General features: G+C 42.8%; 1 protein-coding gene across 3 annotated transcripts; it reads left to right on the top strand.

Moving 5' to 3' along the window:
- Positions 1–22,199: 22,199 nt before the first annotated feature.
- On the top strand, positions 22,200–41,132 carry pcdh10b (protocadherin 10b). 3 transcript variants are annotated; one of them, XM_035162367.2, is made up of 5 exons: positions 22,200–25,182; positions 26,246–26,304; positions 26,506–26,612; positions 36,187–36,549; positions 39,665–41,132. In XM_035162367.2, exons 1-5 carry the CDS (start codon positions 22,834–22,836, stop codon positions 39,682–39,684), a joined length of 2,898 nt encoding a protein of 965 aa, XP_035018258.1. In that variant the 5' UTR covers positions 22,200–22,833; the 3' UTR covers positions 39,685–41,132. The 3 variants fall into 3 exon arrangements, with proteins under 3 accessions (XP_035018258.1, XP_035018257.1, XP_035018259.1); XM_035162366.2 differs by having other exon boundaries at positions 22,206–25,347; XM_035162368.2 differs by having other exon boundaries at positions 22,208–25,347; positions 36,187–36,344.
- The last annotated feature ends 30,957 nt before the right edge of the window (positions 41,133–72,089 follow it).

Genomic DNA, 72,089 nt, shown 5'->3' with positions numbered 1-72,089 from the left:
AGAAAAATTCATAATGAAGGTGATGCTTCCTGGTAATAAAGTGTGTGCAGTGGAGGTGGTAATAACTCCTGACCCTATTAAATTAATTAAGCCACATCTTATCATAATGGTAGGATGGAAAATGAGTTGGGGGAAAAAAAAGAACGAGTGTGGTGGAGTGTGGTGGTAGTCCCTTTGAAAGCTCCTCGCTGATGAGACTGGAGGGTAGGCACACAGAACAAATGCATAACTTATTAAATTAGTGTCGGTCTCCACGGGATGCACAATAATTGTCCTCCATGTCATTAAATTCAGCCTGCTTTTGGCTGTGCTTCACAGGTCTCTACAGCCAGACACACACGAGTCCTCAGCCAATGATATCTGCATGTGCAGTAACACACTCATATACAGGTATGTGTGTGGCTTAATGTGAAAGGATAAGTGTTGTGTGTTAGAATATTTGGAAAATTATGTGGTCGTAATTTGTTTGAGTAATAACGTTTTACTGAAGAGTACTTGTACTTAAGTGAACTGCTTATTTTGTATGGTATGTTATCACAGTATGTAAATGTTAGTGTAAATGTGGAGGCATAGACTGATTGACACTAATTGCAGGGTTGGGAATTCAATCCTTGGCTCCTTAAAAAGAAACTCTTACTATTATATATGCCCACATAGTGTTGAGCAAGTTAAAATGAAATAGTGCTCACAGTTCAGAGTTTAGAATTTCGGTTCCCAGTCCCAAAAATGAATTATTTCACGCATATATCGCGATTTTTATCAGAAGATATGAGACCCACAGGGTCGCTATCTCAATATGGACATGCTGTACCTCGTTGGAATGGATAGAAGCTAGGCTAAATGCACCTAACAAACCTTTTCACCTAAACCAAACACAATCCAAACAACATACAACTAAATCAACATGTTGACATAACACACAAACTAAACATGTCCAGAAAGGTGGTACCGACAAACATTCCACTTCATGCTAACAACACAAGCCCAGACTCCACAGCTTCCAATGTATCTTTCTTATCTTTCTATGAACCCAAAGTTCACAGCAAAGAGCTACATACTTCAGTTAAGTCTTACCTCTTATGTTTTGTCACGATACGTTAACGAAAAGTCGCTGATCCAATATCTCTGTGTCATAAGTCCAAGGTGCATTCTGCCACCTACTGTCATTCTGTCTCTCAGTTTACTGGTTGTTCCAAATAAAACTTCTCTAACTTTGTTCTGTTTCCATCTATTAGAATGAAACGTGGCACAGCTCATGTTCAGACGTTATGCATTAGTCAAGGTTTTTGGCTACAACTGCTTGACTTCATTGATGATATTCAGTCTAAAGTGTAGAATTTTGTTAAGCAGAAAAAAAATGTTTCACTTTAAACTTTAAAATGTAATTCAGTCCCGACACTCACATATATCCACACATCTGCATCGTGTGTGTGTGTGTGTGTGTGTGTGTGTGTGTGTGTGTGTGTGTGTGTGTGTGTGTGTGTGTGTGTGTGTGTGTGTGTGTGTGTGTGTGTGTGTGTGTGTGTGTGTGTGTGTGTGTGTGTGTGTGTGTGTGTATTTATGTTCAAGAATATTTAGACAGGATTGAATCGGGATAGTATGTGATCTATAAATGCCAAGTTTGGCCCTGCCACTTTTAGCTTGCATACAGTAATAACATCTTGTAGTGTCATTACTGTGGGATAAGTGGGAAGTCATCCACTTGAAGTGTAAAGTCTGGCTGAATATTGGGTTGTGGAGTTTTGACGGCAAGCCTTATTATCTACTGGGAGTTTGGCTTTACTGAGCGGCTTCGACACGATAAAGCCCTCTTTTCTATATTGGGTCTCCTTGTGTGTGTGACGTGATGAGAAGTAATGGCCTTTTAAATGGAAATATCCAGCTCAGGGAAGGAGGCTGCTGCGATCAGACTTGTTTTTAACCAGCACCTCCCCTGTGGGGATCTGACAAGCATCCGTACTGTTCCCTTCCTAATCCGCTAAAAGTCAGCAGAGCTCAATGCTCTTTTTTTTGCCAACAGCCTGCTTCACAGTCTTTACAGCACACATTCATACCAGGGGTGCCCACTGATCCAGCAGGCCTAGAGATGGGTAGGGGCCCTGGAACATGGCAGGGATTATAGATATTTGATGACACAGGATCCTGAGTAGGGACAGTTTGATAGGATATTATTTCATCTGAATCCAGCTCCGAATCTGCTTATTGACTCTAAATTCTTTCAAATTTTTCATATTTAACTCAATATATGCCGGCCAAGCATGACACTGGCACTCATAGAACCAGTAATATTTAAGCTAAATCATGGACATTCCTGTGACATTATTAACATCCATCCATTATCTACAGTATACCACTTCACAGGGGGAGCTGGAGCCAATCCCAGTTGAAATTGGATGAGAGATGGTGTACACACTGGTCAGGTCCATCGCAGAGCCAACATACAGAGACAAACAACCACTCACATTCACACCTATGGTCAATTTAGAGTCTTAGACTAACCTAACCCCAATCTGCATGTGTTTGAGCTGTAGAAAACAAATCTGAGGCGATGCATACCCTTCACCTGTGCTGTATATACACTAGTCAGGTAATGCCAACGTTTCTTTGTAATAATGTCATTTCATAATGGCATCATCATTTATACAATATGATGACGAACGACCTGATCCTAACAAGCTAGAGAACGTGTCTTCAGTCTTTTTTTTTGGGTTGCCAATGTTAAGGCATTTCTACACTATACTATTCTCACTGTTCTTAAAAGGCAACATTACATCACCCCGATCCTTGCATCTCTCCATTGGCTCCCTGTCAGAGCCAATACAGAAGTATTGACCCTCTATGTGCCTGCATGCAGCCTTAGATCCTCAGGTAGAGCCCTGCTTGCTGTTCCAAAGTCGAGGTTGAAAACTAAAGGTGAACATGCTTTTGCCATCAGGGCCCCTCTGCTTTGGAACTCCTACCTGGGGAGATAAGGCTCGTAGAGTCAGTGACTTCTTTTACATCACTTCTTAAAAAACATTTTTATAGACTTGATTTCATGTGATGTTGTGTTTTTACGTTTTTTATCGTTTTCTTTTCACCTTTTATTTTACTTGTTCATTTATTTTTATTGTCATTTTACTGCTTTTATGTGTTCAAGTTTTCATGTGACATAGCTCTATATTTACTCATTTCATTTGAACACTTCCTTGTCTCCAACCACCTAAACGCGGCTGTCTGGCGTCCTTGTCACATTGATTTCTACTGATTTGTTATTTCTCTTATATTTACTTTACTTGCTTTGCTGTGAACTCTGTCTCAAAAAAGTGCTTTATAAATAAATAAAGTTTATTACATGATGTCATCTTCTGACTTCATAGTGATTACATCATCCCTACCATCCACCTATCCATAAGCTACACCACTAATAAGACTGGTATATATATACCACCCCTTCCCATCGGCCCTCTCTTCAAAGTTACGCACCCAAAAGCGCACTGCCTGACGACAGCTAGGGGCGACTTTTCTGTGACCTGTTCACTAATTTCTGTTCTCAGCTTCGGTGATGTATGTCTCTCAGGTTTGTGAAGACTGTAATCATGTGCAGTGACAGCAAGGGCCGGGTGCACAGGCAGGCAGGTCAGTCAGTTACACACGCCAGTTAATTAATTGAGCCTGAATGAAATGATTGGTTGTGTGTATTAAAGCCGGGCGAAGGGCACAGACACCTGCTTTTTTTTCTGAAAACTTTATTGATGGCTATCAGGATGTGGAGAGGCTTTCAACAAGTGTTTCAGATACATCTTGCCAACCATACCTTTAGGGGTCATGGGGATGTTAGAGCCAATCCCAGCTGACTTTAGACCAGAGGAGGGTTACACCCTTGACAGCTCGCCAGTCTATCACAGTCTCACATTAACCCAACTCCATTCTGCATGTCTTTGGGTTGTGGGAGGAACCAGGACAAGCTAGTTTTGGTGTAAAAGTTTCGACAGAGGATCTTTGAAAAATGATTCAGAAGATGCTGTAGAAAGAGCAGCTGTCAGTGACATGTGTGCAGCATGCGTCATGGCTCATTGTGTTTTACCATCCAAGGCAGACACCCTCATCATACAACCATTTCCGTCTCTTTGCCATCATACCATGTCCTTGTTTGTAGTCCTGCAGGTGGAACATGATTTGATAAAAGCTCTCTCCTTAGAATTACTAAATGTCAAGATGACGAGAGAGACACATAGGAACTTAATACTCAGACAGAGAGAGAGAGATTGAGAGATAATGAAAAAGGGAATGAGCGATGGAACGAAACAGATCAAAATGAGAAGGATGATGAAGAATGTCTAGAAGAGCGGTGGCGACCTATAAATCATAAAGAAGTTGGACAACCTGGGTTAAAAGACGACAAGACAGTTAGAGCCGTAACTGATGTGCAGCTTAGCAACAGGACGGCTGGACGTCTCCATTCAAACAAACAAACAAGACGCAGACGATGAAAGTCTCAGGGAGACTTGTGGGAGCTGATAATGAGGACTCGTCTGTAAACAATAGTTGAAACCCTATGAATTTGATCTGTGACATGCACAGAGGGGAAACAGACACATTCTGTTCATTAGCATAGCTAATTAGCCACAATGCAACAATAATTAATTTAAAAAGTGATATTTAAATTAATTATTGATTACATTAATTAAGTCAGAGGGGGTTAACGGGAGTGTGGGTAATTAAGATAAATGTTAAATGTGTTTGTAATTAGGTTAGGATTGGAGGGAGATGATGAGGTAAAGACAGGGGGCCAGGGGGGGGAGAGGAGCGGCAAACTGTCACGAGGCTCTTCACTTCATCAGCAGGCGGCAAGGAGATGTAGAAATGGATGGAGGAAGGGGTTGCAGGGGGACGTTTAGCTGATCAGCTTTGTTTTTTACTGTGCTTTTACTAATGAGTGGCTATTGATTGGCCTAACATCTCTCCCTGCTTCACTCACCTCCTCTCTGACTGGACTGATGCTGGGTGGAAACAGACCTGCTGCTGCTGATAATTACACAGAGAGCTGCCAGAAGACTTCACCGTCCTCCTACCCCTGGAAAGCCTGACCCCACAGTTTGTATTGACAGGGGGGGGGCGTTACGATTCCTCTTCCAATTAACGCTAAGGCTGGATTTGCAGCACAAATTAGTACAACTTCATCGACGGCAAAGACGGAACATTATCTTTGGTGCACCCGACATCGAAATGTACACACACACACGCACATTACCTCAGATGAAAGTGTGACTTACATTGATTTTCCTGGACATTTACTCTAACCTTATCCATTGTTTAAGAGATTTAGGTCGGCACAACATCAGTAACATTTGATCTGATCCAGGAAGTCCAGTTGAGGTAACAGGTAAATGTGCTCTAAGGCTAATATAATATCACAGTCAATCATCATGCAGGGAAAGGTGATTGGATGTGTGTGATACGCCACCACAGCACCTTTTGAAAATTGCTTGTGTTGTCTTACTGTGAAAGTTGAACCAGCCTCCTCTGGGTCATTGTGTAAATAAACTGCCCTCAATGAAATGAATGAGAGAGCGGTGGTTTCACGTAGGGCTGCAGTGGGTCTGAATTGCATTAAATAGCAGCTAAACATGCTCAGCTTGGATTCAACCCATTGAATAAAACATTTCAAAATTCAGAGAAATTATTCAATTAAATTATAAATCTTTTTTAATACACAGGTATAATTGTTAATCAAAAAGGAACAAGGCATCAGCATCTATGTTTTCTAAACCTTTCTCGTGTTCAAATTGCAGGTTGAAGTCCTGGAGGGAAGGAATAGCACATGTGTCTTTGCATCTGGAAATGATCAGTAACGACTAAGACAAGTATTGAACTTGATCCAATACGTTCTTTAAAACTGCAGGGTGAGCAGCAGGGCGAGAACACCACATGCATTCACAAGTAGCAAACTATGTTTTTCAAAAGACTAACCAGACCAGTAAGAGGAGGCAGCAGAGAAATTCATACAACATCTGTAACATGTTCTGCGGAATTGGTATAATGAAAGTGAAGGGAGTTGTTTTCTCCATTGGGTTTCTGATTAATATTGTAAGGTCTCAATCTTACAATGTTAAGAGCCTCAAGATAATTTATTTATTTATTTTTATGATTTATTACGTCCTTTGACTATGACTGCTGTAGGTCACACCCACCCTAAAGAGGTAATAATGGCCTTGTCCAATCCACACTTGCTTTGAATTAAGATAGAAGAAACTTGGCCTGATGGAATTGGCTGAAAATAAGGGGAAAGTATTCAATGGTCAGACCAAGTAGGCAATTACATTATTTAAATATGCTATTTGAAATTTTCCACTTCAGCTAATATGTTGTACACGAGGCACTGGAATGTGCTGTGGGTCTAGCTCTACCTGCAAGGTGTAATGGTGTATTGGAGGAAATGATTGAGTGTGACGAAAGCAGATATTTCTGAAGCCTGTGGCATTAAGGGGACTTGCCAGTAACAAGCCCAGCTTTGTTACACATTTGGCTGAGCGTACAATCATCCATCATAAGTAGAGTAAATGAAATGGGTTTTGAGAATAAATGACTTTCCTGTAGTCATTGCAAAAACGAGGATTACTGGAGTCGACCAACCCAAGCTCATGAAGGCAGCTCACCTTCTGTTGCATTATGACCCTTTGATTTGAGCATGCTGAAGAATGTTTAACACTGATGGTGAGAAGATATCAACAGGTTATCCTGGGTGATCGCTGCTTGAGTAGACTGAATGAGAAAAGACAGACAATTTTGAGTTAAGCAAGCACTCATTATCTGAGGGATGATATGGAGAAGCAGTGCACATAGATTCCACCAGCACAGCAGGGGGCAGTACTGTGAGGGTGAACAACAAAGTATGTGCCACATATTTTTTTGTTTTGTTACAACACATAGGGACCGGAAATCTGGGCTTTTAGGCCGGAGGTAATGGAAGCAGCACCAAAACCTTTCTAACCAGTAAGTTCTGAGCACAGACTGGTGCTTAATTATTGATTTAACCTGTGCCAGGATTTTTTGGGGCCAGTTCATTGATGTTGGAGATACTCTTGAGAAGTGTTGGTACATTACAACACATTATGCTCAGCTTGGTGCTGCAACTCTGACAACCACTTCCAGGATCTAGGGACTTGGTCAACAAAACTCTTTGATATGACAGTAGGCAGTCGAATCAGGACAATGGAAAGCTGAAACTCAGGTAAAAACAGAACAGGAGACATCAAGGTAGACCAACACTGAACAGAACCAACACTGAACAGATAACCTGACAAAGACAAATGGAAGCACATATACTATATAGACCAGGGTTCAGCAACCTAAGATGGCACGTGGCGCCATAATCATTGGCACACAGGCGATTTCTTATTAAAGAAATGTTCAAAGGTTTTGCCGTCACGCAGCCTGTATTATTTAGCTTGATTGATGTTAACACTTCCCAGCCACTAGGTGCCAGTAATGCGCCATAGGCTGGATGCCAATCGCCATTAAATAACAATAAGAAGAAGTCTCCCAGCCGGCGCTGCTCGCAATTTCCCCACATGAATCTCTGTGAAGTGCAGCCGTTCAGGTGTATTGGTGATGGCATGCCCGTTAGCTAAAAAAACAAAGACACGGGCATTTCAGCCGTCATGGGCAGAAGACTATGGCTTTGTTTTCATAAGGACCGTGCTGTGTGCACGTTATGTTTTGAAAATGTTGTGTGCCGATCGTCCAGTGTTAAGCAAAACTTTGAGAAAGCACGAAAGAAGTTTCAAAGATCAGGCAGACAAGGGAGAATCCATCAAATGTGCTGTGTCCAGGTATGAGAAGCAAACTCTCTCAAAGCCTTTGCCACTGCCAAAAACCATGTGACTGAAGCAAGCATTCGCAATTCTGAATATGAGTGTGGTTGGTGGGGTTAATGACAAACTTATTATTGCAATCATAATGAGATAAACATGTTTCTTTAAAGTGTTGTTCTATATGAAGCCAATATGGATGGAATAAAATGACATGTCTGTTGGAAATATTAATGTGGTTCAATAATAAAACTTAACATAAAAAAATGTTGATATGGCACACTAATTCACAAGAAGATTTCACATTGGCACTTATTGTCAAAAAGGTTGCCAACCCCTGATATAGACCAGGGAGGTCGAAGGTAACTGAACACAGATGAAGCACAAATGCAGACAATCACAGGAAACAGAACGAAGACAGGAAGCACACATGAAGTTTCAAAATAAATAGGAAACTTTTGCAAACATCTCCAAATATTCCAAACACAAGGAAATACTGAGTCCATAAATCAAAGCTCCAAAATGTCCTTCCAAAAGGTCCAAAAATAAAAAAGGCTCACAAAGGTTCAGGAGTGAGACAGAATAATGGCAGAGGCACTCAAGCCAAAATATAGACTTCTGCAACATACTGCAGATTCAAGCATATGCTGAAAGTGTGCACGCACACCTTTGGTATGTGGATGGTAAGACCTAGATTTTTGGTGTTTAATTTACACATGGAACCCGGAAAAAAATACTTTGGACATAAAAGTTGTCCCTGTCGTCTGTGTGGACAGACCAAAGATTGAGAATTTATTAAGGGCTTGAAAATGATAACACACTATATCGACCATGAAGGAACAAGTTGCAGGCCTCTATATCTAAGAACTGTCACAGATGTGAGCTTTTCCTGCATTAAATTTAGGTCTATGTTAAGAGAGCATTTTTTCAAACCCACAGCTGCTGGTGCTTTAGTGGTTCCTGGCAATAGAAGCACTTGAGGATCTGAGGTCACTGATTTTTATGTATAAGTTTTTGTGATTTGATCTTTTGTTCAGGGGAATGAGTGACTGGTGCAGAGAACATGCTTTTGTGAGGTAAAGTCAACCCATCAGCCAGGACTGTTGCTTTCATCAATGGCAGTACTTTTTATTCATTTCATTAGACAACAAGCTGTTCGGACAAACAATTGTTTTAATTGCTGCCTAGCTCCCCTAGCTGCTTTAAGGATTGGCATAACATGGCTGACAGCATCAAATCCCATGCACGTGTTCAGACACAAGTCTCATAGTCTCTCCCAGACTGCTGTTGGCAAATTAGAACAAGGTCTCATCTGGAAATGGATTTTTTTTCCTGAGAGATGGATTCCAAGTGAAAGAGTAGAAGACAGCTTCACCTCCAAATCTTTTGACAAGTCAAATGATAAAGTGATGGAGTGAGAGACAGAGAGAGTGAGAGGGTGATCAGATCGGGTGGGAATAGGGAATAGATATGCAAGGTAACTCAATTAAGGGAGGCAATTTCCACCCTCCCCTCTTGCCCTGCAAGAACTAGAGCAAGTGAAGCCACTTACAATTGTGTCAGAGGACAAATGGAGCACAGAGGCAGAAATAAGGCCTCAACAGAACCTACATGTTCAGACAAATGAAACCAGCTTGTTGGATGTGAGGGAGTGGATCAAAATCAAGTGTAGTTGTAAAAAGAAAAGTCCAGCTACAACTTTAAAGAGGATAACATGGAGGGAGAGAAAACATCTTATCACCTGTAAGAGATGACTTAAATTACATGTATTATTGATCCCACCCTGATAGCAGTTATTCCTCTTTGCCACAGAACTCAAGGCACAGATATGTTGGCCATTCTTTAAAAGAGGCCACCACAAAAATATTCAAATGTGTTCAGATAGAGTCCCGAGAGACTTTGGCTTTTAGTGGCCAGAAGAGCAGTGCATTCATACATTTGAACTAGAAGTATAAATATTTATGTTTGTGACGTATTCACTGTCTATTTTGCTGTGATTCGCACAAGGCACACAATAATCTGGATCCACCAACTCATCCAGGTTGACTCAAGATTTTCATGAGTTCTCCATCAGGTCAACACTTCATGAAAATCGGTTTGGTAGTTTTTAGTAATCCTGCTGAGAGACACACGCAGGCAGGCAGGCAGACAGAGTTGTTCAATTTGATAACCACTGTTGTACTGAGGTCAATCTATTATGTTATTCTGGACAAGAAGCCCACTTGCCAAATCAAAACATCATGAATACTTTACACATTGTGAAAGGCTAAAACTGAAAATGTAAAACATTAATGAACAGAAACAGAGCAGAAATGCTGCAGATACTATTCTGACCAATCAGGACAGATCATCAGTACCCATCCATAATGACTCTGATCTCTTCTCCAACCCTAATCAAATAGTTTGAGTTGCACAGATCTAACAGCAGGAATAGGATTTGTCATGCGCATGCGTCATCTTGGCATTGACAAACATGTTTTACATTAACCAGCTTCAACAAATGAACTCAATGGATCATTTATAACCATATTTTTATAATTCTTAAATGTTCTGGTTAACTGAATGTAGTTCGAGTATATTAAACAAATCTGAACCGGTCTAGATTTCATGTCTTCATCAATCTCATTTTTTGTCTTCTCTTTACCTCATAGCTTTTCATCTCTCTCTAACACACACACGCACACACACACACACACGCACACGCGCACACGCACACACAAACACGCGCCCAGTCATCCATCTTTTCTCCATTCTCCTCAGTCTCATTTTCTGCTCTCAATAATGATGCAGCAGACTTAAACTTCAGTCAGTGAGTAAGAATGAATTTCTCTGGCCTGCCTCACAGATGGAACCTTTCAGCAGGTCATTCTATTTATGTTCCAATCCAATCCAGCCGTGACTCACTCACACCATTACTTTCATTCAGGATTATGGCAGTATGCTTGTCTGCTCTAAATGGAGTATATACCTAACTGAAGTTTCAAACGGAATTTTAGACAATCTAAATGCACCACCACACTGTGCAGACGTCACAGCAATCACACAACTTCACAAAGAAATAAATAATGACTTCAGGACATTTCCATGCACCGCAGTGAGCTGACTGACTTTTCTGTCTGTCCTGAGACAGTTACTGGTTATCAGTGATTCACATCAAAGCACTGATGGATGCACTACTTCTATGTGGGCTTATGGATCATACATCTATTTTTTATTTTCCGTTTCAAGTTGTTTACTACAGCAGGGGTCTTATTTTGCTAACTTTCATGACCATTTCTGTTGGTAATGATCATTTTAACACCCAATTAACTGTTGAGATCCACGCGGTGACATCAACTTAACAAGGTGTGACATGCTCTGCCCTTAACCCTCATTAAGTGAGGAAAAACTACCAAAAGACGGCAGAAACCTCATGTTGCCACATGTGAGGGATCCCCCTCCCAGGATGGACAGAAGTTCAAAAGATGCCACGAGTAGCAAAGCACGTCAACAAATTAAAAGATGAGAAGTACATTCTGACAGCCTAAATGACACTATAGCTGTGTCCCTAAATGGGACAGTCCAGTCATGCTCCTATGATGCAACTGGTCTTCAAATGCAGCCTGAGAAGGATGTCGCCTTGTAATTAGGGCACTGCTCTGTTATAGTCTTTTTATCTGTAGGAACGACTTCCGTACAAATCTACAGCAGCATTTAAATTATTATGAAGACTTGTTTGGCGAGTTGGCTTGGCTATTTACTATCAGTGATCTCTTGTGGGAACATCAGCTGGTGTTATAGGCCAACTCACATGTTTCCCTTTCCCTTGAAGCTGAGTTTGAATCAGCCACTGTGGCGTTACTGGAAAGGCATCCTGCATCCCTCCAGGATTTTGCCAGCTTATACCTGGTGGTGGTCCTTGCAGTCAGACAGGATGTGCAGCAAGTATGAGTCTCACAGTTGGCAGGGAGACTGCCAGAAGTACTGGTTGCACATGGCCCCCATAATGAAGCTCAGCCTCTCTCTCTCTCTCTCTCTCTCTCTCTCTCTCTGCAGGTATCTCTGACTCCAGAGCTGCAGGAAAACGATAAGACTACAATTATTATTATTATGTGAATTGTTGCTGCTATCATTAATAACATCTTTACATCTATAATTGTCACTCTTTTTGTATTCATTATAACAACTAGTCCGTCAGAGCTGAAACATGATTTTCCTGCTCATTGTGGGATGTGTTTGGTTTCTCTGTCATTTGTACGGTCTCGACCTTCTATGTAAAGTGCCTTGAGATCATGTGTACTATAAGTTAGCGCTATACAAATGAAATATAATTGAATTGGGGTATCCTCCACACATCCGCCCACATAACAACCCTGTTGGTCTCAGCTCCCTTGCTGCTGTTAGCTCATGTTCTGATTTTACAGCTCTCCTATTCCGTCTTCACAACATCAGAGGAGATTCCTTCTTTGTGGTCCACATCTTAGATGCTGTTCCCATTCAAAAACAGCCCTGCCTGGCTACAGCAACCAAAAGTCTCATGTTTCATTTTTGTTGTTTTCAAAAGGCAAGTTAGGTGAGTCTCTCAGTTCAAACACAACCTCACCTTCTCCTGTATGGAGTACAAGCTAATGGATTTCAATGGAAGCCTCAGGGGGATTCTGCACACAAACAAACACACACATCTGTCCAAGACATTGGAAAGACATTGAGGAAGGCCCAACCATTTACATAACCATCCATCAGCTATACCACTTATGTTAAGGGTTGCGGGGAGTCAATTTCAACTGACCTTCATGACTCCTGAGAGACTGTGGAACTTAGTTGTTTTTATTTTCATTTGGACCCATGGTAGCAGCCTGTTACGCCTGTTCAGGAGTGTAGAAGGTGATGGAGCTGTGTGAAGGAGAGTGGTACATTCATCTACCATGTAGCTCCACAGGGCTGGGAGTCACTGACCAGATCTGACCATTTGTTTTCCAGCATACATCTCTTGCTTCAGCTGGTACAGACCAGGTTGAGGTCTCCTGGGGTGTGATGAGATTATTAGCAATGTTTTACAGTTTTACCTGCAAATACATCAGTTTAGATAATCTGGATAACTAGGAGATCCACTGGTCAACTGATGGTGGGTACAGTCACTCCACTAACAAACACATGGTTGCAGTTACAAGGCTTTGGTTTAAAACCTTCATCAGTAACACGCAGCAGAGGTAACAGCAAAATTAATACCAGATCTGCTAGATGATTATAAATGCATTAATCAGTCTGATGATATTTATATATGAGCTAATTCCATTATTTTTTTTATAAGAGATCATGTACAATGTTGAATATGATCGTTACCAAATGATTGCATTGTACTGGAGATAGCCTCAGGCTAATTTTCATCTACACATCTCTGGCAGGTCACAATTAAAACTTCCACACTGTGATAGAACATCACGAAACAAACTAAACACAGAATAATTATCACACCGCACTTAAACAGCAAGGTCTCAAATGCAGAATCAGAGGCAAATGGAAAAACGGCCGGGAGGTTAAACTGATAATAAACAGATAAACTAAAAAATGGTAAATAAACTTTATTTATGTGGAGCTTTTCCAGTCTTATCTTCCACTCAGAGTGCTTTATAGTACAGGTCGGTCACATTCACCCATTCACACAGCTCTTATATATGCAGCACTTATTCTTTCACACACCATTCTTATGCTGTCGGCACAGCCATCAGAGGTGTTTTGGGGCTCAGTGTCTTGCAGGCTGGAGGAGCTGGGGGTGGAACCACTGACACTCTGGTTAGTGATTGGCCCTGGCTAAGATATGTGAGTGTCAAACTAAAACAGGACCAGAAACATGAAGGATGACAAAACAAGTAACACAACTAAAATGGTGACGCAATACCAATACATAACACTGTCAGAGATACACTTTGTCAGCACCATGCTGATGGTGTCTTTCAGCGGCTCCTGACTGGACACTAAAGCAGATCACCCATTTGATTTATCATAGGTCTTTGGATGAAGCAGCCCCTTTCTGACACAACCTCTGTAGGGAGGGGCCAGGGATCCAATTGTCAACCTAGGGAACAGTGGCAGTGCAGATTCTTCCGATTGACCTTAAATCGACTGATAGATCTGTAACTCTTCGTCTACACTGTTTGTTTGCTAACAACCTCTCTGATCATCTACCTGCCGGCATTTTCTTCCCCTTCTAACCTAATTGTAGAAATGGTCTCATAATCTAAGATCTCAGCAAAGTGTAAAGTAAAGTGTTTCTATTACTGATGGTTTTATTATGTAGCCTATAATGTATATTCTACTCTCTGTTCGTGCAGTCTCAGCCCAGCCCACATTATTTGTGAGAGCCCCCGAGCTGCAGAGGCTGATTACTAACCAGACGGTCCCAAGGGCTGCAGGTCAACTGCATGGCAAGTAACTTGCAGTAACTACTTGGAAACATCCTCTTCAACACAGCAACTACAGGCCCAGGACAAATGAAATCGCAATGCAGCAAGATCGCACACAAACACTAGAACCAGATGTAAATCCAGATAAAGATCCAGATACATGTGATATCAGGTTGATATCAGGGTCCAAATGTGATGACCTCCACTCTTCAAACATTCAGTCAGAGCACTACTTTTTCCACATTCAACTTTCTGAAGATAATGAAGTTTGACGCGAGGTGAGCTCGGTCACTCTGATTCTGCTGTTTGACGTCCATCTGCGACAGCGCCATTCCTTCGCCGTCCTTCCACGCTCCTGTCTCCATCTGTCTACTCCTCTCTGTTTGTCTCTCCTCCACTCGCCTCTGTCTGTCTCCTCATCCCCCTCTCTCCGCCGTTGTGGGGAGCCTCGTGTTGACTCTACACAGTCTGCCTTTCGCCCGATGACTGAAGCTCACATTGCTTGAGCAATGCCACAATGACAGTATCATTCTGAGCACTGTGTGTGTGAAGACGTGAATAACATTTTCTTCTCCGCAAACTTGCAGAAGAGGCGCAGAAGAGTCTTTGACAGTTGCTATTGTTCTCATTGAAAAGCTGCGTCTGTGTTGGTTTTATTAAAAATTGAAGCGCCTGGAAGCGTGCGTCTTTAAGGTGTCACATCCAGTCTGTGAAATGGGATTCGGAGCGGGGTGAAATGAGCCGAGGTAACAGGCAAAATCTAGGAAAGTAGATAGATTCCAGACAGTCCCGTCAATCTGTGACGCCGCTTTCCAGCTCCAAACACCATCAGCTGAATGAAGCCGTGTGCTACCTTTTCTCAAAACGCACATCTCAGTGTGTGTGCACATATGCACCGGTTCACCAAGTGTCAACATGCTGCCCCCGGTATCTGTTCAAATTTTCAAAGATTTGAAGAACATGCAGCTGCGCTTGGTTTTGTTTTCCAGAGCTCAACCTCTTGGAGTGTGAATTACTCTAGCCCCCGCTCCTCTCTGGTGTTGTTAAGTGCAATTACTTTTTTTCGTGACAAGTCGTGCATTGTCTGCCTTTAACAAATGAGGAGGGAGTGATTCAAGGTTGACAAACAGCCGTTTTCTCAGCTGTGAGCTCTAATGGCCTCGCTTCAAGTTAACTGGTTATCTGGAAGTTGTTGGAGGTCAGACACGCACACGCACGCACGCACACAACACACACACACACACGTACAGACACTGAGAAGGAAACCTTTATTCCCTCGCAACAGAGAGGAGTAATAGGTAATACAAAGCTGCTCGGAGGTTTCCGTGAGTCGTCACTCTGTGCTGTTTATTCCACTCTAATTATAATCTCTGGTCCGTGTCATTTGTCTCTGGTAAATGTATTTATTTATCAGTTTCATTCAGAGTGTGGATTTTTTAGATGCCAAGATGTGTGAATGTGCAGCAACTTCAATACAAACATGCACTTGATCTTTCTTATCATATTATGTAAGATGTTGCATAATGAAATCAACAGGGAACTAAACAAGGAATCTTGTGATAGATTCATGAGATTTGATCAACATCAGGTCTGGGAACAAAATACACATCTAGTAAAAAACCTGTTGATGGGTGCAGGGTTAACAAAACATAAAGAAACGTTTGAAAAAGATAGTGCTGTCGGCGCTATGCAGCCGCTCCAGTGATGCCAGAAGACGAGGACGCCGCTACCTCCCACCATACCTGCTTCACCTCACTCCGGTGGAATCCACTCTCACTTGGCACACAAGCAGATCTGCTTCCTCTGCAGAGAAGCATTCTCTCCCAGTGCCTGGATAATCTGTCATTATAACGTCAATCTGCAAAGGTGCAAGTGCATCCAAAACACATCCATGATAATACAGAGACCCTCTTGCATTATGCACCCAAGAGCAAGCAGTAAGAGTTGACAAATGGAAAAGATCATTACCATATATAACAGCGATGTGCAAACATAATGCATTGACAATAAAAGTTGAAGCTATCTTTCCCAATTTTGTGAAAAAGCGAAACTGTAATCATGCCCTTATTACAAAACATGCTTAATAGAGTGGGCACAGCAAGCAATACCTCTATTAAAGACTTAAAACGTGGCTTAGCAGCAACCACTTCCTCTCTGTTAATAAAGAAACCCAGCAGCTCTTTTTCTTCTACATGGTGACTAAGAATTACAGGATGTTTTGTTCTGACATATAAAAGACTCAGCCTTGTACAGGCCTTCATAAAATGACCTGAAGGTGGCATTGATTCCTGTATTATGGTGCAGTCTGTTACAGAGATGGTGCTATTAGAGCTGTGCTAGGCTGTGATTTCATTTTTTCACCCACTAGATTTGCCAGGTATCTACCAGGCGTATTTCCACACTCGTACATTCTTTGTTTTCAGATGAGTCTGGTGACTTTTCAGCCTGTGATGTAAAAATGGGTTCAACAGCAGTTTTGTTTGTTCTACTCGTAATTCATCTGATGGATTAGCATCTTGTTTCTTTTGAAAGTCTCATAATTGATTCTTGAGCTGCACATGTTCGAGTGTCAGAGGTTTTCTCTGATGTGCTGCGAATAAGGCAAAATGCTGAGGCTGTTTCCCATAACAGATTAGGCTTCACTTCAGGAGATTTGTTTTCAGTATTTATATATTGGAACTGTTGGCTAAAGTGTTGCCTAAATGTGTGCCCAAAATCTTTTGACAAATTGTTTTGAAATCTCCAACTGCTGTGCTATAAGAATACTGATGCATGATCGGGAGTCAGGTTGCTACCCACTGAGCAGAGAAATCACTTTCTTCTCCTGTTAAAGAGTTTTTTTGTGGTTTTTCCTTCTCTCATTGAGGGTTATGTGCAGAGAATGTAGCACCTTGATAAGCCCTATGACATAAATTGTGATTTTGGAATATTGGTTAGATAAAATAAAATTGTATTGATTGATTTATCTAGTGACGCTTGGGATGTAAAACAATTTCAATTCTGGATGAGGTGTGGTGCACACTGATGTTGAAGGACAACTGAGGCAGCATTCTCCAAGTATCGATGACATCTAACCATGAAGACAGTGGATTGGCCTAATTTTGAGTTGGATTTAGATTTTTTTTTTATGAGACGTATTAAGACTTGTGGAGACAACAGTTGAGGTCTCTTGATGAACTTAATAATACACATTTCTGGGTGAACTATCCCTTTAAGTGTATCAGAAGACCTCGACTATCCCTTTAAGGAAGCATACATATGTGTGTTTGTGAAAGACGACAAATGATTCGGTGGGGCATAAATATTCATGAATCATGTATATTCCCCATATGGGAGGCCTTTGATCATAACATGTGGTCCAATTTTATCGGATTTAACCTCCGCCTCAGTTAATGGAAGTGATTTATGTGTTAAAACACTCTACTAATAAAGGAGGCATGATAGACTTGGCCAAACCAGTCAAATGTGACATGTTAGAGACACGGACACATGAGCACTCTTAATGCATGTTGCTTTTCCATTTTTGAGTTAATGTATTTGCAGTGGTGCTTTAGCCTGCTCTGAAGCAGCAGCAGCCGCTAAAGAGGTAATGGCTTTTTTATTTTTAACAATGTTATTATTATTATTATTATTATTTTGTCGGTTTATTTTTGCAAAGGTCTTTAGGTTATTTTTGGTTAGATGTGTTTGCTGCAGCAGACCTATCTGAGCCCTCCCTTATTTAAGACAGTATATTTGTGTTTGTCACAACCCAGCTCAAGGTTGGACAAAATAGGGAAGACCACACACAAGTTTATTTAAAGAAATAAAAAGGAAATGTAGAAAGCAAAGTACAACCCAAACCAAATGATGTGGAAGCCATGGGGGGGACTAACTGAATGCCACCAGCTTATATACTGCAGCCAGACCAGGTGAGCTGAATCTCCCTGACAACCATGACTTTTTTATATATATATATATATATATTCTACATTATAACACTATAAAACAACATTCTAACACTATAAAACCTGTCATCTCTCAGAACAAGTATGAAGGAAACATGTAGGAATCTCCAAGTCCTCATGACACCCCCTCCACAATGAAGTGTACAACTTTGTGCTTCTTGCACTGAAACCATCACTCCCCTAAATTGAATATTGAACTACAAACACAGTGAAAAGGTATGAGTGTATATAGTAGAGCTGTATGAGTGGCCACAACGTCTCTGCGTCGAGGGAAAACCACAACATAAATGCAAAAGCCACACAACAGAAACACGATCACAATGGAAGTGAGCGTCAAACGGATGTTGACAACGAAACAAGCAGTTACTGCCTTTATTTTTTCTTCCTGTGGTCAGTGAATCTTCATTTGTGAAAACCTGGACAGGTCAGTCGCCATTTAAGATGTGAAGCTTGTCTATTTCAGGTTTATCTTCTTCCTTTTTGGATTTTCACAAATGATTGCTCAGCTGAACGCAGTAACGCTGCTTGTTTCATCGTCAACATCCGTCGTCGCTCACTTCTGTTCGAGTTGTGTACCTCCTTGTGTGGCTCTTTGATTTGTGTTTTTTTTCCCGTCACTGGGCTCGTGATAATTAAGAACAATCGAACCAAGGCTAGGTTTTGCTCAAATAAAAACTGGTTGGCATTGTATGACATGACAACACTGGTTAAACTTTTTTCGGATAAAGCGACACCACTTTCATCTCCTTTCATTTCCACTCAAATCAAAAAATTGTGCGATTTTTAATCTTCCCAGACAAACCCTCCCTTCATCGGGAAGAGATTCTCAAACCAAAGCTGTGAGAAACCTGGGTGTCATGTTTGATGACCAGCTGTCCTCCTCTGACCACGCCTCATGTCACTTTGCAGAAACAACCGAGTAAATTCAGGCATCACCTGACTCAGTATGCCACCCAACTCTTGGTACAGGCCATGATTATCTCCTGCCTCGACTACTGCAGTGCCTCTCTCCCTTCATGCACAATGAAACCCTCACAGATGGTCCAGAGTGTGGCGGCGAGTCTGGTCTTCAATCAGCCTGAAAGGGCACATGTCACTCCGCTGCTCATCAAGAATCCAATTCAAGTCACTATTGCCTCAGCGACTTCTAGGTCTGCACCCTCAACTCAGTCATTCAGAGTTCTGCTCCTTCATGGCCAATCTGTTCCTCTGGACCATTGTCTGGTGTTTACATCCTCGCACACAAGGCCCTGACAGTCCAGACTATCAAACCACGAAGCCACGGGAAACAAGCGAAGGAACGAAATTGGATTTAAATCGCAATCCACGACGGTTGAGAAGGAACTTTGAAAACAGTCCACAGGATTGCAGAAGGTCTTCTATGATACTGTGAAACCTTTTATGGGACCAAAAGTTGTTTGTTCCCCAACATCTAAATTTACCTCGAGTATCACACCACAGGAGTGATTCCTCCTGCGTGTTAATTGATCGTGTGCTTGTTAAAGCTTACAGGAGGAGAGACGGTGCTTAGATTTAGATTAGACGATGCTCTCTGGTCCCTGTAGCTTTGTAACACTTGATTGCCTTACATGCTGTTATCTCCTGGTCTAATTATCTTATGGGTGGAACTGCTTTAGGGCAGCCTTTTTAGATGCTGGGCTTTTTTTTTGTGTGTGTCTGCTCCAGTGTGTGAGAAACTTTCGATGTGTAAGATGGCCACTATTTTTACCCACCAAAAGGGAGTGATTACCAGTTGAAGTGCTGTGTTTTAAGCCCGAAAGATTTGTCCGTATCAGTGTTCACCCGGGTTGAGCGTGTGGATTTGCACATACAGAAAGAACCTCGCTTCCAGTCTCGCTCGAGCTATCTGTGATGCATGTCTGACTGCACCACTGACTTTATGGGACTTGATTTAGAAAATCTCTTCTTGGGGTCAATTCATGTTTCTCCTCGAGTGGCTTGTTTGAGTGTGTGGCTCTGAAAGTCTGCAGACAGCGTGAATCGTGTGTGTGTGTGTGTGTGTGTGTGTGTGTGTGTGTGTGTGTGTTTTGCTCGCTGCTTCCCATTGAAGCAAATCTGTTGGCACTCTGGACTCCAGCACAGTGGGCAGAATCGGCATGGTGAGAGAAGGACCACACTGCGCAGGGGTGCGCCAGTGTGTGAGGTGTAGTGTTGCAGTTGCTCACTGGGGGGAGCCCTCGGTCTGACATGAGCTGCTCTCCTCCTTAACTCAGCTAAATTCACACAGCTAATGAATGAAGGCATCGCTTTCCTGTAGCAGTCACGGCCAAGTGTCAGTCCACAGAGGGGAGATGATTCATGGAGAACACAAGCAATTCAAATAAAACACAGCTATATATTTTGGTTGGTCCACCAGCCCTCATCAGGGAGACATGAACAAGAACAAACAGTACAACATGGATATTGGAGAAATGATCCAGAGGATTCCACCATTTAGACCATTAGTGAATGAAATCGTTTGAGTAACACTACCATTCAGTAAATTAGATAAAGAAGGGTTGGAAAAGCAACAAATAAATGCCATTATTTCTGTGAACCTTAGCACTTCATCTCCAGTTTTCATATCAGAATCATAGACCAAAATTTAATTATTATCTTAGACATATAATGTAGCTCTGGTATCGCTTCGGCATCCTGTACCAATTAACTCTCTCATAAATATATGATCAATTAATGGTAAAATCAATATGCATGCATTTCATGCCATGTGCAATTATCTTAATTCTTCTGCATCTGAATTGATTCTCTGGCTGAATTCATGACCAAGAAATCTATGCTATACAACTCCTTTGGTAGTTCTTTGACCTATCTTTCATTAATATTGATTATTCAATTGTCTGATTGTGTACTGGTTATGACTGCAGCTTCAGGCCTGATCCAATTGCTCAGTGTAACTTTGCTTTCCCACTTCTATTTCAATTCTTATTGCTCCGTATTGCTTTGTATGTTTTTAATAAGCATTTTAACATTTTCTAATATCAGTGTGAAAGTTGGTACCTTTGGTGGTACCTTTGACCTCTGACCTTCAGTTCTGTGTGTTTCTCTTTTTGTTTGAACATCTAAGGTTCCATAATAGAACTGATGAGGGCCATGTGATTCTGTGTAAGTCACTGTGGGGACCATGGGATAGTTTTATCAAATGTTTTATCCACTATACAGTAATATATCCAAATTATTTTTTTTGTTATTAATATTTTATTTTATTGTATTTCTATTGTTATTTTATTGTTCTTTAGTCAACTCTGGTTATTTTTTAATGTACTTTACAACTAAACATTTTTCAAACAATTATTTTGTATTTCAGCTTTTTGTCTGATAGTTTCAAAAATTATGTCCAGGATAAAAAGCTCAAATAAAATCAAACACATCTGGATGCCACTTCATGAACTTCACTGCATACAGTAGTTTGCTACTCTCACTGAAATCAATGCATCCTGTCCACTCCAGCCACGGGCACACGCATCATGTACACGGTCCTTGTATCGTCTTTAACTATTTGATCGTTACGCATGTAGCCACGGTCCTCGGTGTGAATCCCACCCTATATGTTCACACTGGCACCGCTAGGGGTCGCATGAAGTCCGCAGATGCGCCGCTCCCCTGACTGTCCCGCTGCCGTGTGGGGCACCGAGAGATAATAACCCAACTACTACTGGGTGTAATTATAGCGCACGGCCCTGAGAGCGGCGCATGGATGGCGAATGATTCACTGCATACATATCACAACATTTGCATGCATTAACCCGATTTACACGGCCTGTCCTGAGGCTCACACAACCCCGGCCACCAAGTCAACAAGTCCCCCCCCCCACACACACTCACTGTGATCACCCACCCCCTCATTAGATGATGGGCTTCGCATCACGGGGGCCAGGTGGGGACTGTGTCCAGGACGTGGCGGCTGAGGGGTTAAAGCTAATAAATGTCCGGCCTCTCTCCCTGTTTTCTCCAGCGTCAGGTATTCTAGAGAGAAGCCAGTCCCAGCTCGGAGGGAGGTGGAGAGAGGGAGAGAGACAGTGAGGGAGCCCATGGGCCGAGCGCACGTTGACAGGCAGCCCCGCCATCCAATCGGGAGAGAGCTATCAGCGTGATTTACAGCCGCGGGGGCTGAGAGAGGGAGGTGCGACGCGGGGGGAGGAAGAGAAAAAAAAAAAGCAAATTGTTGAGTGAACAGCATCAGTGGAGAGTGGAGTGGAGGAGACCGCAGTGAGGGCGCAGGCTGCCAAGAGGAGACACAGGCAGAACAAGAGGAAAGAGGCCAAGTCCGACATTTATCCACTGAAAGAAAAATGTTTTTCCTATTTTTCTAGTATGGATTATGGTTTCTTTTTCTCAACTCCTTCCCTGACTGCCTTCATCACTCCAGCCGCACCGCGCTTCACTGGAATGTGCGCTCTAGCTTCTCCGGGACGCAGCTGAACAACAAGACAGTGGAACAGTGGAGCTAGAATAGAGAAAATAAAATAAAAGCTCCATCAGTCATTTTAACTATTTCTTTGTTTTTACAAGATGCCTCTCTTTTAACGGGACAGATTTTTCTGGATGCCTTACGCGTTTTTGGAGACTTTTACGCATTTTTGAGACTTTTACATCCCGATTTAAATGTGATGGAAATTGACATTTTGTCCATTAACAGAGGATAACACGGTTTATGGTCTTTTCTACCCAAGTGCACTTGTTTTTCCGGCGATGATTGTGTTTGTGATTGTCCTGTGCATCACGGATGGAGTGCTCGCTCAGATACGCTACTCTGTGCCGGAGGAGGCGGACCATGGCACCTTGGTGGGGAATATCGCCGAAGACCTGGGACTGGACCTTACCAAACTGGCCTCTCGCCGGTTCCAGGTAGTGCCCAGCTCTCGCACGCCGTACCTGGAGGTGAACTTGGAGAACGGCGTCCTGTTCGTGAGCGAGAAAATCGACCGGGAGCAGATCTGCAAGCAGAGCGTCAGCTGCCAGCTCAACATGGAGGTGTTTTTGGAAAACCCGCTGGAGCTGTTTCGGGTCGAAATCGAGGTGGTGGACATCAACGACAATTCGCCCAGCTTCCCGGACACGGACATCACGGTGGAGATCTCAGAGAGCGCCACTCCGGGCACCCGCTTCCCCCTCGAGAGCGCGTTCGACCCGGACGTGGGCTCTAACGCATTACGCACGTACGATATCACCACTAACAACTTCTTTTACCTGGACGTGCAGACCCAAACGGACGGAAACAAGTTCGCAGAGCTGGTCCTGGAGAAGCCGCTGGACCGGGAGCAGCAGGCGGCGCACAGGTACGTGTTGACCGCGGTGGACGGCGGTCAGCCTCCACGGACTGGCACCGCGCTGCTGGTGGTCAAAGTGCTGGACTCTAACGATAATGTTCCGGTGTTCGACCAGCCCGTCTACACGGTGAGCCTCCCGGAGAACGCACCGGTGGGCACGCTGGTCCTTCAGCTGAACGCCACCGACCTGGACGAGGGACTAAACGGGGAGATAGTTTACTCCTTCAGTAACCACATCTCCAGCCGCGTAAAGGACTTGTTCAGCATTGATCCGCGCACCGGGCGCATCGAGGTGCGCACAGAGGTGGACTTCGAGGAGAGCGGCCTCTATCAGATCTTTGTCCAGGCCAAGGACCTGGGGCCAAACGCCGTGCCCGCGCACTGCAAAGTGCTGGTCAAAGTCAACGACTTGAACGACAATGCACCGGAGATCACCTTCAGCACCGTCACCGAGTCGGTGAGCGAGAAGGCGGCTCCCGGCACCGTGATTGCGCTGCTGAGTGTCACGGACCGGGACGCAGAGGAGAACGGTCAGATCAACGTGGAAATCCTCGGTGATGTCCCGTTCAAATTAAAATCCTCCTTCAGGAATTATTTCACCATCTTGACGGACGGGCCGCTGAACCGGGAGCTGGCGGAATCCTACTCGGTCACGGTGGTGGCGCGGGATAAAGGGACACCGTCGCTCACCACCAGTAAGTCCATCCGAGTCCAGGTGTCCGATGAGAACGACAACGCGCCCACTTTTACGCAGACCATATATGATGTGTATGTGACAGAGAATAACGTGCCAGGGGCATACATACACGCGGTGACGGCTCTGGACACGGACATCGGGCAGAATGCGCTCATCAGCTACTCCATATTAGAGTGTGACATCCAGGGCATGTCAGTCAAAACCTATGTGTCAATCAACGAGGAGACAGGCTATCTGTACGCACTCAGGTCCTTCGATTATGAGCAGCTGAAGGATTTCACTTTCATGGTCCAAGCCAAAGACGCGGGCACCCCGGAGCTCTCCTCCAACGCCACAGTCAAAGTCATCATCGTGGATCAAAATGACAATGCCCCGGTGGTGTTGGCACCCCTGGGGAAGAACGGCACAGCCAGGGAGCCCCTGCCCCGCTCAGCTGAGCCGGGATACCTGGTGACCCGCATAGTGGCCATGGACGCGGACGACGGCGAGAACGCGCGGCTCTCCTACAGCATCCAGCGAGGGAACGAGAATGGCATGTTCAGGATGGACTGGAGGACGGGCGAGCTCCGCACGGCGAGGAGGGTGTCGGTCAAGCGAGACCCCCACCAGCTCTACGACCTGCTGATCGAGGTGAGGGACCACGGCCAGCCGCCGCTGTCCTCCAGCGCCAGCGTGCTGGTAGTGCTGGTGGACAGTGTGGCTGAGGGCCACGGCAGCGGGGACAGGGGAGGCGCTGCCAAGGCCAAAGATGGCACCCTGGACCTCACCCTGATCCTCATCATCGCCCTGGGCTCCGTCTCCTTCATCTTCCTCCTGGTCATGATCGTGCTGGCCGTGCGCTGCCAGAAGGACAAGAAGCTTAACTTTTACACCTGCCTGACCAGCGACTGCTGCCTGAGCTGCAGCTCCTGCTGCTCTCAGCAGGGCCGAGCGCGCAAGAAAAAGCTCAGCAAGTCGGATATCATGCTGGTGCAAAGCGCTGTTAACGTGAGTGGACCCAGTTCAGCTCAAGTCCCCGTGGAGGAGTCAGGGAGCTTCGGCTCCCACCACCAAAACCAGAACTATTGCTACCAGGTATGTCTGACTCCAGAGTCTGCCAAAACCGACCTCATGTTCCTAAAGCCGTGTAGTCCCTCTAGGAGCACAGACACCGATCACAACCCGTGCGGGGCCATAGTCACAGGGTACACAGACCAGCAGCCTGACATCATATCAAACGGCAGCATTTTATCAAGCGAGGTAAGAGTCCCTCTCATACCTTACAGTTTAACTCCCCCTCCATCCAGAGACCCTCAGCATGTGTACAAAACCTGGTTCATACTCAGGATCTCACATCAAGTCTGCCTGTTTGAATCCATTCAGATGACAGATAGAAAATATGTTCCATCTCCAGTTCCTGATCCCCCCAGATCAACAGCAGGTCTGAGGAGTCTTTCATGAAGTGCTTATACAGAATGCTGCTGTGACTTATCTCAGGAAAAGCATAAAACAAACCCAGTGATTAGACCACTGGTTGCTGACATGTTGCCTTTAACAGTCCTCAGGGAGCTCAGCTGTGAAATAGTAATTATTGCATGATCATGTTTTGCTCCCATGTCTCTGAAATGATAAAAAAGCCAGAAAAGAAGATGAGAATAGGCGTAATGTATGGTGGGTCAGAGCTGCTGGCTGCTGTGTGTGTGCTGTGTGCTGTGCTGTGCTGTGTGTGTGTGTGTGTGAGTCCCCGGGGAGAGGAGTGTTTGCATTAAGCATACTGGTCACAATGTTGCTGAGTTGCACGAGAACAAAGATGCATCTCTTGGCGGTGCCAGCCTGAATCGGTGCACTACTTTATCTTGCCGCCCAGGCAACATATCTGTAGAGCCGTGCTCAATCCTCTGGTGTGTGTGTGTGGGGGGGACTCCTCAAACACACACTCCTCACCACATGTGAATGATGTGTGTAATGGTTGAGGGCTGAACGCAGCACAGGGCCATTTTACAGATAGCACCAATCAATGGCACTGTGTGGGTTGCATCATATCTGGTTGGAGGGTGGTGATGTTTTTTTGTCAGTTCTCTTGTTGTCTATGTGTTAATGATGTTACACAGGCTGTTGGAGTGACACACACTGACCCCCCCTCCCCTTTCTCTTTCAGACCAAACACCAACGAGCTGAACTCAGCTACCTGGTTGACAGGCCAAGACGTGTCAACAGGTAAATATGGAGAGAGATTCGGCCTGCAGCCTCTCTGGTGCTCGCAGTGTTCGGTCCACCTGTAAATACTCCTCTTATCTGTTCGTTCACTGGTCGATTCACTCTCTGACGAGGCTCTGGACGATGAGATGGGACCAGTGATATTAGAAAGGGGGTTTTAATCTCTGTAAAAACTTGATTCCGTGATGTCTTTGGTTTCAGCTCGGCGTTCCAGGAGGCCGACCTGGTGAGCTCCAAAGACAGTGGCCACGGAGACAGCGAGCAGGGAGACAGCGACCACGACGCCACTAATCGAGGCCATTCCTCCGGTAAGAAACTCCCTTTGCTTGGCTGGGTTTGTCTATGACGTGATTCTTTTTTTTTACGCCCCGCTATCAGTTTATTAATTTTTTTCCAAAGGGCCTATCAGTGACTGTCAGTCTTCTAAAGGACTGGGGTAGGCTTTGCTTATAAGCATGTGGTGTGGGGCCAGGAGCAATTTGCTGCCCATCTCTCCAGTGCTGAACTCTGGACTCCTCTCGCTCACATGCGGCTCATTGTGTGGGGCTGGGCAAATGAAAGCACTTTTTAATTATGGCGAGCATCACACATGGCTGAAGTCAGCATCATCTAAAAGCACTTCAGTGTGTCCGACAATCAGCTTTTATGATGAGGGCGTTGTACTTTAGTACGTCCTAATTTCTTTCCAGTGCCACCGTGGCTTGTGATTTCCTGTTACATCCCTCGAATAGAAGAATGAAAAGGGAGAAAATGTAAAGGTTAAAGCAGAATCCTGTAAGCCGCCTCTGAGAGCTCGCCTTTAATGTGTACATTAGGCGGCATCTCTTCTGACATGTAATGATTTAACGTCGGTGGGCAGAAAGCGAAACCCCGGCGCTGTGTGTTTGTAAATATGTGGCGGCGTTAATGAGGAGCCCCGCTCCCTGTGAGCTCGGTCACTCGGAGCTGGAGACCACTCGACGAGACGTGACAGGCTTTTTAATGAGGCCACGCTCGCACCGGAGTGCTGGGATGTGGACCAAATAGGTTGAGGCCGTAGCAAACAAAACAGGCGATTCATCCGTTCATTAGATTCATTAATGCATTAATTCATGCAGTTGTTCTCCGACTGCACTCCCTCTATCCCTCTCCATTCCCTTGCTTTCTCACTGACCGTATATCCTTCCGTGCCCATCCTTTTTTTCCCCTTTTTTAATCTTCCCTGTCTAAAGGAACCCATCCGAGGGGATACAATAGGGCCCCACTGAGTTATGAATGGTGGTTTTATGTCTTCATTCAGTGGCGGGGGCCTCTGTGGACGGACCCTGTCATCGTGTCTGGTCCTCGCAGTGCCAAATGAAGTTTTCCTGCCACTTCCACGGTTACTCCTGTAGACTGGCTGGGTGACACAGACATCAGTAAACAGAAACGCACAGAGCTGAACCCTCCTCACTGCCCCCACCCTCTTTTTTTTAGCTCTAATAAGCTCAGGTTTTTTCTTCTCCATCACTGTGGAGCCTCTTTACTCCTAATCGGGACTGAGCCAGCCAGCTCCTTTATTTGGATGGAGTTGTCCTATTTCGAGTGCATTAGCATTTCATGTCAACGCTGCCAGCCAGAGTTCATATTCGGTTTTCAATAGTCTCACTCTTTTACCCAAGTGGGGCTGGCTGGATATTCATCCTCGACTTTTGGTATCAATAACATGGAAATACTTTTCTAAAGCTTCATGTAGGAAAATACAAACCCTTTTTATCCTCCCACTGAATAAGTCAAAGTTGAGAAATGTTAGAGTTGTCAGTCTAAACATAAGCAGCTGACCTGATGAAAGAAAATCATACAAAACTATGAATAATATCCGTGCCAGCTTTTTGATTCTGTGAGTGATGGACGTCTTTTCAGGTTCAGTTTCCAAACACAGTTTGGCCTCTTTCAGCAGTGTGGCACCAGCAGCAGCTGCTGCATGAAGATGTAGTCCTGCTTCAAATACATCAGTGTTTTGTGTGTATAGAGAAAATCTGCCAGCCCTTATTTTTCCGTTTCTTTTTTTAAAAACAAAATAAGCAACACTGCAGCCCCCGGTCTCAACAAGACAGTCAAGTCTATTAGTGGAAACATTTTGAAAGATCGGATTGAAATTTAAATCAGGATCTTTCTGACTAAAGAATAATTCAACATGATCGTCAGACATAAAACATTAGCTGCTGGTACGATGCTACAGATTTTGACATTCTGTGCCACAGAGACGATAGCTGCTCTGCTAAATGCTGGAATCCACTGGAATCAAAAAGGGATTTTTTGATTCCAGTATAGTAAAAGTAACAGGGGTGGCTGTTGGCAGGAGGTAGAGCGGGTCGTCTACTAACCAGAATGTTGCGGTTCGATCCTGTGTGACTAAGTGCCCTTGGGCAAGACACTAAACCCCAAACTGTCCCTGACGGCTGTGCCGGCAGTGTGTGAGTGATGTGTGAGAAGGCATGTGAATGGGTTAGACTGTACTGTAATGTGCTTTTAGTGGTCATCAAGACTAGAAAAGATTTATATAAAAACAGACCATCTAGTTTGAAAGTTGTAGTTGATGTCCTTTCAGGCGAGAGATGAGGTTTTTAGTTCACACTGGTTTTACCTTTGTATCGCTACTGAGGCCGGAGAGCTGCTGTAAGTTCTGTCTCAAGTGTGTTGGACTGTTCATACAGATACGAAGCTTCGCCACGCCGTACATCCAGCTGGGATGCAGTGGTCAGAACGTCAGCAGCACGTCACCGCTGACTTTGAGTACCCTTGGCGTGGCGAGCGGAGTACAGTTACATTGCCGCAGCGTTATCACGCAGCTTAGTGCCTTTAAACAGATTATTTGCTGTGCATCAAGTCTTTGTTTGATTAGGATAATTGATAGCGTGGCTTAGTGTTCCGCCATTCTGCTCCAACAATGCTGGAAAAAGAACACAGGCTTTACTCCCTGTGTGCTAATTGAGTTTGTCAGCAGCGAGGGGCACACTCGAACTGTGTCAGTGTTTAATAAATGCTAATGTTAAATCAACGTGTCAATGTCATCCATCACGATGGCGTGTTAGCCTCTTCGCCTGACTTTGACAAGGGACTTTATGGATAGACCAGTGGAGGAGGGACGAGGGCTGGACGTTTTGCTTCCACTGAAACGTTTTCCTCCATATAATCAGATTTATAGGAGCACATTGGTTTTTATGTTACACTAAATTTGTTCTACAGAGAATTAAAGCATTATCATTACATACTGGCAGAGAAATACGGAGATAAGATTTGTTTGAATGTGTTTCCAACTGCTAAAAACAGGCCTCGCAGAGAAGGATGGTGCTGCTTACCCTCACTGCCCTATAATTTTCTGTTTTTGTTGCTGTTGTTGCTGTCGTGCCAACATTTCCAGGCTGTTTGCTCGCTTGTTCCCTGATCAAAAGCCACGAGGTTTATTTTCACATCAAGGATGCACCAGGAGTCCAGGAATCACCTGTAATGCACATATAAACAGGAAGCACAAACTCACGGGAACGTTTCTTTGTCTTTTTCTGTTCGATTCTGACCCATTTGAATCGTTTTGTATCCAATATGTGGAACAAACTCCTCGTTGGCCTGATCAGCGCAAAGGTTATTTTCAAGGCGTCGCAGTGTGCGGCGAAGAGCGACAGAGAGTGTGGGAGAGAGAGGGAGGATTTTCATTAAAGGTCGAATGCAGGATTCATCTGTCCACGTCCAATTGATCACTGTAAGCGGATGATTATTATATAAGTCTTTTCTTTTCATTTTCTTTATCCGTCATGCAGAAAACCATCAGATTAATTTATTTAATGAATATATTTGCTCCACACAGGTTCATTATTCACTGATTTAAAGATAAGATAACTGCGCTGTGGCCCTCTCCTGCTCCATGTGTGAACGGTCAGAGTGAAAACGTCACCCACTGCTGTGCTGCTGTGAGGGAGCAGAGACGACATGTTACACACTGTAAATGTTCCAGAGCACGAGCGGAGCAGGAGCGGGAAGGAGAAATAACTGACGGAGCCGCGGCGGTGCGAGCAGAGGAAAGTGTCACATGGTGCGCGAGTGCATAGAGCACGCACACACACACACACACACACACACACACACACACACACACACACACACACACACACACACACACTCTGAACTGTTTGGAGCGCAGGCAGGGATGGTTGTTATACACTGTGGCAGTTCAAAAACCTAGAGGGACCAAGCATATGAAAACCTGCAGTAGGTTACAACCGTTTATTTTTTTCCACCTGAAAACGACCAAAGGGATGATTAGTATTAACCTATTATTAAAGGCAGCATTTGTACAGGAAGGACTCTGTCCCCCTTCCTGTGCTGCTGCTCCCTGCCGTGTGCGGAGGCAGAGCGGTGATGAAGTGATGGCCCCGGGATTTTAGCGTTGGGGCGTTTTTTTAATGCAGCGAAAGTGGTGAGAAATGCATAAATATTGTATTTAGCATTATACATATTATAATTGCTGCATTTAATATTTCTATCACTCCTACAACCGCCACCATCCCTGTATGACCTGTCGATGTAAAATATTCATCACGTGCTATCACAGGGAAGGCCAGTCCTTTTCCTTGTAAACCTGTAAGTGCACGAGTGTCAGGTCTGCCATGCTTCCACAGAGACGCGTTCGAAGGCACTGAAAGTTATTTGTATTTTCATAAGAGCTCAATTTTAGCTCAAGGTGCTGCAGCCCAGAGTGAGAACATTGAATAGTAATAACTGATTCTGTCTCAGAGCCTGAAGGGATTCAGGTTATGAGGACCGACCGTGGTGGAAGAAGTAATTGACTTGAGTAAGAACAGAATATTTCTGCTTTCAAAATGATCCCATTAAGCTGAATTATGAACCGTTAAGTACATGTCCATCAACTGCACTTTCACTCTCGTGGTCATATTTATTGACTTCGAGATATACTGATGTAAAATGTAAAAAAACAACCTAGAATATGCCTAAAACCTTGTATTTCAATTACATATGAAAGTTCAATGTAACTTTATAACATTAGTTCAATATAAAGGGTCATATTTCATGAGAGGTTTTATATCATGTTGAGTTAGTGTGAATAAATCAAATAACTTGAGTGATTTCATAAAACTGTGTTTAATGTATATATTTATGGATATGATTAACTTTATTTAATCAAGTATTTGATTTATTCACACTAACTTAACATCATAGAAAAAAACACTTTGTTAAATGTTACCCATTACATTGAATTTATGAAATAAAGAAACATGGAAATGTAATATGTAAATGAAATGCATAAAGTCAACGTTTTAGGCATAATTTTCTTTTGAGTGTGTGAATACAACATCAGTATGCAAAGGAAAGAATTCTGTAAATGCATTATACAGTTATAGATGTTCCCTCTTGTGTACTGTACATATATTTTCCTTCTTACAGATATTCAAGTCAATCAATCGGATTTTAAAGCCCAAATCCCTATTTGTCTCTTAGGGCTTAACAAGGTGCAACCTCCTCTGCCCTTCACCTACGACTAGAGTGAGGACAAAACTAAATAAAACACCCTCCGATATACAGGTGAAAAGTACGTAGAGAGGTCCAAATGTGAGGGATCCCTCTTCCAGGATGGACAGAGGTGCAATAGAGGTCACTTGTATCAGAGCACTTCAACAAAATAACAATATCTGTCAACTTTTATAAGAAAAGACAGTGAAGTAAAATAGCTGAGGATTATTTTGAGGTAGACTACAGTTCTTGAGAAATAGCTTCCTAATTGTTTTACGTAGCTTCTTAATTGTTTTACTTGATAAGTAATATTTCAATAAAATGAGCAATTGACTTGATTTTCAGGTGGAGAAATAGTGACCTGTATTTGATTATATTCAGAACCAGGAGCTGATATGGGAAAGAACCTCGGACCCAATTAAAAAAAAGAACCAGTTCCAGGCTTTTCGGACTGTTTGTGTTGCAGGTGTAATGTTGAACTGTAGAGTTGTCTGTGGTGCGAGTTAAGGGTCATTTCATTCATTCTGGGATGGGCATTTTTCCTGGTAAATGAAATCACAGTGGAATTAAAGTGCTCCTCATTTGCTGCGAGGCCCTGCAGCACCACTTCTGCAGCCCGGGGAGTCACCTCAGGGGCCCCATCTCCAGTCCGGCTACATTGTGTAAAGTACATATTATCAATATAGCCAGTGTCACGCACTTGGAGAAGATTGAGTCAAGACGCTTATCCAATTTCTTACCCCCCACCCCCCGACAACCCCCTCCGTCCCAATCCACTCCCATCTCTCCCCGCTGCCGTGATGAATTCCTCCTTAGGCCTGCAGTTCACGTTATCGCCGTGGTAACAGCTCGCTGATCAGTAATTCATTTTTTCAGACCTCTGCATACCAATTACCAAATGAAGGTTATTATCGAGACTTTGCCGTTTGCCCCCCGTGCGAGCGCCGTGCAGAATGCCAAGATGAGATGAGGCGTCGGAAGTAACGAGGGGTCAGCACGCCTCAAGAGCGCCCCGCCCCCCTCCTGCTCGCCGTCTCCCCGCTGGCCTCTTCACTTGTGTTTGGCTTAGCGTGATGCGTGTTGACACAGTTCTTTTACATGGGAGCGGAGGGCAGAGGATGCCGCGGCCGGGCCGAGCCTCGCAACCCATGATGAATGAGCTCTGAGAATATGGCTGGAAATTGATGTAGTGGAGAGATAATTGTATCACCCACAACCTTTATAGATATGTAAAGCTCGGCCCGGCCTCCGTGTGTGTGTGTGTTACAGCTGAGATGTTTTTATCTGTCTGATTTGATAGACGCTGTCTAATGTTCATGGGGAACATCTAATTTAGCCAAAATGTCAAGAAATATCAAGATGTGTTGATTTGGCTTTATGACTGAAATTACCCTGCGCTTCCCTCTCTCTCTGTCTTTTCTTCTCTCGCTCTCTCTCTCTCTCTCTCTCTCTCTCTCTCTCTCTCTGTGTGACAGTCTTATCTCTCTGGCTGAGTCTAAATGCCATTTCCCGTTCCCATTTTGAGAATTAACACAGCATCCATTTTGTAATGGAAGCAGAGCTCCGTGTCCAACTTCGCTTAGTTTCTTTGTTTATTTCGCTGCTCACATCGTTCTGCTCCCTGTGCGTTCAGGTGCACTCATGGCGTGGGTCTGCGCCCCGGCGTGCGTTCTGGTCGCGTCCCCCATCAATTCCAGCACTGTGTTGTTTCCTCCGGTGGACGAGGCCATATTAAAACGTAATGTGATGGTGTATTTATGGCATGTTGGTTAATATTTAATAAGAAACCCTCTCCTCTCGATAGGAGACTGGGCACTTTTCCAAGCTGTTAGTGATGGCAAGCCAAATTAATCCGCTTTGTAACAAAGCAAATTCCCCGTTTGCTGACTGCTACAGACACACACACCACAACACGCACTCACACACTGCTTAGTGAGACGGCAGCAGTCTTAGCCTGATCAGTCTGTATTCAGGGGGATTAGCAGCAGATAGCTCGAGCTGGACAGTACAGATTTTAGCCCCAAACAGCGACTCAGACGCACACACACAACGAGCAGATGTAGGCTGCAAAAAACATGCATACACAGGATCTAAGCCCCAGTGCAAAAAACATATGGGCCGATGAAAACACAATTTGGCTTAAGGCTTACACTCGGCCTAAATAGCTGTGCCGAACGGCTAATGTTCCTACTAACTCTGTCCCCTTTAACTCTGCTCCCTTTGCCCTCTGACAGGAGGTGCTTTTCTCCCAGACAAATTCCTGCCATTAAAAAGCCTCACAAATAATTAGTGCACATGAAAGTGAAGCACGCTCAAACTGGTTTTCATTTGTACCTGCAGCCCGCCTTTCATGGAGGACAATGGGTTTTGAAAAGGGGCCGAGCCTGACGGATACTGAGGGCCTGGGACAGGGGCAGGCTGGTAATCTAATACTATTGAGTTTGTGGTTTGCTTCATCTAACGTCCTGGCTAAAAGGGAGCATGAGCAGTTTGCTGGCGAGGGCTTTGAAGACTGCTACAGGCACACGCACACACACACACACACACACACACACACACACACACACACACACACACGTGCGGTTGCCTTGTCGTATAAATTCCATCAAGCCATTTCATTGTTTTCACATGTTTGGACGTAGAAGCTGCAGGTCACACACACACATCCACTGACCTGTGATGTTCTGTGTCTGATTAAAGATTACATTTGAATAGTAAAGTCTGGTAAAGATTCTATATCTTTGTTTGGTGCTTGGACACATTAATGTCCCCATGTGTCCTTTTTCTGGGACTTTGTAAGATTCACTTGCACGATAAAGAGCTGGAAAGTTAATTTGTATGTACACGACCACAACACTGGAACTAAAAGGGAATAATCAAAATATGACAGACACTAATCCTTTAAAAGGTTTACACCTCAGTGACCTTAATATTTCTAAAATCCAGGCTGTGGGGCTGCTTGGAAAATAAATCTTTTACCTTACATAATATCACATCTCCTATTTTGATGGCTCCTCTGAATAAATGTGCCATTTGATTAATTGTTTTGTTTTTCATCATAAATCATTTTAGGAGTTTAGAGAATGGGAGACTTACTGGTCTTTAGAAGCTGGGGCGCGAGCGGGCGTGTGGGCTCCCTACTGACCCACCAGTTTCTCCCACTCTCTCCATTTTGTATGAATTATTTCATATTAGTAATTAGGTCATGGGTTGGTTTGACAAATAGAAAAGTTTAGCAATGATGCCTCCCAATTACTTGGCTTGGATCTGTTTTTCAGGCTATACATATCCCAAAGCTCTTTCATTCAAATTCATAAGAATCTGTTTCCTGTGGTTCTATGAAACATAATCACTTCACCTTTAAAAGTCCAGTATGAAACAAATACTTTTCACTCACACAAAGGAAAAAAAAGGTCCTTAAACTCAGGACAGCGCAGAGCTCAGCGTGAGCCTTGACAACCGTTTCAGGGCCATTTAGTCCATTTTTTATTATTTAACAACAAAAATGTTTCTTAAAAATCTGAAATAAATGGACCTTGTGTCAATGGGAACTGCACTGGGAACTAGTGTAATTACAGCATCAGTAATTAACAACGTGGGGCTGAAATACAGTCATTCTCCTTCTGATTTAAACAGGTCAAGGTTGAACTAACTCACAAAATAGTTGAAAACATGCAAAACGGGAGAAAGAGGCTGCACAACAAAAAATCTTAATGTAAAATGTCCCCACATGAGTTCACAATCTCACATAGTATCAACAAGACGCTTTCTGTGTTTCAGTTAAATACTTTGTTTCTCTGCCTCCTTTTTAATTATCCCTCACATTGTCTGTGCTTGTGTCACAGCCTCTGTATTAAATAACACTGTTTCACCAACTAGCTGACTCGTCTACAGAAATGAACAAACTGGCTCGATGTTATTCTCCTCGGTCAATACGAACTCAGATAAATTGCAGATATAATTTGTGCTTTCATAAAAAGACCCAAGTGGAGGATTCTATATGTTCCATATATATCATATGCTCTTTATTTAAACTGTAATGTAAGTCGGTAAGCAGCGAGTATTTATTGTTAAATAAAGATTATAGAAGTAAAAAGTAGCCCTACGTGTTCCCACTGCACATGTACCATCAAATACTGACTTGTGTGTGTGTGTGTGTGTGGGAGGCTTACATATTAAATAAGTTCAAACAGAAAAATCCTGACTCGAGGAATCAAAGACCAAGTTGCATAAGTACATAACAGCTAAAGTCTTACAGGAGATACTTTGGATGGATTTGTGTTTGTCTGCATTTTTGTGTTTTCTTTTTGTTTCGACCGTCTTGCTTGTTCCAGAAATACTTGCGACCTCCAACACTTTTTCCATTTCTCTTTTCTCTCTCCCTCCCCTGACGTGCAGGTGCTGATCTGTTCTCTAACTGCACGGAGGAGTGCAAGGCCCTGGGCCACTCAGATCGCTGCTGGATGCCGAGCTTCATGCCCTCCGACGGGCGCCAGGGTCCGGACTACCGCAGCAACCTCCACGTGCCTGGCATGGACTCTGTCCCCGACACAGAGGTATTTGAAAGCCCAGAGCAAACGGCCGATAAGTCATTCTCCACCTTTGGCAAAGAGACGCCTCTCAGTCATCAACACCAACACCTCCATCACCACCATCTTCTCCAAAACCATCACGTCAGACACCACCACAGCTCCCTAGAGAGGAAAGAGTTGGAGGCATTTCTGCCTAGCTCCAGAACACCTTGTAACCCAGCTCATTTAAGTGAGTATTGTGTTTTCGCTCGGGCCCAAGCGCCCGCCCCTGATCTCCCTGATCTGCTGATCGAATTAGGTGGGAAAAAAAAAGATTCCAAATTCAATTTTCTCCCCAGATTGGCTGGAAGAAGGAATGCATGAAATTCATTTCAGCTCCGACCTTTCTCAGCCCTCTTGTCAGGGTGTTTAACTAACTCTTCCCTCTTTGTTAAGCATCTCCATTATGTGTGACTGTGATGATCTTATTTATCTCCTCACCTACCATTTCACTTCACTACACACACACACACACACACACACACACACACACACACACACACACACACACACACACACACACACACACACACTCACACACACATAAACCTCCAGCACCGACTGGCCTGTGGGCCTTCCCAAATGAAACATGCCAAAAGCAATTATGATCTATACGGTTGCTTTGATGTGGGTGGAGATGTTAGCATTAAGGAAGCTCTGTCTCATTATGGAATAAAATGGCTGCCCGTAATATAGACACTGGCCCTCTCACTATGCCCAGCAATGAAAAATGTCTGTTTTTAATCAGCGGAGGAGAACGGCAGGCAGCGAGCTTAGCATCTCATTCTCATTCGACAGACGTCATTGCGTTGGAGCTGAGGATCAAAAAAACGTTTTAGATAATTGAGAAGAGGAGGGGGAAAAAGGAAAAAAAAAGAAGGGAAAAGTCACATTTCCCAAGGAATTACTCTTTCTTAACTCTCATTCAAAGGCCACAAAGAGATACATCCTCAATCACTGCAATTTAGTGATAATGCTTAATTATAATTTTGTCAAGCGGTGCCTGAAGAGGCCCCTTCTCTCATCGTCTCACACAGCTAGCTGGAATTATCAGACTGTCAGAGCCCCGCTGCTTCCCGAGCGCCATCATTTAAAACCACAGCGTGCTGTTCGGAACAGCAGGGAAAAAAAAGCCTTTTTTTCTCTTAATTAATGTTTTATTCATTCGCTATGTTTTCCTTTTTTATCCTGAATCAAAAAGTTATGTCGAACAAGGACCTAATTGCTTACATCAGAATGTCCATGTTCTAGCGTGGCGCTTGCAGCGTTGTCTAATCATGTTTGTGACTTCAGTGTCACAGTGTGTCTGAGTTATAGATGTTTTCTCAAACCGTTACATTTTTTAATTTGATTATAAATACAAATCTTTCCTACACATGCACAACCTTATTATTATTATTATTTTTATTTTACAGATTTACAGATTTACAACCACAATTCGAGCCAAACAGGTTGTGGGTGAGACTGTATTCAAAATGATGAGGAATTACAGCAATAATGTCATTTCAATTGTGCAAGATGAGCACTTAGACAGAAAATATAAATGCATAAAAACATCGATCGACTATAACAGTGGTGATTATTTAATGTGACACTGCTTAAGAGGAATCATATGTCAGCAATTGAAAAATTCTAATGAAAATCAGTCAGGTATAACAGCTGTGGTGATGTAAGCCTGTGTTGTTTGATGACAAGCATATAACACTGTCAAATGGAATATATATATATATAAAAACAGTCAGTCAGGCTAATGATATAATAAAGCATAGGGACATTGCTGTGGCGTGACTATGCATATTTCACAGTGAAAGGATTTCATGAGTCTGAACGGCTCAAAAACCTTGTCTGTCCCAAAAGCTCCGGGAAATGAAACAAAACCTCTCAGGCTAAAACGATGCTATTTAAAACCGCAGTGACAGACACAGTGTAAAACTGTGTGTAATTTAAACTTAGTTTTTTACACTTTGCAGCCTCAGCTTGACGGACACCGTGTTTCTTTTGCGTGCTGCTCTCTACAGTTACCATGGAGGTGCTTATTATGCGCTTATGATGCAGCACTCGAAGTGAAGGGCTCGCAATATTGCTGCGTTTCCCAGGAACGCCGCCACTCATTCCTCTCTCAAAGTAGATTACTGTGGGCCTTATGCTAATGAATGTGGGGGCAGCAGTGTGTGTTTGTGTATGTGTGGGTGGGTCGGGGGCTGCTTGGGCTGGGGGGAGGATAAAGCCAAAGAGGGAACAACAGTCAGAGGAGAAGGAGAGGAGAACAGGGGGAGGCCTGGGGTGGAGGAAGGGATAGAATGATGATACAGGCTGAAGCTCCTTAATCTGATCAAGTCAGCCACTGATACACAGAGACTCTTTGTCCTGGGACCCGCAGGCCCGGACCTGGACCCGGCCCGGGGTCGACGCGAGGGTGGAGTGCAGGGGTGGTGGGAGAGGGGTGGGGCTAGTGATAGTCGGAGCCCACAGTGATTACCGTCATCAAACTCAGACAACATTGAGTCGGGGAGGGAGGGGGGGAGGTTACATCTCGGCCTCCCTCTTTTGTTGCTGCCCTAAATAAACTTGCCGTGAAATGCACCCACAGTCCAATGGCACCATTCTCATAACAAGACCCCCCCCCCTCCTTCACATACATGGTCACACGCATATTATCCACGAGCCATTTCACAAGAAAGAACGGTGACGGCCAAGATGAGAGACGTGACACTTCCTACCCCTGCATGTGTGAACCCACAGATTTTGTGTGAATGAGGCCATTTAAGCCATTTTGTTTTCAGTCATCCATCAGACAAACCTGACACTCGTACACTCACTCTTTTTCACACATGAACTCCAAAGCATGTACACACAATAGGGTCCGGACTTTTTCCAATATTTCCAAGTTGACGTCCTCGTTGGTGCCTCGTTCCTTTTTTCTTCACCCTGAAACATTTGTTTTCTATTTGTTTTTATCGTTTCGTGTCCGTGGTGAATTCCAAACGTCATCAACCACGCCCATTCGCTTGTGGTGAATCGTCCGGATCATCCCCTGCTTTAATCTCCCATTGGCTTATTCAGACTTTATCCCAAGGTTTTATTTGGGGGCTGGAAGGAGAAACTCCAGATAATATCCGCAGCAGCTGACTCAGAAAAATACGTTCTCACTTATAACCCCTCCAGAAAATTTCAGAAGATTATCCAAAGTTCAGTGCATGTCTGAAAGCAGCTACACACACACTCTCTCTCACACACACACACACACACACACACACACACACACACAGAGCTAACCATTTTGTGTTTCTCTCTACTTCTTACAGCGAGGAAAAGGGTTTGCTAGCTCCTTCCGCGTGGACATATCGGAAACCGCGTGACTTTGCACAATCACTCCCTGATGACCAAGGCTGTAAAAAACAACAACAAAAAAAACCAAGAAGCATTAAGTTTTCAACCCATTTAACCCTCCCCTCCCTCATCCCTCCTCACCCAGCAAAAAAAATCTATAAAAAAATAAGAATAAATAAAAACACACTACAACACACAAAATGTGAAACCCCACCCCCCTGCCCCTTTGAGGAACTTAGAGTTCCCACCTTTCTGGAATTCCTTGGATCACTGCCGGGCTTTGGAGGCACCCCTCTCTCGGGAAGAGGAGACACGGAGGAGAGGGGGTGGGACAGATGGGTGCGGGCAGGTAGACGGATAGCCTTATACTGGGAGGACCCCCATTGTCTCAGCGGGACTGAGAAACAAACAGAGGAGGAGGAAGGACAGCGGTGACGGAGAGACGAAACTGTTCCCTGGTCTCGTGCCGTTCCTTTTCCAATCTGCGTGTGCCTGTTTACAGCACGGATGTGTACGTCTCTGAGGGAAACGTTACCACATGAGGACCGGATGTGTATACTGAAGACAAACTGAAATGACAGCCACACAGAGAAACCGCCACTGAGCCCTTTAGGCATTTGTACTCGCAGAGAGACGCCAAATTGTACAGGAGAATCTTTGTGCATTTCAAAATGCAATACCACAGTTTTAGAATTTTCTATTCTGTTTATGTGGTCAGGTGTCTCTATTCTGATCTACTTCAAACTTTGTAAGAAAAGATTGTGGGCAGGATGTATTTTTATTTATGTATTTTTTTTTTTTATTCTGAGTTCTTTTCATTTCGTTTTTGTTCTTTTCTGCATTGGATTTGGTCTGTTCGCCATATCGTGGGCTTGGACAGTGTTTGGCCTGCACTCTTCTGATTCTGAGGTGTCAAGTAGTTTCTATCATGTGTGAGAAGTGTTTACTGTACTCTTTTAAAAGTTTCAAGCTGAATATAAAACTATATATAAATCCATCTATATCTACTTGTTCTGAAGGCGTGCTATCCATTTGGTTCCACGCTCTGATTCAGAGGTTTGACTCCTGGTTAAAAACCCTGATGAAGGTTGTTCTTTTATTTTTATTTTCCCACTGGGAGACATAAAGAGAGACAGAGGTTCTCATTGTTTGACATTATTTCATTCTTTTTTTTTTTTGTTTCCACTTTTGGATATTGATAAAGATTATGTCTATAAATAAAAAGAAGGTAATAATTTAGATTGAAATCAGTGGTAATTTTGTGTCATTGTAACCAAAACTTTAAGGGTACATTTATAAGGAAACAGGACAATAACGAGGCCAAATGCAGAGGGTGTTGTACACAAATGCAGTTGGAAAGCAGTCGACACACATTTCTTTCTCACACATTACAAACACAAACACACCAATATGCCAACAATAAACGGAAACAAATGGTGAAAAGGAAGGTCTCATGTCCTTTATTTTGAAGCATTTCGTGGTCGTAGAAGGGAAAGTCTGATTAGTGGTGATTCACATCTCCATAAGTAAAATGAGTAACTGTCCCGGGTCGCCAGGTCTGCATCGCTCCCGAACATTACAGGTCCTTCTGTGAATGAAGTTGCACAATTGCAAATGGTCAATTATCTGTATTTATGTGTAACTTTTCTCGTCTGGATGGCAACTCAAAGCACTTTACAGTATACTATTAACCCATTCACACTCACATTCAGACAGGCACACAATGCCAGACCCGAAGATATTTAGGATCAGTATCTTGCCCAAGGACATGCAAGTGGAATGGGGGAGACTGAGATCAAACCACCGACCCTTTGGCTATTGGATGACCCGCTCCACCTCCTGATTACTTTCAGCGGTGGAAAGAAAACTTGGCTGTTTTACAATTTTGAGTTTTATGTCTGTTAGTTTCGTTTTAAACATGACTTCTATTCCTTATTGAGATAGAATCAAGATTTTACCTACATGGAATATAAAAGTTCAGTCAGACAACTCACGTTCAAATGTTTATTGGCGCCTAGGCTCCGACTTCATCACTCCTCCAGATATGTTTACATACATACAGAAATGAATTTTTTGTCTTTTTTTAAATGTATTTTTTTTAGCTTTTTATTATTTTTTATTTGGAGAGGACAGAGAGCAAGCTGTGAAAGGGGGCATATTTAAATATTTGTTCCAGATTACCACAAACATTAATTTCATTCATACATTCCAACCTCCCTTCCATAATTTTACAATCCTATCTTTCTCACATTTAGAAGTAACGTTTGGTCTTGATTCAATTCTTAAAGCTGAGGGCATCTCTTCACTCGTATACATGCGCTCATGCTTCTTAATTCATGTCACTGAGCTGTCGTGGCGTCTTCAGCCTGTAACAGTGGGAGGATGTGTTCACTCTCATTAACTCTCAACAACAAATGAAGTTGTGCAGGAATGTCGACACTGTGGTCGATATGAGGCAGATTATGCGCATGAAAAATCAGCCGTGGCACCGGGGCAAGGCTCTTTGGGCTGAAAAGAAAAACACGTGGCCCACTTTTATTACAGGCCTATACTTGTCATTTGGGTTTATATGGTGGAGGAGTTAAAAACTGTAAACCTTGTACAAATTGATATTTCATTTGGAGCCTGATATTTCATTTGGAGGCAGCAGGTTTAAAAGCCTTTGGGCTGCAAAAAAAAAACACAAAAAACCTTTAATTCTTTCCAGCATTGCTACTGGAGAGAATTGATTGAGCCGAGAGATGAACTAATATGAGCATGAAATTAACATTTGTATTTACATCCCCAAAGCGTGGTAATGGTGGACATGACACCTCAATCAAGGAAAGATCATCTTTATCGTCCCTCCCTGTCTCCTCTGTCGTGTCGACACACATTCTGTAATCCTTCTTTTATTTTACATCAGCAGTGTAGATTTAGGAGAGCTTGTGTGTTTTTATCTGTCTGAAGAAGATGTTGCAGCTGTAATCCGAGGTAGATTAGGGTATTTACAGATGGCGATGAACCAATAACGCGGCAGAGTTCAGATACACACGCTAAATCAGCTATAGTCCTGCTTAATCTTCCAGTACATGCTGAATATTCATTGATTTGTTAATGCGACCGAAACAAAAGCCTTAAGTCTTTGTTGATGCGCACTATAAATATTACAAGCAAACAGGGGGGAGGGATAAGCAGCACCTATGAAATGTCTCTGTTTCTCTGTCTGTTTTTGCAGCCTCAGAATTCTATTCCAATGTTAAACACAGGAAGACAAATAGCGAGCGGTGGCGGCGTGAACCGTCGGCCCCGAGCCCTTTTGTTGCTGCGTAATGAGGGCAGAGCTATCGGAGCAGCACCGTTTAGATTGAGGACGAAAAGTTGAACGGAGAGCAAGCGCGGTATAATCATATCTATTTTCTTGTTAAATGGAAGCTATTATGTTTGACCTCCACTCGACGCTAATCTCTGTCACAAACCGAAAAGTTTTAATTTCCATGTGCGTTTATGCACGCCAGGCGCCAAATGAGAAAAACTATTAGACTATAATGAAAGATAATTTAAGAACAAAAAAGACGAAAGAGAGAGAGAGAGAGAAGGAGAGCGAGAGAGAATTACAATTCCCCAAACAAACGGGAGGATTTTTTCGAGAGGCAGATGAAACAGAGAGAGCGACGTCTCTCTTTCTATTTCCGGTGAGCAGGGGGGGAGTAGGAGTGGGGTGGCGGTTGAGGTAATTGCGATAGCGAGTTTCAAAGTCACTCGCTTCACAAAGGCAAAGCGGATTATGGGAGGCTGAACTTTTTCCACAACAGAGCTCTCCTCTTTTTTTTGCAAATGCCACTAGACACAAAAAAAGGAAAAAGGGGCAAAGAGGAAGCCATCACGGTGAATCGCTTGAACTCCCGGGCTGATCAGTGCGGGTGGATATAAAACCGTGCGGGCGGGCGGGTGAGGACGGTCTGCATGAAGGTTGATTATGGGCTCTTCAGAAGCATGAATGAATGATGGGGTGACAAAAAAATGGGACAGGGAACTTACTGAGGAAAAACCATGTCGTGCTGCCAGTTTGGGTTCTTTTCGGGGGTTGGTCCCATAAGTCTTATTTTCTCTATCAGCGTCTTGCCCTCAGCAGAGGAGGTCCTATATGAAAGCTCTATTTTTGGAGGCTTTGGTCATTTACATGACTCATTTCTCTCTTGTATCGTTGTCTGCTCTGATGTCATCTGTGACAGCTGAGTGAGAATGCTTTCAAACATGAAAACAACTCACGTACACTGAGCATGCACGTGCTGGTGGGAACAGGAAGCATTTGTTTGGTAGTTGCAGAGACAGCTCGGCTACAAACAAGAGGGAGTGATGGAGAAAAGGGAGATTAGGGTTAGCATTGTAAAATCTTGAATCTACAGTAACTCCACAACAGCTGGTTCAACAGCCGAGGCTAATGGTTGTTTTCCTCTCGAAAGGGGTAATGTGATCTGAGCCTGACGAATCAGCGAAGGCCACGTCATGACCAGAAAGACCCAATCAGCAAGCGACTTTCAGTGTCTATGCCATCATTTCCAAACGTCTCAGTTTCTGCTCGTCCGGACTCCAGATCTCAGGTCGGTTCAAACCTAAACGAGGCCAGCAGCGCTTCCAAACTTCTGCTTTTTAGTGGCTCTTAAACTCTGGAGTAGTGTGGACACCATCCGTAGCAGAGTTTAGCCTTAGCAACATTCAAATCAGAATCCATTGACAGTTGTTTGGTAAAATATTTGTCACTGTCAATCAAACCACACGCACCAAGGCGTGAAGAGGCAGATTAGCTGGTGTTTGGCTGTTAAACACAAATATAAAACAACACACACTCCCTGATTTGGTTGGCGGCTCACATAATGATGTGGCCGTCTCCAGTTTAGAGCAGAGAAAGCGTTAGAGCGCTCAGCACACAGCAGCTTTTCCTTTGGAGCAAGTTAAGAGAAACGGGACAAACGCCACAGAAACCACACAGCAGCCAGCTGAATGCCACATGTCCAAGTCTCAAATAAAACCTGACAGCCCAAACGCTAAGTACTGGACATTCAGTTCACCCATGCAGTTGACATGAATGAAAAGTAATAACCGAGTTGAGAGCCAGATGGAAAATATATATTTTTTAAGACGTTTTCTTTCTAGTCACAAAACAATGAGAAGTTATTTTATGATCTGACATGAACTTTCTAAAGAGATCAGCTTTGTCACAGTTTCATAGTTGATCCTGTATCTGTACTTTACTTTTCAGGTACTTTTGACTTTTACTCCATGTCATATATCAGCAGATATCCTTAATTCCTACTCCTACATTTTTTAAATGCATTGCGTGATATATTCACATTGTGTTTTATATACTTTTAAAAATGATAAATAACAAAAGAGGAACTGGTCCATTGATCCAATCAGAGCGGGCATGTAACATTAGACCCCACCTCCTGCAGCAGCATCACTGGTGAAGAAAGAAGAAAATGAATTCAGATACATATATTTACTTTTACCTTTAATACTTAAAAACAAGTAAGTACTTGTTTTTAAATATACCCCCTACGGTGAGTAGAAAAGTGAATGTGGTACCTTTACTTTTATTTAAATACATTTTTGTACTTCCGGTGGCATGAAGGTACGCCTTTCTGTGTGGAAAGGCGTTGTCCCTTTGTCTGTGTGGGTTTTGTCCGGTTACCCCGGCTTCTTCCCACAATCCAAAAACATGCAGATCGGGGTTGGGCTAATTTGAGACTCTAAAGTGACTGTAGGTGTGAATCTATGATGCCCTGGCGGCCTGTCCAGGGTGAACACCGCCTCTCGCCCAATGTCAGCTGGGATTGTCTCCAGCTCCCCTTATGACTCTCAAAGGATAAGAGGTACAGATAATGGCTGGATGGACATTTTTTGTTCAAGTATTTATACTTTTACTTGTGTAAAACATTTGAGTACTTCCTCTACCACTGACTAGAGTGGTAGAGTGGTGGCTGTCACAGGATTTGTGGTGCAACTCTCGTTTGATGCTGTGCTGCAATTGCTTTTCTTGTCGTTTTTCTGGTGAGGAGAAAAGAACATTCCACACACACATCTGAGTGTGTTAAAGCACCTGAAAGGCCTCTCAAGCAGGAGAATGGTCAGGAGGTGGGAGCCAAGTCTGTAGAAGGCCGGTACTGCTGAAGAATTGTATGTTGAGTGGAGGAAGGGCAACAATAGCATCAAGGATAAGGAGGAGAAGGAGTCGATACGTTTTTTGTTGCTGTCGCAGATTTGGACACTGAGCTTGTGCGGTCGGACGTGGACAGCCTTCAGCTGCTCGCAGCTTCGACAAGGAAACAAGACGCTTCCTGGCAATGAACCACACCAAGCAAGCCATGAAAATATAGTCATCTCTCAATTCATTATACTTTAATAAACATATTAAAATACAGAACAGACACAATGTAGCAATAAACATCTGGACTCTGACTGTGTGCTGCTGATTATGTCCATTCATGATATCGAAGTTTTCCAGTAAATAAACCGTCAAAGGGGAAACTATTAAATTAACAATTATAACTGTAATGGCTCTTGCTGAATTTTGTAAAGAGGCAGTGTTGTGTCGCTACTATGATTAATGACTTAATCGTCATTAATAATTAACTTTTCAAAGTCTATCATCTATTGACATTTAAAAACAGTAAAATTGTAAAGGTCTACAATTATTTCAAATGGCATATTTGCTGAGTATACACACACACACACACACACACACACACACACACACACACACACACACACACACACACACACACAGCATTCAGAGACATACAACACATCAGTTGTAGCCCACAGCTCCACTATTGTCTGTGGATCATTCCCACCCGTCCTCCCCCCACTCCACGACTTAACAAGGACAAGCACACACCCACAGACACACACACCTTCACACACTTTCCCACTTGATCCTAACCCCGCTGCCCCGACGTGCCCTGGTCTGCGCTGGCTCCAGCCAACAAGCCCTAAGGGGGGAGAATGCAGGAGGGCAAGGGGTCGAGAGAGCAGAGCCACCCAGGACGGAGGCTGTTTAGTGTTCACACAAATACACACACACACACACACACACAAGCATTTATACACGTAGATCAGTAATAAGGGCCGACTTGTCTAAGTGGTGTTGTCCAGTTGGGGCCTGCTGTGGACTGCTTGTGTAGCCTGAGGCGAACAGGGAAAGCAGCACACAGATGGTTTTAACTTCACTGGCAGTACTTGGTTTGCTGTTTTTATTTGATAATATAGTTGAGTTCGGTTTCAATTGAGTTTATTTCCTCTGAGCTTTTATTTTTACATTTTATTTGATTCAGATAAGAGGGTGTATAGGCCTATTCATAAAGGGTCTGCACTGAGACTCTGAGACGAATCAGCAGCGATTCAAAAGTTATTTAAAAAAGTTTTAAACTCATGAAAAACTGCATATTTCTTAGTTTTCGTCTTTTAATATGGCTTCCGTCTCAATTGTACAAGGCTCACTGTTGTCATCTTGTTAAGATTCTCACAGGAATCATTCTGACTTTCATTTGCTTTCATGGAGCAAGATGACGCACACAGAGACAAACAACCCTCCACGCACACACACACACCTAGGGTTAAGAGACTCCAGTTAAACACTAATCTGCAGACTGACACAGACACAGGAAGAACTCCACACAATAACAACCCAGCCTGGTGCTAACCACTGCACCACTTTAGAGTCTTTGAGTAACACTACCCATCAGTCTATTTCATTGTTTTGCATGGATGGGTGTGTGACATTGACAATGTCCAGTGTTCTGTTTTAAACCCGCCTCTCATTGGGTTGAACCAATCAGCTTATTCCACCCACATACATGTTTAAATGTATCTGTGCAGATCTACAATGTTTGCATGTTTGACCCGTTCATACCAGAGTGCAGTCACAGGTTAATCCCTGCTCAGCTCTGTTCAGTCTCAGAGGCTAGTCTTCCATACACATCACTGGCAAACCTACCAGACCCAACAGAAACATGAACCCAGTGTTACTTAGACCTAGTTCACAGTGTTCAATCTTCAGCCCGACTTTCCAGCTGCAGACGTGTTTGGAAGTCGACGACATCAATCCTCTGATCAGAGCCAAATTGGGTTTTTGATCGTCAGTTGCTGATCTCTATAGGAATTCTTCAAAGAGGGGGGGCTTAGACACACTACAGATTCTGACAAGATTTTCTTGCAGACTAAAAGTGTGAATGAGTTGGCAACAACTACAGCCAATCAGAGCACAGGATAGGAGAAGCTGGTGAATGTACATGTAGTGGTGAGGTGGCCCCTGACTTTATAGACTGCGCATGTCTGTGATCAGGGAAATCAAGCAACAACTATGTGTGACAGGATTTGTGTTTTGTATTAACTGCAGCAGGCTTGGGTCGGGTTCGGGCAGAATAAAACAGAGTCCCTGTTAGGATTGGGTCAGGCTTGTTTAGTTTCCCCTCAGGGTTGGACAGAAAAATGCAGCCCGAGCCGCACTCTATTCTTTACAACTGTGATGTCCACTGAAGCATTTGACCTCTCCTCCATGGGTCATTCTGCAGGAGGATCATTCGGTATGACAGTGTCTCTTCTCGCATGTGTTTTCCTGATCAAACATGGTTTGGAGACCAGATATACCAGTCGGGGGTTTGCGCTGGTGAAAGATTGTGTAGTGTGTGTCCCCCTGTCGTCAGTCAGTTGTGTAGTATGAAGTCAAAATGTCTGACTCCTCATCACAAGACAGCAAGTCATGTAATGTGAACTGCACAGTGACTGTACTGTAATTCCACTTTGAATATGACATGTGGTCTTCAGTTAATGTCACAGTCTACACTTTTACACTATTGTTCAACACACACACACACACGTACGTACTGTGTGGTTACAGAACTTTCCTGTTTGAAAAGAATAATATTTTAATTGAAAATGAAAGTTGGCAGGAAATGGAGCCATTTCAATAGATAACAGATGATAAAAGCGAGATGATTTGCAGTAAAACCGAGCTTAGATGACTCTGGGGGTCAACGGCCCCTCTCCTCCAATAAATAAATAAGGGCGATTAAAGTGCAGGAAAAAAAGTAGAAAGTGATAATGTGTCAATTCAATTTAATATGTCCCTCCCTTCTGTGAGGAGGGAGGGACATATTAAATTAAGAGTTCATCCTTGGCCTGATGCCATACTGCTGAATCTAAGAGAGGGAACAATGTAGATTTAATTTCTCTATTTAACATAGTGCTGCTGTGGCCTGTGACTGCATGGTACATTCAATTTAATGTCAGATTGAAGTTGCTGGTTGACTTTCGTTCAAGAGAGAAAGCTCCCATTCACTTCTCAGCAAGGGGCCATCACCTGTGATCTCCACCCATTACTCCATCTCACTCCAAGCTCTCCTTCTTGAGCCTCTACTGGTAAATGTTGCACCTCTATTCCACTCTACCGTTCTTTTTGAATGCAAAATGGGAGGTGTTGTTGTTCCACCTTCGTGTCTGCAGCGGAGACAGACACGGAGCTGAACTGATGTCTGAGTAAATGGGAGAGCTGGCATGGTGGACCAGGACGCTGACACTGTTTTGATACGCACACACCTCTGGAACAGCAATCTAAAACCACATACAACTTTCTGTCGCCTTGTCTGGTTCAGTGTAAACAAGCAAAGGCAGTGTTACAAGGAGTCTTCTTAATGGCAATGTAGCTCTGATCTCTGAATAAAAGTGCCGTCCCGTCTGCCCTCTCCCTGCACCTCCCCTGATAGCAGACGATCTGATAAGCGTCAGCAGTCACAGCATGCTTTCCTCCTCAGCCCAACACAAACACAGACACTCCCATGCATACACACATGCATGCATAGGCATAGAAGCAACTCCTAATTGCTAACAAGTACGTCAGTGGGCCTTTGCTAACAAACAGTTCCCACGTGCAGACACGCTCACAGCCATTCCTCAGGACCGACCGCCATATGTTTGAACAGTTGGAGGAGACATTTGGCCGGGGTTGAAGACCGTGTGGGGGGAGGGCAGGGGGGTGGGGGCATTCCTGCTGCAGCAGGAAATGGTGTAGAAATAAAAAGATGGAAAACACTCAACCTTACATCACAGAGGAACACATTGACTGGGTTATGGAGCCTACTTGTCAACAACATCAATTTCCTGTTAACCCAAATCAGGCAACTTTCAAACTTTTACTCCATTTTCCAAAAATATTACTCACTCATATTTTCTCATTCAAATATATTTTCTCTGTTTCATATTGATATTAATTACAACGTGTGACATCTGATCTTGAAAACGTTATTACAATCATATTTATGATTCTACTCTATTCATATAAATATTAGTTATTCTTTCCTTCCAACTTTCTTAGAATGTTTATACTGTTCTTGACTTGATGACTTGAATGTTAACCTGATATTGTGTGAAATGAAACTGTTTTCATGTTTCTTGACGATAGTGGTTGTGCTAAATCCTCAGTAAATGATGTCATTAGTCACCTCATTATCACCACAAACCTGATGTCCACTGGGGTTGGTTTTTCTGGCCTCTAATGTTAATTCTTGTGATGTCCTCATACAAGACAGTTGTGGACCTTTAAGCTCCTGTAAATCCTGGTCTGTCTGCGACAATTACATTGAAATTGGAGGAAGTCAGACAGTTCAGGGAGGCTTTTACAAAGAGTTACTAATGGTGGGTGTGCTATTCAGCAGGTCAGAGAGCAGGAGCGTTGATGAGACCAAAGGGCATGACCAAATATTCAGTTTAGTGAACACAGTGGCCCTTGTAACAGTTCACAGGCAGTGGATTTAAATTGGAAGGGGCCTTGTTCTTTACAGCGACATTGTTCAGTCCTGGTAAGTCAATACATGGTCATATAGTCTTATCTTTCTTTTCAATGAGGAATCCAGCCCCAGCAAGGGTGGAGCACAAATTGATGGTGTCTACTGCAAAGGATTTGCCAATGTACGTCTCCATGGCCCTGATCTTGGGCTGCACAGGAAGAGGTTGGAGCGGTGCCAGGCAGGAGGCTGATGGTGCGGCTATAAGAATGATGAGAAGGCAGAGAGGCTTGTTCAACACCACATGTTCAGATTTTCTGTGCGATCATTAGATAGGTCTGGGATGTCACAAGAAAATCTGAATTGAGGAAGATAGTACCAGTTGATTTGACAGTATGGCAGGAAGGATCCCAACCCAGAATGAGCCAAGTGACCCCAGCCATCATGCAGGTTAACTTTGAAGACATGACGAGACCTGAAAGATATACACATATGACACTCACCTCAACAGGTGGCCAGGTCCAGCTCCAACTGGACCACCAGTGTCTTGTCCATGAAGTTAATGTCCACCCCAGAGTTGAGGAAAACTACCACTATATGCATCTGGTCAGAAAAGGTGAGCTGGTCATGGTGAAGGGGACAAGGGGGCACAGGAGCTTTTAGAATTCAGCTCACCAGCACCCTCTCCCAGTTGAACAGTTGCTGAGCCCTGGATTTTGCTGGACAGGTCCAGAAGAAGTGTCCAGACTTGCAGAGGTCATTCAAGAGTGTATGGCTGAATGGACTCCTTTGCAGGTCAGGAAGCGGCAGCAGGGCAGACAGTGGAAGAAGCATGGAGCTGGAACAAGCAGTGGGACAGAGACACGTGGAAACAGTTAGCACACAAAAGCAGGCAGAGTCAAGCGATAGGTGAAGTCAGAGTATGAGACAGTGATCAGCAACAGACATGAAAACCAGGTAAAAGGGACAATCCAAAAACAAGCAGGTGGTTCAAAACAGACAAGCAAATACAGGCAAAAAATAAGAGCAAGGCTGGACAGTTATACGGCATGGAAAGTACAGTAGATCATGTAAAGTCATAAGATCAATAAAAAAGGGCTGGCATATATAGATGGAATAATTGGAGAGTAGGAATAAGTGAGTACAAGAGGTGAGAAGGTGGGGAAGGCAGAAAGGTGGGAAGAGTTGGGGTCACTGTGGGGCAGGAGGAAGTGGCAGGGTCCGAAATGACAAGAGCTAGTACAATGACAAAGGGAGGCAGAGGAGGATTGAATAAAAAACACAATGAAGGATATATAAGTATATTATTGATATATATATCAGATATTAACATTCTAATTTGCAGTTTGTCATCTCAAGCTTTACCATTTACCATTTAGTAAATTTAGCTTAACTGCTTTTCCCTCTCATGCCATAAATGTGCTGTTCCAAGTACTGTTCAAGAGTAAAACATATAAAATGTGTTTAGCATGTGTGAACAGTAGTGAGATGACTACAATGAAGAAAGTAAATGACCTACTTGGACAAGATAAGTTTCTCTTGATATGATTCTATAGATGAATGTTCTGGCGTTGGTCCCTATTGCTTAAAGCTCTTGAATCTGGTTGTCTTATCAAGTCGACATCTTTGTCCGTGTTGTCTACGTGTATGACTCCACTTTTTCATTTCAGATATTTGTATTCTTTTTTTTTTTCCATCAGGGAGCGGGGAGGAACAACTCTGCAGAAACTGAATTGGACATCTGTGCTCTCACATACAGGCCCTCTGTGTGCATGTCTGACAGCAGCAAAGCAGAGACATTCACCATGTGATTTTTAGAATCATGTTATGATCAATATCATCTTGCTGCAGAAAACAGTCTGGTGGCTGCTAGTATTCACAAGTTCATAAGTTAACTTGTAACTTATTGTGTAATCAACAGTAATGTACAGACAGGGCCAAAGGGTTTGGTACCTCGTTGAATCAACCCTCCATTCCTTCTGAAGAGGGTTCAGATTAAACACTATTTAGTCATTCATACCAGCAGGCGTGACAGCTAACTAAAACCAAAAGGCTGTGAGAAGATCTTCTAAAATAGTTTGGACCAAATGATTGGGGGCCCTTAGAAGTGGTGATCAATAAGTTGATTGTTGTGATGTTTTTTTTGTCTTCAATGCGTATCACAGGCGTCAGCAATCTTATAATTAGTCATTGAGCCTGTTTATATAGAAAAGAAAGGGCTCATTGCTCATTGTGCTGTTTGATATCGTTGTGTGAACTAAACATGCACACGAGAAAAACAAGAAGAGAGTTGTCTGAGGAGACTAGGGAATAGCAGGATCAAGATAAAGCCTATGAAACCATGTCCAAGCAGCATGCAGTTCCCGTGACCACAGCTGCTCATATTATTAGACTGAACAGAATGGTCGAAAAACAACTAAGTGAAACCTCTCGAACAGAAACGATTTGACCTCTGAGATCAAGGTTCTCCAGTTACTCCATGGCAGAGAAAAACCAGAGACCCCACTATTGTAAAAAAAAAAGAATACCCAGTGCAAATTATTGCATTTATTGGCCCCGTTCACATCTGGCACTCAGGGGATCAGGTCACATGTGGACAGCTCAGGTGTAAACACAGCCGTGATGCATCAAGGACACATTTAAGATTCAATCAGTCAGACCACATATTGCCACATTCTTTTAGCAGTGTGAATGCAGATGCACCCGGGGCCACATCGAAGGACCTCCTTCTCAACTGATGTCCTTTGGCACTTCTCAATGTTTTTTCATTCATTGATATATATTTGTGGTTATGGCCACGATATCAACATCGATCGCCACACATTACCTATTTAATTCACCATTTCAAATGGGTGAAATCGCATTGCATTGTTGAGTGGTGCATTGATCCGCTCAGCATTCTCTTGCCCCCAACTCTCTCTCTCACACACCCACACACACGCACACACGCACACACACACACACAAAGACAATGGCCCTGTCTGTTGTAGTCAGACTTGCTAAAAACAAGGCATTTCAACAGAAATGACATGAAATGTGTTTATTTGCCAACAGAGCAGGGAAGTGAAATCGTCACGGTGAAGACCCGGAGACACATACGTACCCAGAGTTTCTTCTAGGATGCGTTCTCGCTCCACCAACTGTTGCATAGTGTGTCCTTTATGCAGTAATGAAATTCAGGGTGTGTGGTGGTCGAATGGTAATTTAGAGTGTCTGATAGCCCTGCAGTTAACACATGCTTTTAATCATTAATCATGGCCATGATCTTTATTTTAACCTCCACCAGGCCATGCTGTTGATATTGTGAGATATTGTGAGAAGTGTGGTTGACAGAGAGGCAGTACAAACTGAACCGCAGTCTGTTTCAACAGTTTGCACCAACTGTTTTGTGTTTTAGAGTCACAGGGTGGCCTGCAGTCTTGATGGTTAAGCGTATGAAAATTAAAGGTAGGGTGCTGTGCATTTTGCCTTTGCAGAGGATGGGTGGTCTCACACTGTGAGGAGAGCAGAGGATGGTTTTGATTTATTTTAAATCTGAGATAAATTCTTGTTTTCTATCTTCCCATGTGAGAGTTGTTAAAAAAAAGGGTCGACAAGTTTCACAAAGACCTTTTATGATGGATCATGTGGGCTTTATTTTTCCTTTCAAAATCAACAAGCAGCTGACATGTAACAATATAATCTTTTTTTTACAACCGAACAGTGACTCAAACTTTTATTTAAATTTGCATCACAACACAAGGCAGAACTTAAGTGAAGTCAAATGTTTCCTATTAGAGAGTTGTCACAGGGATTCATTGGTCAAATGGTTGAATGAGGGCACACAGCTCAGCACATGACCATTTGGAAGCAATTGGCACCGACACACACACACACACACACACACACACACACACACACACACACACACACACACACACACACACACACACACACACACACACACACACACACACACACACACACACACGCTGTGGAGGTGATTTATAAACAAAGGCACCAGAGGAGGTGGTGTGTCTGTGTGGAGGGTGTTAGGCAGTATGAAGGAGGGATGGGGGCTAAAAAAACAAGACCATTTGCTCCTCCGCAGGCTCAAACACTAAAGCAATCATTTGGTATGGAAATGAGATCTAACTCTGATGTTAAAACAAGCCAACCTGGTGTTTCTCGTGTCTTCTGAAATAATGTTTACACCACTGGATTTGTGTTGGTAGGAGCACTGTGCGTCCACGCTGACACAAAACTGATCACAGAGGAGCTGGAGGGGGAAGTGCAGAGCTCCACACTGCTGGGAACAAACAGTAACTGGCCATGTTTGACCAGGCTGCCTCTCCACCCAACCACACCCCTGAGCAGATGATGCATGTTGTTATTTGACAACTGGAAGAGGCTCTCGAAATCATGAGCACTCAATTGTAATCAGAGCAAAATGGTCATGAGCACTTAAAATGCAATGAAAGAGCTCCACTGTGTCGAATGCACAGCCTGCATTGATTTGAGCAGTAGTGTTAATAATTAGTTTGAATGACTTTTCATACATTAGTAGAGAAGGGAGAACTTCTCTCTTTGGGAGAGGGTTGGGGCATCACACATATTTAGATCATCTAATATTACACACAGTAAATATTGCTATTGGTGAGCAGCACCATGGCCTGTTGGCCGTAGAGGCTGTACTGTTAGAGACTGTATGCGTGGACAGAAATGTCCTATTTACCGCAAGTGTGTGTGTGTGTGTCTGTGTATGTGTTTTTGCAGAAGATGAGCAAATAAAAGCATACAAATACCTCGGGATGAAAAAGCGATGCCACACATGTAGAAGACACTGATGAAGATGTCAAGAGAGTTTGAGCTGTAAACAGAAACATGGGATCTCCGCTGCAGAATGAATACCTAACTCCCAGCCTCTGCCTGTTGCACCCCCCCTCACCTTTAATCCTCCGGAGGATTTGTTGCTGCTGTAAAAGCGTGTGAGCGGAGAACCCCCCACTGGGTCGTGCATTTGCAATATGAGCAATTCTGCTGAGTTTCTCCGGAGGCCGTGTCTGAAAACCGCTTACGTCCGGGTTCTCTTTTGACTGACTTACGACAGCAAAGAAAAACCTGTGTGACTTAATGACCCAAAATGTGTCACCTACAGTCACGGCTCATTCTTCTTTCTCAGCTGAATGCAGCTTGAACCAATTAAGATAAAATGGTCCCCTGTAAAGGGTCCCCATAATTTAACCATGACTCTAAGTGCTGCTATTGATTGAAAACTCCAGTAATTTGATCACGCTTGAGATGAAAAAAAGGATGTCTAACTCCTCTCAAAAGCTTCTTGCTGCAGCAGATCCACAATGCCACTCCTCTCCAGAGATGCAGTGTAACACAAAAAGCTCTGGTTCAAATCAATTTTTCTTAAGGCAGACCCATTCAGCTGTCAGACGTCCCCTCTTTGGACTAAGCTCTGTAGCGCAGCCCTGTGCCCTCTAGGCCCATTCAAAATCATCCATGTGAATTGTGTAACTGTACATCTTTACATGCACACACAAAGCGTGTCCCTGCTGCTTCAGAGTTTTCAAGCTGGTAAGGCAGGGGTCAGTAGTAGGCGATCGTGGTCCAGGTCCAGACTCAGACGCCGTCCTATCCAGACCTATGACCAATTAATCATTGAGAATTTTGATAAAACAGTTCTACTTTAACCGGTGCAGTTTTTATAGCCCTTACAGCACAGGTTATTTGGCCCAGGAAACTCACAGACCATTTGCATGTGCTGTAAATCAGCTCACATGACACCACTTAGCCAATCAAATGTGTGAATTCCAGAGAGCATTCCGACCAGAGACAGTACATGAGATATGAGCAGAAATTAGAAAGTAATAAGTGAGTCAGAGAACAGTAACACAAGTAACTTGTGTGCTGTAAAAAGAGAAAAAAGTGGACAGTGAAAACAGTGTTTATAATCAACACTGGACAGACTGGTATATGTGCATTGTTCAGACAGGCATTTCAATAGCAGTATGTCTCATATGTTCTGAGACCATGGTGAATGTTAAAAGCAGCAATGTGAATCAACACTACACCATTCTAGCCCACATTTAAAATCCTGACAGGCCAATCATGTTTTTTTTCATCTCGCTCTAGAGAGGAAACAAAACCCATCGACAATCTCAGCCCATTGACTGCACTATTTGGTGTGGTCCCACAGGAAACATAGCTAATAACTCACCAGACTCAGGGTGAGGTTTTCTCCACCTTACTTACTAACCATCTGATGCTACTTAGTCGGAAGTGATCATAGTAATGCTCAACCCCATCTCCACTGAATATGGTTACTTTTATATACTCGATATGAGTATAAAAGACAAAATAATACAATACAGAAGCACATGCGTCAGAGAATGAGGTGAGTAGAGGAGCAGAGAGGAACTGCTGCTCAGAAAGCTGGAGCAGCAGTAGATAAGCAGAAGACACAGTGGAGCCGGGCTCAGATTGAAGTCCTGATGGAAACCCGGGGGACATCTCTGAGATGGTCGACACAAAGCTGAGCCAACAGGCATTTCTTCTTTATCTCATCCAGTAATATCCAAGGGTGAAGTTAGGTAATGGTCAAAGAATGGAAGAGGAGAATGGTCAGGGGAAATGGAGGGAAGAGGGATAACAGGAGAATAAAACTGGTTCCCACCTGTGAGTCGAAGGACAGGGTAAGTTGATTAATTGATTGATTTTTATTAAGTGGTTACTATTTTACATACATACCTGACTTCAGAGTGACCAGCTCAGTCCTATTGTTATCTGAATAGTAGCTGACATTATATATATATATATATATATTTAGGGCACAGGATAAATAGGTCACTGTCAAATGCTAATAGCTAGGAAGATCAGTTTCTTAGGACAAGCAATAGTGTTATTTCCACAGAGAATGTGGGGATTTGTCTTTTACACTTTTTAAAACTTGTCTTTTATAATCAAGTCTAAATGACTCTTTGAAATCACTCCTGGCCAGGTGCTAGTGTCCAGAAAGTGACTGGCCAACTTATAAATTTAATACTCAAATCTAAGCTGCTTTAACTGTTAATCTACAAAGACTTTCCCAGTTTCCATATGCTACGTTTGCCACATAATTTTCACAAATCTATTCTGGAAAAAACAGGCAGGACCTCGAATCTGTAGAAGAGTAGCACAGCTCCCGTGGCTGAACCAGAGGCAGTGCACAGTCACTGCCTCGGACTGCTGTCAAGCTTAGATGGGAAAGAATAAGAGAACACCCCTAATGTCAAGAAGAACCACCAGCACTGGCTTGTTTCCTCCGAGAGCACCACTTCAGGCTTTATATACTTCTTTGCCTTTACAAACCAGTCGAGGTTCGTCTATAGTTTCCTGCCGAATCCCTCATCTTTACCAACAGCCTCTGCAATCTCTCCCCGGAGCCATCTGGTAATCTCTAATCATAGAGATGTCTGGAGAGACTGACCTGTTCGCACTCTTACCTCCAGCTCAATCTATGTTACGCTTGACACTCCGCATGTGCCAAGTCAAAAAAGTTGACAACCAGCCAAAACAATTACATAATTTCTGGCGCCCAATGCCGTGTGCAAGGACAGATACAGCGAGTGAAAACTAGGCTTAACCCTAAAGCAATTTCCAACTCAAACCAAACTGAAAAAACACCTTTTGGATGAATAATTCACTTTTAATTGATTATACAAGAATTTATTTCGCCAATTGGTTAGTTACATGAAACAAGGGCCAATTCTCTTAGTATAACAATTAGCTGATTGATCAGAGATTTTTAAGTCTTGATGTTTGTTATAATCTGTTTCTTGTGGACCCAAAGTGCAGAACACAAACACAGCAGCTTGATGGTAGTCAAACAAAAAGGTTTATTGCTTGATAGCTGGAGCTGGGAGGAGCACGGGGTAAATAAGTAGCTAAAAGCCAGGCACAAAAAAAGATACTAAAGGATAGACGTTCAATAACTAAGCCGAGCTATGTAACCACATTGGTGAACGGACGATCTTGCGAACACAGGGGAGATGAGCTGGGGTTTTGTAGACTGAGGAGAGGGGGAGTTGATGAGGAGATGAAGCTCAGCTGCACAGGCAGACAACAGGCGGCCCCGTCCAGCTCCAGGAAGACACACACACACACACACACACACACACACACACACACACACACACAGACAGAGACAGAAAAGGGAGGGAGAAAACCTGGTCCTAACAATGATTTTCCATGTTGTATCCTGATGTAGCCCAAGTAAAGTTGTGAATGTAGTCCTGGCTTTTGTCATACCTCACAAAAATCAGGCTTGCTGATGTCCCGTTTTCAAAAGTGAATTAGCAGGAGGAAATGTCAAACAAACAACAAGCAGATACGTTGGTTTTTCCTGAATGACCCATACCAATTACAACTGCAATCTTATTGGAGAAATAAGAAACGTAAACAAAGATGAGCTCACTGTGAGTTTTACTCTTCAGTTCAGACTGAATATGTCAGTGTTCCTTGTTCACCTGTCAAATTTGGGATTTGTTCACAAATGTCTTTGCTACGGTGTAGATAATACATTTATAGAGTAACTATTTAGCCTTTTTAATGTCAATAAAACCTTTGAGCAGAGTAAGTTGTATGCTTTTTGTTTACTTTCCACCAACATTCTTACTGTTGTGTAAAAGGTAGTGAAAACAGCAGTGGGCCTGGTCCTGCACTGCTTCAGTTTCTTCATCAGAAAGCAAAAGCAAACATCGTAAGGCCTGGCTTTGGATCAAAGCTTATTCTGTTCACACCTGGGAGTGTTCCTGGCTCAGCTCAAAACGCTAATGATGTTAGCTTGCTAAGACATTGCAGAACACTGTTCTGTTGTCAAGGCAAACCACAAAGAACAGGTCAATATGTGACACTTACTGTGAGACTCGACCTGAGCCGCTGCCTGGGCTTATTACTCCTGGTTCTCGTCTAACACCGTTGCTTTCCTGCTGGCTGTAACAGAATATTATAAATGAATAAATGTTTCATCAAAATTATCAAGCAGCCAAAACTTCTGATATTACAGAAATAACAGCAGTGACATTAGATCAAGGCTACCATTCACTGCTAAAAGCACTGTTTGGATGTGTTTTTAGTCCACAGTTTTTACATAAAGCTGTTCTGTTCAACTCCTAGTAGTCAGGCTCCAGACCTGTGAATTGCAGCTCATATGTATGACTTCAGTTTGAGTCGCGCTGGTGCTGTTCTCACTGAAGTCTATTTGAATTAACTGAAGAAACAGCTAACCGAAAAGAACTTATTAGACAGAATTGATGAGGATGTCATATTTCTTAATAGCAGGCAAGCTTTCTTGGGACTTTCCTATAGGACGATTTAATGAAGCAATAAAACACCTTAGTTTAGGTGTTTAAGTTCACTGACAGATTGTGGTTACAGGTAGTAAAATCATGTAAATTGCAGATCGGTTATGGGACGCAAACTCTGACCAAAACCTCATCCTTCACGTCTAACACTCTAGCTTGCTGCATATATGGTTCACTAATATAATCAGATGAACAAATGGTGGGCAAGAAAAATAGAAGCTGATAAAGTTACTGCTGATCCATTGCCGCGTGGTGGATGAACTGTACTCCGGTTGTAAACCCCAGTGCTAAATCCTCACGCAGCTGTGGTTGCTAATCCATACTATAGCTGATGACCCAACAGTGAGCCCTTGCACATATGGGCTTAAAGCATTCAGCAATATAGGGCAGGCTTAATCAATTTAATGCCTCATAGATAATCAATAGTATCTTAGATGGATTCTAAATGCAATTGAAAGTGGAAGTGTTCTTTAGAACCCCACAGCTGTATATACCCCAGATTGAGTTTGTATCCTTTTACCATTTAATTATAAAACTATATAAATCAATCATAATACAAAATTACTACCTGATGTTGTGTTATTAACATTATTATTAGCTAGTAAAACATAAATCCATATTATTTTTGGATTATTACTTAAAGACCAAGCTAACTTGGTCAAGGACGTTCACTCCAGTTTGGCCTGCAGCAGCAGCAGGAGGAGACCCTACACACCATAACTCTAATCCACAAGTTTATCTGGGTGAAAATATAAATTCTTTAAGCTGTAGAGCAGAAAAAAACACATGAAGAAAAATCAATAGTGAAGCCAGTTTCACATGTAAAATGAGCAGTCTTGAGGAAATATATATATTTGATTAAGAAAGAAATAACAAAACCTCATATTCTGCTTTGTTCGAGGTACAATGCAGTATTGGTGAAAAGGGTTTTTAGTTTGGGATGAAGGAAACATTGGAATTTAACAAGAAAACTAAAATGTATGTTTAAGCATTAGTAAATGAATGTGCAAAATCTAAGAGATAAAGTAAGAGAGATAAAGTATGATAGAAATATATCTGGGAATCCTGTTATCTGTTGATTTACAGATAAATTGATCCAAGATCTCTGTGATTGTAGAGATATTCCGAAGACTTAGGTTGGTTCAGAGCAGTTGTTATCAGCGACATCGACAGTTGGATAACTCTTTTTACATTGTTGGTTTTCAGAAAACATATTTACAAACACTGGGAATCCAAATACCTTTTTATACGATCCATCACATTGGCCAAAAAGAAACAAGCTAATTTGTTTTCTTTTTAAGTGAGTTTGTCTTTTCCATTTTCAAATATTTATTTAATTGAAAATCATATGGAGAGAAATATTTCCAGCACTGTGAACATAAAAATCAAGAACTACTTTTCTCTTTTTCGTGTATAGGTGTACTGGATAGAGATATGTTCTTGTTGAACATTTGTCTATAGTGTATTATATGTTTATCAATAATTCATAGTGTTATGGGTTAGAGGCTGAAATAGTATATGATGTTTTTGTTTGATTTATTGCTCGATTAATGGTCTTTGTTTTATGGGCGTTGATGATGTAGGATGAGTTGCAACGTATAGGCCTACATTCCACAAACTATATAAAATCAAATCGGAGGAAAAAAACATATAACAGGCAGTGATTCTACTGGATGTAATTTTCTTTATCCTCTCATAGCCAAGAGACACCTAGAATTTTATCCATGGACCATACTCTGATTGCACGTGAGCAGAATACACATGTACTGCACTTACCAGGCTTCAAACAGATATTATATTGTAACGCCTTCCTTAATCCACTAAAAGAAGGCAGCACCTATCATTCAATAACTATTAGAACCAGACCTTCATAAAGCTGTTTTTCTGAATTTAAGATAACTCTTAAGGTTATAATTATAACAGCAGTAATTCTGAGTCCTAACACAATCATTCGGCATAGTGTGCCAAATAGAACCTGGTCAAATCCATAGTGGAGAGATGTGGTGGAGAGTCGATAACTTTGTCTCTTAGGCCCCTTTGTAGACACTGCTTCATACTGCAATTACAGGCAATGGTCTTACAATAGTGCAGGATATAATCATTTCCAATAGTCAAGACAAGTTGAAATAACTATGAATCCTTTTCATTGACTCAAGATTTATTAACTACTCAGACTTGGTTATCAAAGTTCCAATTTTGGTCCCAGATGACTGAAATCAAAGTTGAAGATGAGTAAGAAGGCCTCCGGCTGTTCCACGCAGGTTTTTCATGTGATCCTGGAATCCTGGACAGCCGATGCAGTGGAGGAGCACACAGGCACACATACAGGAACCTGGGTTTCGACCTGGTCTTGCTTTGCGGGAAACTCAAATGGCTGCGTCTAATGGTGGGAAGCCGGTGAGGGATCCTCTCCTTGTAACTGGTCCCCTGGGAACCATCTATGCATTATGTTCTTCTGGTGAAGGTCAGTCCTGGCAGGGAAAAGGGAGAATACATTTGTTTTGTATTTCATGGGGAATATGCAGTAACAGTATTTCCTTACTTTGCAACAACACACACACACACACACACACACACACACACACACACACACACACACACACACACACACACACACACACACTCACGTCATGCCTCCATGATTTCAGAGAACATTCCATTGACTTACATTGATTGCCTTAACACTTACTCTACTACTTCCCTAATCTTTAACCTAATCTTTCCCTAACCTTAAAACATGTCACCTAAAAATGTTATTATTTACATTATGGCAACTTGCTTTTTTTTCTCATAAGGAAGATAACCCCCTATAGTGTGACTGTGTACAAATATTTCTAGGTCCCCACAACATAAGTACTGGGACCTATACAGGAAGTATATATTTATGTTTGTGACATATTTGATAGATAAACATTGCTCGTGGTTCACAGCAGAAGAAGACAGTGAAAATGATCTTTCACTAGAGTTTTATTGTTTATCTCTTGAGTTTATGTCACCAACATGCTTGCAACACTTCCTGTACCCTTTTAAAAGTAAAAGCAGTCCAGCATTTTTGTTGACTGAATACATTCATTTGTTTGAAAAAAGGTTTTGTTGTGAAATATTTGCAGGGGGCAGAAGTTGTACTTACTGTGTAGAACTACTTTTATACAAGGAATATAGTCGTATTTATGACCATTTTCATGGCAAACACTATATGTAAAAACAAAGCGCTGGAAGTAGCAGCTCCTCTGCAGAACATATTTCTGAACTGAGAAGCTAAATATCTGGCATTGAACAGCTGCTGTAAATATGAATAGTTTGTATTGAACAGATTAATGGGAATATTGTGCATGTAATAGGTAAAGTTTCATAACTGTCTTTGTGTGAATGTATGCTCGTACATTGAGCCTGTTGTAACAGAAATTGCAAAAATATTAAATATGATCCTCCAAAAGTTTTTGGGAAGATATAAAAAATAATGAAAAAGTGATCTTGCGCATGAAAAGTTTGCTTACCACTGCCTTAACCTAATCCTTAACCACTGACCCAAAATCAGCTTTTCTCTAATGGGGGTGCAGCTTTTACCTCTAGTTAAATTTGTCCCCAAAGGTAGATTAAGGCGGACACACACACACACACACACACACACACACACACACACACACACACACACACACACACAACAAACACTTGCACAGGTAGTGGAGTGTTTTATGTGAACTAGATGAAACAGTGATGCAGTTAGTGAGCCTGCACATCTTTGGGAGAGAGCTACCGAGGATGACTTTGATGTTAATTTGCTTGATGATTTCTGAGCTCCTCTTCACTTGAACAAATCAAAGCCCTAATAGTTATTACTGATTCATATCTTGATGCAACTCATACTCTGCTTTTCTTTAAGCCCCATGAAAGCACATCAGCCTGCCATTAGCAGAGAGTCTGGCCAAAGTTAAAGCTTTATGAAACTAGCAAGGGAGTTAGAAAAAAGGAGCTGATCTGTTGTTTTTTTGACTGCTACTTGTTTGCTATTACACACATTTATGATGCCGCAGTGGGGACATTTCCGGATTTGGTGGAGCAATCAACATACTGGTCATCAAATGAAACAAAATGTAATGGTTACACAAACACAGACTTTGACCAAGAAGTACGACTCAGAGACCTGAAGGGTTAAATAGATAGTTCACGTGGTTAGAGCCAGGCAGACGGGCAGAGAGAGGCAAAGTTGTCCAAAATGGGGATCAGGTAGAAATCTGAATTTCAAAAGGCCAGCATGTGGCCATGATGGGCAATGTTTCAGGCTGGCAGGTAACAGATGGCTGGGAGGCTACGGCAGAAGCCCAACACAAAATCTGGCAAGGAGTGAATGAGAGTGCCTGGTATACCATGGAGCTGATGAGGAAATGAGACCAGTTGAGACAGTGGACAGGGAGGGTTAGATGAGGGGAAATGGCAGGAACACAGGGGTTAGTGGTGGGAAGGTGGGAAAAGCTGGATTTGAAAAACATGGTAAATGACCACAACCAGAACTCAAACCTTAATCCTTGTATGAACTTTTTTCAGAACTGTGAAGTGCTGACGAAAGATGTTTGGTACAAAGGCTGCATCTTTGTCTCTAAAATGTTTTCTGTTTCTGCCATTGCAGACTAAAATGGAAATATGGAGTTCCATCCACCCATCCATTATCTATACCTCTTATCTTTGAGGGGCCATGTGGGGACATAGCCAATCCCAGCAGCCACTGGGCGAGAGGTGGACAGGTGACAAGAGTATCAAAGGGAAAAAAAGAAAAGTTCACTCTCACATTCGTACCCAAAGTTAATTTAGAGTCTCCAATGAACCTAGCCCCTATGTGCATGTTGTTGGACTGAGGGAGGAAGCAGACCAAACCAGGATTTTAGACGGAAGACAACTGTGGGACAACGGTGCTAACCATCGCACCACCGTGCTGCCCAGTGCAGAGTTTTCAAACTAAAATGGTTCCTGCTGAGTATTCAAAGGTCTCACTTTTTCAGGGCTTGAAAACTCGGGAGTGGTGTGGACCCTATGTGTATACTGAGCAAAATGGATGTGTTCCAGAACTCTAACGTAGAGTCTAACTAGACTATAACCACAAATCACCCCCCCACATTAAAATCCTTAACTGGTTTTAATGTGGGGGATGATCACTTTATAACTGACTGCCTAGATTGTGATGTAATATGTTAAAATACTTGACAGAGGTAATGATTTGGAATGGAATCCGGCGCCCAATGAATGACAGAGACAGATGACACTTATCACATATTAAGTCTAGTATCAGCCTGATATCCGGCTCCTCCATTCTCAAATTTTATGCATGCACACTCCCACACACAGGTCTCTGCACAAAACTTAGGCTGATCCACTTCAGAGAAAACTATTATGGAAAGAGCAATTGACGTGTCAGTCCCTGAGGAGTGCTTCATCCATCACTGTCCGATGGCCTTATTAGTACCTCACTACAAAGGAAATCCTAATTCACCCCCGGGGGTAAAGAGGCTGCTGCAAACTGCTTTGTTCATATTGAAACTCCTATCGATACTTTCTTCATTTACTCGCTCACTCGTGCAGGACACAAATACAGACAGCGCTGCGACAGACACTCACACAGGCAAACAGATGCCCACACACATACCTCAGCAGAGACAATTGCAAGCCATCTGCAGGCGCTGAGTGAACCGGTGGAAAAAAAAAGGTAATCAACAGCTTGTCTTACTGCTCATTACTTCTTCATTATGGAGCGGAAACAAACACAAAATATGTGAGCTTAGAGGCAGCTCATCTCATCACTGCGCGCGCACACACACACACACACACACACACACACACACACACACACACACAAAGTCATTCATTTAAAGAGGGGTGATAGACAGCTATTATGGCCCATTTCCTCTCTTACACAAATTCTTAAAATGCCATATATCAACGATATAAAATATATTTTTTATTGTTATATTGCTAATGAATAAATTATCCAATCCTAAATAGTCTACCAGGATGTACAGAGGAGACCCCTCCCTCACAAACATCAGTTTTTATGAAAACTGAAATTTGCCAGTCATTCAACGAAGGACACTTTGTTTAATATTATCACCGTTATTATAATTATACTGAATAATATTAATAAATTAAAATGTACCTTTGTCCTCCCTTCATGTTAGTTTTTACCTTCAATAACATCATTTTTGTCGACGATATCATATGGAGATCTGTGCCTTTGTCACATTTGAAATGTTCAAAAATAAATACACGCTCACGTTGTGTTAATGATGTTTACACTTCAACTCAGAAACCTTTGGTGTCATTTAAGTTTCAGAACGGGTTCAATTTGTTGTGTTGTTCTCATCTATTAAACACGTTCCAGAGGTTGTTTGAGCTGTTTGGAATCATTTGGAGCATACAATAATACATTTGTTTTCTTCTTTTCAATGTGCGGTCTCTGTGCTGGTAGCATATCAAACCAGAAAACAGTTCACTTCTGATTACACAATTATTACTATGATTAACTGTTTAGAAATATATAATAGTGTCTGTGAACAACTAACTATATAAAAAATGTATAATCAATAAAATGGACAGGATTGGGTTAAGGCATCACCAGTTTATCTCAATGAACCTGGTTAAAGGCAACCTGCTCTAGATCTGTGTGGAAAACATATTTAATTTTCATACATTTTTCATTAGAATAAAAAAAGAAAACAAATCCAGAATAAAAAGACCTATACCCTTATCTCTCTGAATGGGGGATTAGCCTCTCTTTCCATAGTGCCAGATTTACTTTGCCTCTACCTTCCTTTCCTTTCCTTCCAATGCAAAGTGTTACACACATTTAAAAAATATTCTTTTAAATATTACTATTCCTTCAGCTGGACACTGACGTGCATTTGTTGTGGACTACTTTCAGCAGCGGATTGATCAAATGTTGGTGTTCTGCAGGATGGTGCATGTAGGACTGATGCAAAGATCCGACTTGGTATATAACATTCACCTCAGGTAATTCCTTCATAGACGGACAGCTCTAAGTTCAGGTGTGAATGCACCAGAGATGCATTGGGGACACTTTGAGATCTGGTCACACATTCAGAAGGGGTCTGGGACGCATGTGGGCACATTCCTCCCTGTGTGAAGGTGTCGTCCTGACATCATCCGATCACCTCGGTTTCATAATGAACAAGGAAATAGATATTTCACTTCCCACTGTCTCCCATACATTGATTTCAATTTGGCCACCATCACAGTATGGAAACAGCATATTGACTTTATATTGTTTTTACCATTTCAAATGAGCAAAATCTTATTTCATTGTAGAGCTGAGCACAGTGCATTGATCTGCTCTGCATTCCCTGACCCTGCTCTCTACCCTCATCCATTCATCCTCCTTACCTCACCCATTCATCTTTCTTCCCTCATCCCTACCCTAATTTATTTGTCCTACTTCCCAAATCCCTACCCTCATTCCATGATCATCCTTCCCTCATCACTACCCTCATCCCTTCATCCTCCCTTCCTCATCCCTAGCCTCATTACTTTATTCCCCTTCCCTCATTCCACCCATGGGTGTCCCCAAGTATTACACACACACGCTCACACACATAACATTGAACTATACTGTTAACCTACAGTCCAACCAGTACAACTCCTAGTTTATTTTCTAACGACCAGGTCCAGTACTCAGCTAGAAGTTTTAATGTATATCGTGATTTTACCTCGTCAAAGTATCCTCAGTCAAAAGTTGAAAAGGTCTTCAGTACAGGAAAATCATGTCATCTAGGCAATGTCTCTAGGCTCTCTCTCTCTCTCTCTCTCTCTCTCTCTCTCTCTCTCTCTCTCTCTCTCTCTCTCTCTCTCTCTCTCGATCATGTGTGAGACACTTTGGAGACACATAGTAATGCCATGGTATGAACTGGCAAACTTAAAGCTGAACACTTGTGATTGGGTCACTGGAGACGCGTGCTAATGCCAGGTATGAACGGTACCAGGGTGGCTCATTTATGTGTTTTTGGAAAACAATGGAGCTCTGAGGCACAGAGGAATAAGATATTTCAGGCTTTGGACACACACACACACACACACACACACACACACACACACACACACACACACACACACACACACACACACACACACACACACTTGTTGTAGGAAACACTCATCAGTTCTGCACATGGGATTTCTGGATGAAAAGAAAATTAGTGAATATTCCCACTCATTTATCCTTTAAGCCCATTTTCCAGCACTTACTGCTGATTCAGACATTTTAACAGGATTTCAATTTTGTCAAAAATGCAACATTTTGTGAATTTAAAAAACAGTTAATTGACATGATACGTACACATTTACATCTGCCTGAATCAACGATGCGACTGCATTTTGAGACTCAGGAGAGGAAACGTTGTTATTGTAAACATTTCATCATCACTGGGAACCTTTCATCAGATGCAGTCCTGCTGTGGAGCCATTAACTGCAACACAGAGAAGACAAGCTGCCTTTCATTTGTTGATGTTGTTTAGTTTGTGGTTTGAATAACGATGTGATATTGTTATGTAGATGAGCGTCCACTTTTCTATTTGCTTTCTCACAGGAGCACTTCAGCATCTGATGCACCCTTGATTATACATTTCAAACGTCACATGTAAATAGCATCTCTCACCTTACAGATCAAAAAGCCTTCTGTCTATGGGCATTGTACAGGGAAGATCAGATCAGCCCATATGCTCTATAGTAGTCAGAGTAATTGTTCGTCTCAGAACACTTTGCTTTTACCATGTTTGTTTTTTTCCCCAGCAAATTTCGGTAAAAGCCCTGGAAAGCCAAGGCCTGTATTTTAGTGCTCTTTGCCGCCTTTGCGTGAGGCAGACACTCGCCAGTGAACACACGCTGCCTCAGCCACGCTGCCTCAGCCACGCTCATTGGTCGCCATAGAAATATGAGTCAAAGGATGGAAATGAAAGTCAATTATTCCCTGTCCTCTCTGTTTAACCCTGGTTTACTTCCAGCCACATTGGTGATCGATGGGAAGCGTGAACATAATCCACTCAGCTGTATTTGTTTACCTCCTTCACATCAGCCCTAATAAATTTGTGATTATTCTGAGATGCTGGAGTGCAGAAATTAATCTCTCGTCCTTTTAGTGCCTTTCAATGGGAAATCTCTCTCTCTCTCTCTCTCTGTCTCTCTCTCTCTCTCTCTCTCTCTCTCTCTCTGTGTGTGTATAAGCAATGCTACACGAGTCTGAAGACATCATGCTCCATGTTGTTGCAAATACCCCAGCAAGGCTAACTATTACTCCCTATAAAAGATTAATTGTGCTGATCATTAATTCAACCTCAAGGCTGAAGCTCCTCTGCTGTGAAAGCCCCTTCATGTTACTTTTCCTCTCCCTCTCTCTTATTCTGACTTTATGAAATAGACATAAACTGCTGAGTGAATGTGTGTACGAGTAAAGTGGGTTCAGGGGCTGTGAGTGTTGGCTTATTGACTTGTTGGTCAACCTCCAGGCTTTTTTTTGTGTTTTGCCGAGCCACTGGCTGTAGGCGGTCTCGAATCCACAGTGGCTGCTGCTGTACGAGAACCTATGCTGATCATTTTTACACCTTTTCCACAAACATGGAACAGATTTAATTTGGGTTCCCAGCATCAAATGACTCATCACAAACATGAGCACTCCAACATACATCAGTGTGATAAGAATTACTTAAATTTAGATTTTTTTCTTTTTTAATGTCCCATCTGCCAACACTGATGAGGCAGGGTATACTATACTGCAGCCAGTCACCAGGGGTGAGCCAGATGTTTTGGCTTTACTTTTGTGAGCTGTCCACCTTTATACTGTAGTATACCCTGCCTTTTGTTTGAAGCCCAAAAAGTTATCAAGCGATTTTCAAGAGCAGACCATGGTCAGTGGATGTTATGGCCACAATCTCAAACATTCTCCTGGCCATAACACACGTCCAGATTTACTGTAAGCAACAATTGTTTTATTAAGAAATTTCATTGAATTAAACAACACAGTGGGCCATCAGAGCCAGAAGCCTCCCCCTGACTACCTGCATGAAAAAACGAATTAAAAAACAAATGTGTCACAGTGGGTTTGTCATATTCTACTGCTTAGAAAGAGAGGATGAAGACGGCATGTGAGAAATTGTTGTGAAGTGTGCAACACCCTCAGTGAATGATGCATCCTTCATTACAATGTTTCTGCTCAACACTGGTTGAAAACAGAGGCTGCCTCACTGAGTTCCATCCTTCAGAATCCTTCAAGAGCTAATTTGGTTGAAAGTGGGTGTTTAGAGAGAGTCTCACAGACGGGTCACTTTACAGCAGCAAAAACATCTATTTCTTCTACAATGCTGAAAAAATACCTGCACCATCCACAGTGCAACATGTAACATGTAACAAGAGAGTAAGTAAAGCTGTTTTAGACATGCACTGAATGACAGATATTCTCTTCAAATTATCTGGAGGGGCTGTATGTGCAAATGCAAATGTCCCAGACAGTTGCTCCGGAGTTTCCCCCTGCCAGCCCCCTAGTAACAACTCTGGGTAATGTCCGAATTAGACCATGTGAGATACAGCAGGAGAGTATCTGGAGGATTCACTGTGAGCGAGTGGGAGTGTTGATGACGTGTATTACACGTGACAGACGCAAATTTGAAAAAAATCGAAAGAATAGAGATATTGTAGGATGAAATAGTGGAGCCACGCACACGTAGAAGACAGACAGAGAAAGAAACCACAAGATCAGAGAGCTGAACGTCGGTGTCATTGGGCTGTAAACAAAAACACGTAATCTCAAATACCTCATGTCCTGGATGCTGCACCACCCCTCACCTGAACACTGCAGATCTTTCTGTTGTTGTGAACGCACCTGAACAGTGAATCTCCTTCATAAGTGAAAGTCAAACTCTGGTCAAAGTACTGACCCCCGTGTGCGGCCATTGTCCGGAGTTCACGTCTGAAAACAACTTTTGTACTTTTTATCTTTCAATTTTCCAAATTTCGCCTCTAAACAGTCTTAATCACAAACCTATTAGGCTCCATCATCATCTAATCTCAGTCAAATATATGTATATTATTTGGAATTTGGTTCAGCAGAAATATCTCAGCGCTTGAGTGGTCATCAGCAATGCTGGCACTAATTCTATTCACTCTGTGGCTGCAGTAACAGGATGGTGTTTTATTTCAAGTAATGAAGTAAAAAAGCCACCTCACCTTCACACGGGCCTGCAGGGTGGATGAACTGTACCTGTTAACAGACCTCAGCCACATCCACATGACATGATTAATGAACACGTCTCTCGAGATGTCTGCAAACAGAGTTTATTTGAAGCTTTCCTTTTTTTTTCCTTTCTTGAGCAAACGATATTACGATGCTATTCTCTCCATGTGCCTAAACGCCAACAAGTTAATGAATGTTTGATTGGAAAAGTTTTTCTGCTCTGGGCATGTGGGTTAACTTATTTGACTGTTTTTATTTATTTATTTTTTTCCGTAAAGTGCAATTATTCTCTTTTTGTTTTCCAAGAAAAGACAAAAAAAATAAAAGATCCATCTGTGAGGGCTGATTATGGGTTTGGAAAGCTGGATTCTGTGCGGTTCGGTGGCACTGGGGTGAATTTATTTCAGTAGCTGGAACAGAATTCTATTGTCTGAGTGAATCAGAGACAAGCTGTACACACACTGCACCCCTCCCACTGTCAGTACACCCAAACACAAAAAATACTTGTATTGCTTTTCTCTGTGAGGACCTTTCATTGTCTGTTTCCGTGCCTGAAGCCAAGAACCAGCCGCAGCCCGAGGTTATCATCGCTAACAGTCTCATAAACACATCTGTTTATTTAAATTCTTTAAGAACTCAGACACAAGCTCTTGCAAACTAATACAACATAATTAACCTAATTTCTCATCTCTTTATGTGTTTATATGTGTTTGAATATTCGAGCATTGACAAATATATGTGATGTAACAGTAGCGACGCTGTGGGTGATGTCAGTGAAGCAAACTTAGTGCATAGTGGGGGTGAAGGTGATGAGTAATCAGCCACTGTTAGCGTGCCCAGGTCTCTGTGGCTGACGAGCGAGCCCGTGGCATCACAAACCCAAATGTCTTGTGTCTGATGCAGAATCGTCCACAGGGGTGATTCACAGGTAAATGTCTTTTGTGGTAACGTGCTAATGACCGTGTTGATGTTATGATCATATTCAGGATGAAGTTCACATGTAAACAGAACATGAGAACCGGGACACGGCGTACTTATTTCAGCTCTAGTGCTCACGTGCACTGTATCTACCTGCTAATT

The sequence above is a fragment of the Hippoglossus stenolepis genome, chromosome 7 (assembly GCF_022539355.2).
Source record: "Hippoglossus stenolepis isolate QCI-W04-F060 chromosome 7, HSTE1.2, whole genome shotgun sequence".
In the NCBI taxonomy this organism is placed as follows: Eukaryota; Metazoa; Chordata; class Actinopteri; order Pleuronectiformes; family Pleuronectidae; genus Hippoglossus; species Hippoglossus stenolepis.
The sequence above is the reverse complement of the archived record's forward strand: the minus strand, read 5'-3'. Positions and strand labels throughout refer to the sequence as shown.

What these genes read in the sequence shown, in the direction of transcription:
- pcdh10b (XM_035162366.2), top strand. Translation starts at nt 22,834, where the DNA reads ATGATTGTGTTTGTGATTGTCCTGTGCATCACGGATGGAGTGCTCGCT. An exon ending in GCAGCATTTTATCAAGCGAG is followed by an intron (nt 25,348 to 26,245) that starts GTAAGAGTCCCT and finishes TTTCTCTTTCAG; the next exon opens with ACCAAACACCAACGAGCTGA. An exon ending in TTGTAACCCAGCTCATTTAA is followed by an intron (nt 36,550 to 39,664) that starts GTGAGTATTGTG and finishes TACTTCTTACAG; the next exon opens with CGAGGAAAAGGGTTTGCTAG.